This window comes from Alligator sinensis, unplaced genomic scaffold (assembly GCF_000455745.1).
Source record: "Alligator sinensis unplaced genomic scaffold, ASM45574v1 scaffold1140_1, whole genome shotgun sequence".
NCBI lineage: Eukaryota > Metazoa > Chordata > Crocodylia > Alligatoridae > Alligator > Alligator sinensis.
Window position 1 is genome coordinate 967774 of NW_005842441.1, and position 70947 is coordinate 1038720.

Below are 70947 nucleotides of genomic sequence, written 5' to 3' on the forward strand. Positions count from 1 at the left end.
GGGTGACACATCAATCTAGCCCCCTCCTTGGGGCCAACTCTCCATCCCCTACACTGGGACCTGGGATCTTACACCCCTGAGGACTCAGGTGCCTTTCCTATCGGTGGGCCTGGCCCCTCAGCTCCAAGGTCCTTCACCCCTATAGGGCTCAGGTGCTTCTTTTTAAGTGTGCCTGGCTTCCTTTCTCACACCATAACCCACCAGATCCTGGGGGCTGGGGTTTTAAGGTGCCCCTACTCACTTTTCACCAGGGAGGTAACTGGCTTTTCTTGGGGACTGCCCCACCAGGGACAGCCCCACCACACCCGCCTTCCCTGTCAGGTTGCAGTTGCAAGTCATACCCAGGACCAGGAGTCTCCTACTATCCCCATAGCTCCTGCCCTTACCTCCAAGGTGTTCTGGGAGCAGCAGCTCAGCCGGGTGCTATTGCTCCAGCTGTCAGCAGCAGACTGCTGCCCCAGCCCTGAGAGCTGGGCTCTAAAATGGCTGCCTCATCAAGGCTGGCTTGCACCTGTCAGCTGCCTGCTCCCAGCCCTTAAAGTGACAGGCACCCAAAAGGTGCTCTGTCACAATATCTCAGGGTCTCATACCAGGGGTGCAGGTTCACCCAGGGCACCAGGGGAACCAGCAGCAGCAGGGCATAGGGTGTTGGGCACCCCTCAGTTCATGCAAACAGATCATCTTGCAGCACCCGGGGCATGAGCAGCAGGGGCACACTCAGGGTGCAGTTGTGGTGCAGTGCGGAGCTGGTCTCAGGTTACCTCACTGGAAATACCCTCTGTGGGGAAGGCAGGGTGCAGATAGTTCCTTTTCCCAGTCATATGGGAGACCCATGCCCCACAAGCCTGGGTGCCATGGGCTGGGAGGCAGCGCAGCAGAGCAATTGGCCTTCAGAAGGAGAGGGGAGGGCAGTGGGGCCTGGGGCTGCAGCAGCAGGTACTACCAGCAGCCTGGCCTGTCCCACCCTGGGAATGGTGTGGGGGATGCAGGCTGCCTGCAGCCAGCAACTAGAGGCCCACTGGCCCCTGGGGAGTGAGTGGGGTTGTGGGGTTCAACTGGTGGCCACCTAGGCTAGGGCCTACCTCCCTGACTTACCATGGTCCCTGAGCACCCTTGTATGGCCAACCCCAAATCTAAGGCTGGGCAGTGCATGACCTCTGGTACAGGGCATCTTATCTCTGAAATGTTCCAAACTATCAAAAAAAGCTTCTGTCTCATGGCTCTACAGATCCTATAGCTGGATATGGGAAAGAGGCCACACCTGGCAGTGGGGATGCAGGCTCAGGATTGCAACTGCCCACAGCCGGGGCACTGCAAATGAGTTAGCTCTGCCAGAGGCAGACAGTACAATGCACTATCCTCCTACAGTGACCAGTGGTGGCATTGGAGGATCATCTGGAGGATCACAGGCTTGGCAGGTGGAGGGCATCACCCAGAAGGACACGAGGGACCAGACAGACAGGGTTTTCCAAGCACAGATCCTAGCCCTGAAGAGTGAGTGGCTGCACTTTGCGAAGGGAGCAGAACATGATCTTGGCCAGGGCAGTATGGACTATAGACAATGATTGCCGGGTGCTGGACACCATTCTGACCCTGGTGGATACCTTTATGCTACCTGCTGCCCAGCCCCCAACCCTAGTCCTGCTTGTCCCCTTGCAGCCGTATACCACCCTGCAGCAGGCCCCCACCTGGGCCTGACAGGAGGTCCTGCACTGCCTCCAGCTGCCAGGAGCCCCTGCCCTGGCCTCTGTTCCATGTGGGTGCAGAGTTTGAGCTGCCTGCATCAGGCAGCATTCTGTCTAAGCTGTGTGGTGTACACAGCTGGGCAGAGACCTTTCCTTCACTCCAAAAAGCAATCTTTGCACAGTGGGATATAAATGTGACTAGGAAGTGGCTGGATAGAGCATTTAAGCAGCAGACATCTTTAGGAGGATTATTGTCCTCCCAAAAACCAAGGCAAACGAACCCCCTCCCCTCCTTATTCCATCCCCCACCACACACCAGAAAGCTGAGGACTCCTTCAGGCTGCTCATACCACCCACCCCTTCTTGGACCAAGGAGAGGTTTAATTAACCCATTCACAGGACATGATCCAAGGTGGCTAGGGGGCACTGAGCTGTGCGTGCCCGCTTCCCTTCTCCTCATGACAGCCTGAAAATAATAACCCCCTACCCCAGTCCAGGCAGCTGCTCCATCCCCTCCCCACATGCCCTGCCCATTCTCCACCCCCAGCCCCCCCGTCACTGAAACCTCCTCCCTGCCACTTTTGACAAAAATGTACTGCAGACCCAGATGGTTTCTGGTGTAAATAGGCAAGAATTTTATTTTAATTGTAAGAACAGCCAGTGCTAGTTGTCAGCAGCATCCATAATATGTGCTGCCAGGCAATCCCGCACAAGGGATGCCTGACCAGAATCTCCATGCTAATATTACCACAAGCCCTGCACTGCCCACCCACATCTCTGTCTGTCCACTGCCTCTCACACTTCATCAGCCCATGACTCAGTGAAAATCTCCCCCGAGGTTTCATAAATATTGTGGAGCACACAGGCTGCCACTGTAAAGGCTGTTATGTTTTCTGGCTCTAGCTTGAGACCACAGTTAAGTGTCCTCCACTGTGCTTTGAAGCTGCCAAAGGCACATTCAACAGCCATCCTGCATTGGCTAAGATGGTAGTTGAAAGCCATCTTCTATGGGTTGGTAACATGCCCTCCATAAGGGTTCATGACTCAGGGCTTGAGGAGCTAAGCAGCATCTGCTATTATAAGCAGGGAGATGGCAACACCATGGAGAACTGTCTTGGGGATTCCCAGTGCATAGTGTCCTTTCTCCATAAAGCCAGGCAGCAGAGAGTTTCTGAACACACATGTGTCATGTGCACTGCCTTCTCACCCTGTATAAATGTTAGTGAACTAGCCCCAGTGATCGACCATGGCTTGCAGAATCACCGAGGCAAATCCTTTCTTGTTTGTAAATGATCACTCACCCCTCCACTCCCACCTCCCGAGGGGGACTGCACAGGGATGTGTGTGCTGTCTAAAGCCCCCACACAATTAGGGAACCCTCATGGCACTGAAGCCATCAATAACTTCCTGCAGGTTACTGAGGCAAATAAAGTTGTTTGCTGCAACGTTCTACAGCAGCTGGCATACCTCACAAGTCACCAGTCTGGCTGTGTAGGGAGCCACGCTGAACTGGTTCATGACTGTCGTAAAGCACCTAGGTGCACTGATCCTAAGAAGAAGAAAAAACTGCTAAGGAAAGAGCCCTAGCAGTGAGTGAGTAAGGAGCCCAGCTGTTGGTTGCCAGGGCAACTGGAGCTAGCAAGCAACCCACCTGCCAGCGGTCAGCTGACTAAAGGGGGCAGGGCCTGGCTCCCTTATAAACCCTAGGGGCTGAGGCCAGAGGGCAGTTCCCTACCAGCAGCTAGCGGGGAATGAGCTCTCCCAGAGCAAAGCTGAAAGGAGAGGCATGACCGCAGGTACAGCCTGAGCTGGGTAACGGATGGAGTATCCCTGGGGTGTTTGGAGTACCGTGGTTATACCCAGGCAGCTTCAGTTTAAGTTATAGCTGAGGGGCTTGCAGGAGAATTGTGGAGAAGCCCCAGAGAGAAGGGGGCAGCGTTATTGTGGAGAAGCCCCAGAGAGAAGGGGGCAGTGTTATTGTGGAGAAGCCCCAGAGAGAAGAGGGCAACGAAGAGCCCCAGAGAAGGGGCAGCATTGATGAGCGCCAGAGAGGGCACAGGGTGAGACCAGGGCTGCGCAGAGCCCAGAGAGGGCAAGGGACCCACAGTATAACAAGTCCGTGACCAAACAATGTCAATTCCATCTGCAAGGCTTCGGGCATGGTAAAGGAGTGGTTGGAGCCATGCATAGCCCATAAGGCTAGGGTGCCCCTGAAACACCCATTGCAGAGTGGGACCCACAAGGGGTCCGGGAGTCCACGGGGTCAGGTATTTACATCAAACCGTGTCGAAGAGGACGTAAAGCAGCCTCCCATATATTTATTTTCCCTCAAAGATGTGGCGGGCAAGAAGTGAGGGTGCCCTTTGGGCCAATTTGGCATGGGAAGGGGGCCTTGGGGAGATCACGGCCATCCCGCAAGACCCTGCGCCATGACAAAGTGGTGTATTGGCCGGGAACGTAAGGCCCTGCACGGGGAAGGAACCTGTGTCCCTGAGAAGGGGGAACGAACCGTAGGGCTAGAACAGATATAAAGAAAGGCGAGGCAGTGAGACTGGGCCTTAAGAAGACAAGCCCTGGTCAGAGACGAGACTGCCATTAGGGACCATAGAAGGGAAGACGTTGGGTCTGGCCTAGGACAAAAGTAGAACCATGGCAGGGGCAGGAGGACATAGAGAGCCTGAAACAAGAGAATTTTGCCTGGTATTATGGGTAGATGAATTAGACGAAAAAAATCGCATAGCTGGAGTGGAAGCTAGAGGTAGCCCAATCCCAGAGAGAGCAAGCTGAGGCAACGGCCGCTGGGTTAGAACAGTGGGTACAGGCAGGGAAAAAGGAAGGAGGCTCTAAATAAATCAGGTGCTTGATAGTGGCGGAAGCTGAGAGAACTCGCGCTCTAGAACAGCTTAGTGCAAATGAAGCCCAGAAGAGCTGGGAGTGGGAAGAGAAGCTGCAGAAGACGCAGAGGGAGGTGGCAGCATGGAAAGCAAGGTCTCCTGAAACCTACACAACCCAGGCAGGGGAACAGAAGGAGATGCTAGAGAGACTGGAGGTCTCAAGAAGCCTAATAAGTGTCCTACAGAAAGAAGTCCGCAGCCAGGAAGACCAGATAGAGGGGTTGCACGACGAGTTGGAGGACTGGCAGCAGAAGTGCATTTGTGCAGAAAACCTAGCACAGGAGCTGCAGGATAAACTGCTTGAAAGCCATACCCAAACCGAAGAAAATGGGAAAGTGATTGCGCGAGAGATGGAAAAGGTAGAAGCGTACATGGCAGAGTACGATGCGCTGCACGATCAGAACTTGTCCCTTGAAAGGGAGTCAGAGGCCAGGATGAGAGAGAACGATGGGTTATAGTCCCATTTATAGAGTGTGAAGGCAGAAAGAGACCACCTTGGAGAACAGGTACAGTGCCTTAAAACCCTCCTAGAAAACAGCTCGGCTGAAGAGGCAGTGACTAACACAGAGAGGGAGCAGTCACAGCTTCAAATGCAAGCCTTAAGGCAGCAGCTTCATGCATTAGAGGCAGCAAATAAAACACTACGGACAGCAAGCAGTCAGACGGCTACAAAAGGTCCAGATCCTGGGGAGTTGGAGGTGCCAGAGGTAACAAGTACAGCAACCCAGGCAGAAGTAGGACCGAAGGCTCAAGCGGTGGAGTTTGTAGAAGCAATGCTAGAGAGGCTGGAGATGCTGGGAGCCCAACTAGTGGAATGTGTGAGGACGGTTAAGTCTGAATGCCTAGAGCAGCACCAGGAGATGGAAGTAGTGAAAGAGTACCTGAGGAAAGTGGATTCGCAACTAACAACCACATGGCTAGGTAGCCGGGAACCTCCAGAACAAGTGAAGCTCCCTGGAGACCGAGGGCCAGAGGATCCAGGAGAGGAGGCTGAACCAGGGCAACCGGGGGGAAGCAACCCAAAAAAGGGGTCGGAAGGGGCAAAGCCTACAGCCCAACAAGAAGAGGTCCTGCCAGTCCTCCTGGAATGCTGGAATAGGAGATGGGACCAATGGGTGAAGCTTCATACAGGGCAGATGAGCCATCTATGACATCAGCTGGGGGAGCTCTGTAAACCTTGAGCCAAGGAAGGAATGACAGTACCCAGTCAGAGGCAATTAGTGGAAGGAGACATGATAGAGGCAGGGACGGCAGGGAAAGGTAAGCAGGATAGCCCAAGGAGCGAGACTTGTCAGCAGGTTAGCCGCGGCTGTATGCAGATGACACAAGGCCTGGGACAACAGGGGTCAGAGACGAGCCCCAGGAAAAAGGGGTCAGTAAGCCCCAGAAAAGAAAGCCAGGCCCAGGAACCAGAGATACGGAGGAGAGAACGACCACCCGGAGAGGGACAAAAGCCTGAGAGAAGACCACAGATATATGTAAATAACATCCCGAGACAGGTAAAGTGTTGGACGTTAAGGAAACTCGTTGAAGCGAGAGTGGGAGGTGTAGCCTATGTAAAGATCTATAAAGGGCCAAGCGGAAGACCCACCAGCCGGGGGAAGGTAGAGTTTTGGAGGGAAGAATATGCCCAGAAGGCATTGGAGAGACAGTGGGAGATCTGGGGAAGGCTTCAGGGGCTCCAGAGAGCCATAGAAAGGCAAGAGACCACACAACCTGCATGGAGAAAGAGACCAGGGTATGCAGGGGTGGAAGATAGATGGGCCAGAAGTGAGAGGGAGAAGAAACCCCAAAAGGTAGGCAGAAACTCGACTGGGGACTGCAACCTACCAAGGTCTGCTAGTGTGGGGGGACTGCCCACAGTGGGGAAACTCCCATAAAATCCCACATGGTGCGCCTTGGGTAAAAGGCGAGTAGGAGGTGCCTGAAAACCTCCTCCTCTATGTGTCAGAAGTGTCCGTGGGCCAGTGTAAAAGGATAAGAGAAACAAGGCAAAGGATGTGATATGGACAAGAGTGAAGACCCATCCTGGTGAGCCCGGATCTTAAGGGGGGAGGTGTGTCACAGAGCACCTAGGTGCCCTGCTCCTAAGAAGGAAAAAAACTGCTAGGGAAAGAGTCCTAACAGTGAGTAAGGAGCCCAGCTGTTGATCACCAGGGCAACCAGGGTAGTTAGTACCCACACCTGCCAGCGGTCAGCTGAGAGGGCCGGGCCTGGCACATATAAACCCCAGGGCTGAGGCCAGGCTGACAGTTCCCTGACAGCAGGAGCAAAGCTGAGAGGAGAGGCCTGACCACAGGTACAGCCTGAGCCGGGTAAAGGATGAAGTATCCCTGGGGTGTTTGGAGTAACGTGGTTATATCCGGGCGGCTTCAGTTTATGTTATAGCCAAGGGGCTTGCGTTTTGTTTGCTATTTGTTACTGGTGGTTTGGGTGAGGCTATTAGGGGTTGGAGGAGGCCTCATAGGGGACTCACAGAAGTGCTGGCAAGGGTGCAGCAGTCGGGGTGCACTGACCCCAGCCCCAGAGAGAGGGCAGCATTTGAGAAGCCCCAGAGAGAAGGGGGCAGTGTTATTGTGGAGAAGCCCCAGAGAGAAGAGGGCAACAAAGAGCCCCAGAGAGGGGGCAGCATTGATGAGCGCCAGAGAGGGCACAGGGTGAGACCAGGGCTGCGCAGAGCCCAGAGAGGGCAAGGGACCCACAGTATAACAAGTCCATGACTAAACAATGTCAATTCCATCTGCAAGGCTTGGGGCATGGTTGGAGCCATGCATAGCCCATAAGGCTAGTGTGCCCCTGAAGCACCCATTGCAGAGTGGGACCCACAAGGGGTCTGGGAGTCCACGGGATCAGGTATTTACATCAAACCGTGTCGAAGAGGACATAAGGCAGCCTCCCATATATTTATTTTCCATCACAGATGTGGCGGGTGAGACGTGAGGGTGCCCTTTGGGCCAACTTGGCATGGGAAGGGGACCTCGGGGAGATCATGGCCATCCCACAAGACCCTGCGCCGTGACGATGATGTAGTGGAGGCTGGACAGGGTGGTCAGTTTCATGATGGCCATGGCCACCCTCTTGCCTGGCGCTATGGTCCAACTCATGACAGTGTTCTGACTGACACTTTTTGGCCCCAGAATTGAGACAAAGTGATTAAAAGTCTCCCTAGTCATTTGGAACATCTTGAGCCACTGTTGATCATTCCAAGTGGTCTGTATGTTTCAGTCCCACCAGTCTGAGCTGCTCACGTGGGCCCAGACCCTGCAGTTGCTACTCCTGAGGATGATCCACAGAGCCCTGTCAGCTTCCACTTCTACACCTGCCTTTCAGCTATCCCACTGCACCACACATCTGGCGTGTCCACATGTAAGCATCTCATCAGAAGCGTTTAGAAGCAGGAACACAGCATACACTGCCATCATTAGCTGCACCTCTATTTTATGCAGTAAATCCAAGGCCAGCAGCAGAATTCTTAGCAACAGTTCTTCCTCCTCGTCCTCCTCCTCCTCACCCATGTCATCCAGATGCTCTATTTCAATGTCTTCCCTCACTTTGTCACCACTCTCCAGGTTCCTGTCCTCACGCATTTCTTCTTGAATCTCAATTTGGTCCTCCTCGCTCATCCCATCTGAATTCCATGAAGCCAGGTTGTTTGCACATATGCAGCAGGGCCACTTCTCAGCACACAGCACCACCATCAAGCAGGGCGGTGGGGAAGGGGGGCTCTTAGTGGTAATTGGAGCTGCATTCACTCAATTAGCATTGCAAGTGACCTCCTTTCTGCATGTCAATGATTGCCCTGGTCAGGTGTCCATGCACTGAGCATTGGCATAGCAGAGCCTTTCCCCTTTACCGTGGTTGGTGGTGTGGGAAGGTGATGTACTGCCTGTCCACTTCAAACTCAAATGTGTGGTTTAGGATGACCCCTGGAACCCATTTATGCACCCTGGGTTCATAATACTTGCTTTTACCAGATCATTAAATAGGCACACCCGAGAAGCATCTACCCAGAAAATGGGAGATAGTTGTTGGGTATACCTCCTCATTCTTGGCTTACTGACCTTTGAAAGAAGCATCTCACCAGAAAACAGGCCTGACCTGCAATAACCCCGTTTTGAACCAAGCATCTCCCCAGAAAAGGGACTTGCCCTGTAGTACCCCAGAAAAAGTTGCCCTGCAAGAACCCTGGTTTGAAGCCAACCTCCCCCCAGACAAAAACAGTTGCCCTGCAAGAATCCTGGCTTGAAAGCCCTGTCTCCCCAGAAAAGAACATATGTAAAAGAGTTGAGAGGTAGATTACATAAAATAGGAGAGGTTGTACAGGAGCATCTTCTTCAAGCTCCGTCAAAACAAAAAGAATCATATGATCAGGGGACACAACAGAGGGAGTTCCTGGCAGGACAGAAAGTGTTAGTACTGTTTCTGAGTGCCTCTAGCAAATTCTTGACTAGTTGGCACGGGCTCTTTGAGTTTATAAGGAAAGTTGGCCCTGTGGATTATGAAGTGTTCCAACCGGGATATAATAAGTAAAAACAAATCTTCCATATCAATCTGTTGAAGTTCTGGAAAGAAAAAGAGGGCCCCCTCTCCACTCCCGCACAAGAAAAGATAAAGATCAGGTCCGAAGAAAATAGAAATAAGGAAGGGGGGATGCAATAAAGGCTGTGGGCATAGGAACACAACTGGATGAGAGACAGCGGGTACAACTGGTACATCTAATAAGAGAATTTTGAGACATTTTCAGTGAAGTTCCTGGGTGCACGAAAGGGATGTCTCATTGAATCATCACACCAGAGGGCAAAGTACTAAGATAGCAATGATGGAGAATTCTGTACCATCATTATGACATTATAAGGAAAGAGATAGATTAGATGTTGGCCCAGGGGGTAATCACTGAATCATGAAGCCCTTGGAGGAGTCCTTTAGTGGCAGTACTGAAATCGGATGGCTCACTCCAGCTGTGTGGGGATTTTTGCAAGCTAAATGCCATTTCAAGATTTGCTGCTTTCCTAATGCTCCAGATTAGTAGATTGCTAGAAAGGGTCGGACAGGCTAAATATATTTCCATATTAGTTTTAACCAAGGGATATTGGCAAATTCCAGTTAGGAAGAAAGATCAACCAAAAACAGCCTTCCATACTCCTTGGGGCCTCTATGAATTCAAATGCATGCCATTCAGCTTACATGGGGCAGTCGCTACATTTCAAAGGCTCATCAACTGGGTTTTAGTACCACACTGAAGATATGTGCCAGCTTACACAGATGACATTATTATCTACACTGAGGCGTGGGAGCAATATCTGAGAGTCCTCCAGGCTTTTCTTCAGGAACTCTGGCAAGCTGGTCTGACTGCCAATCCCAGGAAGTGTGCACTGGGAAAAGCTGAAACCAAGGATCTAGGATTTATGGTTGGTCAGGGCAGGATACGGCCCTTAGCAGATAAGATAGAGGCAATAAGAGACTATTCACCTCCACAAACCAGAAAGCAGTTGAGGGCTTTCCTGGGATTAGCCAGCTATTAACGGCATTTCATTCCTCATTTTGCTCAGGTATCAGCACCCCTAACCAATGCCCTAAAAGGAAGAGCTTCAGGTCCAATAAAATGGGCTGAAACTCACCTTAAGGCATTCCAACAAACAAAAACAGCATTATGTAAGTGTGACGGGCTAGCTGGTAGTGACTTAGCCCAGGGGTTTTGAAAGGGCAAAAGATGATTGGAGGACTTGGGATTCCCTTTCCTCACCAATCTGGTAATGATTTGGCCCAGGGGTTTTGAAGGGGTAAAAGATGATTGGAGGACTTGGGATTCCCTTTCCTCACCAATCAGGCCCCAGAGACTCACCCTCCATGTCTCCTAATTGGCCCCTTGGGTCACCTGGAGGGGAATAAAAGGGGCAGCACGGCTGACTTAGGAGAGACGAGAGAGGGACCACAAGGAAGGAGCTTTAAGGAGCTGGCAAGAGCTGAGCCAGAGGGGCAAAAGCAGTTGCCCCAGAAGAGCCTGAAGGAGTGGGACCTGCAGGCAGCACTGGGGTCCTCAGCAGTGCAGCATGCGGCTGGCAGGAGAGGCTCCCCACTGGGCTTCAGGATCCCCTACAAGAGACCGTGTCCAGCTGGAAAGTCTCCCCAGTTCCAGCAAGATCTGAGCAGTGACCTGAGAGGTTCCCAGCTCTGCTTCCAGCTTCTCCAATCAGAGGCCAAGCAGCTCAACGTGAGGCCAGGGCCCTGGGAAGGTCAAGACCCCTAGCAGTTTGGAGCGGTACTAGCACTGGTGGCTATGTGGCAGAGGTTTTTGACTACCATATGGGAGATCTGAGTTTAAGTCCCAGCTTTGGTGACTTGAGGTGAGTGATCTAACAAGGAGAAATTCCTCTTGCAGTGGAAAGGGGCAATTGTGGTTTCCCCCTTTCTCCCCCTCCAGGTACTTAGGCCCTATATTCCTTGTAATTTGACATTTTGTATTTTGTTCCTTTTGTATTTCCAGTAATACCAACCAGTATTGTTTGTTCTGCTGTTTGTGTTTTACATTTTGGTTAACCCTGTCTTTTGTCAACTGGATGAATATGTCTATGATTGTAAGTGTCTAACCTTTGTTGAATCCTGCCCCTTCGGGGCATTGTAGTGTCCCCTATGCCCCCCTGATTTATACTGGTTATGTTCCCAGTATTGTTCCCTCATTAAAAGGTATATGGTTAAGTCCTCATTGGTGGTCTGGCTCTTCGCTATATGGGGAGGAGAGTCCCTACACCTCCCATAGTGCTTGTGCACCTGCTTTGATCCCTTCAATTGGAGACGGGGTACCTCTTGGAGTACCGCCTGGGTTACATAAGGAAGTGGTACTGCAGACCTCTGATTTCAAACAATCTTTTGTTCTGCAGACAGATGCATCCAATCAAGCCCTGGGAGCAGTACTGTCTCAGGAACACAAAGGAGTAGACTGGCCCATACCCTATGTTAGTTGCAAACTTAACCACCATGAACAAAGGTACACAACAATCAAACAAGAATGCTTAGCTATCAAGTGGGGGGTAGAATATTTCCTATTATCTTCTTGGCCAGGAGTTTACCTTAATCACTGATCATGCTCCTCTAAAGTGGCTACAAACCACAAAGACTGACAATGCTCAGATCACCCGGTGGGCCTTAGCCTTACAACCTTTTCATTTCTGAATTGAATACAGGCCCAGCCAGACCAACATTGTGGCAGACGTCTTATCTTGGTGTTGATCAGAAAAACTTGAGTTGGATGTCAACCAAAGTCAATGAACCTCCAATGATATAAAGCTGGCAATAGGAAAAAAAAAAGCACTTAGCGGTGTCTTAAGGGGGAAGATGTGTGATAAAATGTGTGATAAAGAGAGAGAGCCAGTGACAGTAAGAACCGAACACTGGCAAGAACCAATAAAGGAAAAGAGAGCCACGCTTCTGGAGCAGCTGCTCCGTGAAGCTAGAAAAACCCTGAAGGAAGAAGGAGGGGGAGAGAGCCCCAGATGAGGACAGGCAAAGAGACTGGGCACTGAAGAATGACTGTAGGGCTGATTGGAAGTGTGGGGGCAGAAGGGAGTGGCCTGGGAGCTGGCTGGATCAACCGGAGAGTTGCAGTGAAGCGAGAGATGCAGATGTAGGATTCATCATTGGGAACTTGATCGGAGAGTTGGTGCGGCTATGAGGGCCAGCACAGTCAACTGAGCCCTACAGTGCAAAGTAAAACTTTTCTTGTATTTCTCTTAAGTGATGAAGTGATGAGTTGGGTTAAAGCAACATTATAAAGAAGAAATGAACAGAGAAAAGATAAGCCCAACCTCGCATACAGACTTAAAGGGGAAGACATCTTTTTTTTTTTTTTTCCGGATTGTTTGGGAGTTTTTTTAGACTGATAATCTTCAAAAAAAGGTGGACCTCCCCCCCCCCAAGAAAATTAGGCACATTGAACTTAAAGGACTGGAACAATTTTTTTTCTCCTAATTCTAAGTCTATTGTGTGTTGTTTAGAGAAGTATCTAAGAATTAAGACTTACCTATACTGAAAAAAGTTGGGTAGTAGCTTGAGGAACTAGACCCTGTCACATCTTTCAACCCATGATATGGTGGTCCCTAAGAAAGAAAAGAAATTAATGTAAAAGAAGTTTAGATAGATATCTAATAAAAGAACCCTATCATAAAGAACACACCATGAGTTTTCATCTTTGATTGACCAGTGCATTATTTTTGGAAAATTTCAAAACACAAGGTAATTCAATAACCCCTTAATCCAGTGGTGTTTAACTCATATCCTCCTGGTATAAATCTGTTAACATCAAGACGTGGCAGGAGAGATCCACGTCACCACTGAAGAAGAAAAGAAGAAACGGGGAAATTCTCAGGTAACTTGAGATCAAACTAAGTGACTGTGTATTTCATACAACAAGAGAATAGACAGAAAACCTCACACAGTGCTTGATCACATTGCCCTGACTTCTGGTTCTGAGACACAGTTGACACCTTCACAATTATTAGTATGTGGAATTTTCAAAAGATTCATTCAAGACATGTCTATATAATAGCCCCGCAAAATTTGTAAGTGACCTTTCGTGACTCAGTTGTTGTTAGAGTACCTTGGTCTTGACAATGTCTTGGCGACGAACAGCTTCCCGATGTCTTAGAAAACCAAGTCCAGCAGTATGTAGCTGATGGATCACCCATCAACCAGGGCCCCACCTGGGAAGAACTAAAGGATTTGATGGACATTTGGTCAGAGGAAAAGATCATAGAGCAGCTTGAAAGTAGGAGGAATAAGCCAGCGTATACCACCATTGCAAAAGAAATTAAGATGTGAGGGCACAACTGGGACTGAACACAGTGCCAAACCAAGATCAAGACCCTGAGATGTGCATTTCATCGGGCCAAGGATAAAAACTCTAATTCTGGAGCAGGGTGCACAATTTCTCCTTTCTAGCACAAAAGAGGAGGAGGAGGAGGAAGAGAAAATTGCTTTGGATACAGTTTCTATTCCTGTGATCCAAATAATGGTTTTTGTTCTGTAAACAGTCACATTGTTGTAGTGCAAGACAGGGCAAAAAATGTGATTGTACAAATACCCCAGGTGTGGCTAGAGCTGCCCGAACAGGTCCCAGAAGATGGCCCAGGTCAGCCAAAATGTATCCAGCCTGCTTGTCATGCCAGGTCACATGATGGATGATGTGCAGCCACCAGTCCTGGCTGGTGTGGCAGACCCAGAGGCAGTGGGGCTGGAGGCCCAAGAGGGCAATGGTAGCCCTAGAAGTGGCATCTGGAAGCCCTTCATCAGAGTCCCTGACAGTGGCTGTTGTGTGGCAGTGTCCTTGGAATAGTGCGCTGCGGCCAGTCAAGCAGTTGCTACACATGGGGGAACTGGGCTGGCCGTGATGGCTGTCAGCCAGGCAGCGTTCAACACAGGAGGTCAGCAGGGCCAGCACAGCAGCCATCATGAGCTTATGGCACTGGTCAACAAAGCCAGGGGCAGAGGCTGAAGCAGCCATAGCACAGGGAGGCAGAGGGTGCAAGGAGACAACTGCCACATGCTGCCTCTGCACTATGCATGTTGCTTCTGGGCAAGGAAGTGACTGGGAGCACAGTGGGGCTGGCTTTTAAAGATGGCTGCCAACTTCTGGCAGCTGTGGCCAGATCTCAGAGCTCCCCACAATTGTGGCAGAGGCCCATTTCAGGGCTGCAGAAAGCTTGGTGCTAAGAGCAGCAAATCTGCTTTCTAGTCCTTGCATGTGTAGATGCCCTCCCGGGAGCGCTTAATCCACAGAAGTTTACTCCAGAGTAAACTAAGCCCAGATCAAATGCATGTGTAGATGTGTCCAATGTGGACATACCGGTCATAAGAGCTGTCCCATTAGTTGTCTGCGGGCACGGCTACACAAGATGCTTAATGTGCAGAAGACTAATGCTACTAAGCATTAGCGCAGCTGGCAAAAACTGTTCTTATATGCTAATATGCAGTAGATTTAATGTAACGTGCATTAACATCACTTAAAAAGTGTTCATCTGCACTAGTGCATAGTAGCACTGATTACAGAGCATTAATGAATGTGCAGATGTGCTCACTGGTACCAATCAAGTCATAGTTCTTTTCACAGGCTGCAGCTTCCAGCTCATTTGGTTTATTCCCTATACATCTCACTTTGCATACATACATCAGTCATATTTTACAATATGATTTACTTCCATCACATGTTACTGTCTTGTGGTTCTCTGTCCCTTTCCCAGAATTGAGTTGCTTCTTCCAGTCCTTTCACCTTGATTGCAATGTTAATGGAGAATTTTGATCACCACCCCCATGGAACCTAATTTAAAGCCCTCCTTACTAGGTTGGCCCTCGTGCATCCAGTGTTGGGCTTGCCAATGGTTTCTGCATTTTGGGTCCTATGGAGCTGCTTTGGGCCTGTCCCTGCCTGGTGGCAGTTAGTGCAGACATTGAATATTTAAATGGCTCCATCCTCTCACAATACATGTTTTGGCATCTGCATTGTGGATCCCTATCAATCATATTACCCATGGACCCTCTCACCTGGTATTCAGAAATCCCTCCCTATCCATCCTGGCCTGTTGTCTTCATAATACAGCATATCCCTGCACAGCCTATTCCTTGCAGATGAACAAATGTCTGAACATTCCCTTATCTATAGTAATGCATTGTGAAACAAAAGAGCTGTTCCTGGAACTAGATGAGCAAACACAACCTCCTAGCACCACATAGTTCTGAGGCCTGTGGGATTTCACAGAAATTCTGCTGAGTGACCCTGTTCTCTCCCTCTGCCAGGAAGGGAATGGGAAGTGGGTGCTTAGATTTCTGAGGTCCTGCCTGGACTAGAAATGAGGAGAGTTTTCACCATAATATCCCAAATCCCCTTTAAACTCTCCCAGCTTTGAATACAGATGGAAACAAACTGGGTCACATTTACACGTGTGACTAGGTGTGAAAACACACAGGATACAGGGCAAGCTGTACTACATAAATGGGATTTTAGAACATACCATGCATAGGTGTCTATACTCACAGTCTGAGCAGCAACTTCAGAAGAGACACCAATTTAATTGAAATGGATGTCTACACAGATTTAGACCTTGTCTAGGAGGGAACTTTGTTCAGTGAATTGAACATGATATACCTATGTTGACTCCAATAGAAAAGGGACTTTTCTGGTTTCATTTATATCAGCTGGTAGCAGCGCATGGAATTAGTAATGGTTCCCTGTGAAAATGTAAGCCTAAGCCTTCTGCCACCTGAATGAATGGGTCCACCTAGCCCTGGTACTTCTATAACTGCATGGGTTTGAATTTGCACTTTCAGTTAAGCCCATCCATGTTTCCTCATGCCCCTATGTACTCCAAAGCCAATATCTGTGAATTCATTCATAATAGGCTCTGGACTCAGAGGAACAACTCTCCACCCCACTCTGTAGGTCCCCCAACCAGAAGGGAGTGTTTGCATAGGCAGTTCCAGGAACAGCTCCATATTTCACAATGTAGTGATATAAATAAGGCCATGGAACTGCGTGCAAAAGATCATTTCTGCATATGAGAGTATAGTGCCATGCACAGGAGCACTGAAGGAAGAAGTTAGAAGGGAATCAGCTTGAGTGAACAGAAGTGAGGGGGGAAGAGGGAAGGGATATTTCTATCATATGCCCTGCCCCTGGGTCCCTTCCCTGTCTCATCTCCAGCCCTCCCAACCTGCAATGTGACACTGAACTCAGCTTATCTCTCAAACAAGGACAATCTTCTGCTGTAATCTCCAGCCACACATCCCCCCGGCCTCGCTGGAACTGGTCTCCCAGAAGGTCTGTGCTACAAAATGGAGATTTCAGGGTGCCTTCTGGGCAGAAGTCTAGCTGCCTGCACTGGAGGTAGAACCACAAGGATTCCTGTCCTCTTGGCATGGCTCTCAGGTGAGTGGCCTTATCCCTTTGATTTTGAGTTCCAGCAACCATGATAGCCTTCAGCACTGCTTGTCCCACATAACATCATTCATTGGACTGCTTTGTCCATAACCCCAAGACTCTTAGGGCAAGTCCCCATGAGTGCGCATATGCAGGGGCACATGCTCCCCATGGGATAAATAGCAGCAGCACATATTTGTGCTGCTTCTAGTTGTCCCTGGGTATGCCCCTGCATGCATGCTCCAGTGTGTGGAAAATTGCCCTGGGTGAGGTAGAGAAGACTGGGGCCAGCGGTTGGGCTGGCCCCAGCAAACTTACCTGGGGTCCTGCGTGCCTTCTGGGGCAGCAGTGGTGGTGACCTGGGCACTTGGAGCCTGGCCATCAGTCAGAATGTGGCTCTGGCTGGCCAGGCTCCCTTTCTGCAGCACACTGTGCTGCCATGTGTGCCACACCACTCTTTTTAGTATAATATTTTTTTGACACTGGGATCTCCCAGTGTAAAAAAAGCCTGCTGTGCTGAAATGAGCAGCATGGTGAATGTGTGCATGTGTTCTATGTGTGGTTTGTGGTGCCACAAATGGGTTTGTGGTACCACAAACCTCATGTGCACATTTATGAGGATGTGCACCTAGGTGCTATTCTTGACTCTGGGAGGCATGTCAGCTTGGCAGGTGGGAGCCAGAACCCCCACCTGGGCAATAATCCTGTCTTTGAGAGGAGTGTGAAGTCCTTTGGTTGTGAAAGGAGGCTGGAAGCCAGCACACAGATTTTTTCCAGCAATGAAAGGTGAGGGTGAGTCTAGTAAGTAGTACAGTGGAATGGGAAGTATCAGAAAAATATAACTGTTTTCTTGACTTCAGCTTCATTAGTTCTTTTATTCTCCTAAGCCCTCAAGGTGTCCACCAGTTTCTTTCATTTACTGCTTCTGTGGTTTTACAAAAAAAGAGGTTAGTTTGTTTTTTTTTTAATTTTGTCAGAGTAGAAAGGAACTGGAATGTTTTTTAATCCTGGAGATGTTTGCTAGCTGCCCCAGACAGCCCTTCTGCAGCACACTGAGCTGGGTCGGAGCAACCCTGGGTTGCTCTGACCTGGCTTAATGTGCTCCAACCTAGAGCTACTCTGAACCAGCTCAATGTGAATGTGTAAATGCTGCACCCAGAAACAATAAACTCTGGTGTGTTATGCTCTAGAGTTTATTGCATCACATATTTCACATGTACATGTGCCCAGTGAGAGATAGTCCCTTATAATCAAGATGGACAGGATATGTGGGTGAGAAGGGGTACAGGAAGTCAGGATGAAATTCATTGGGAGACAGGCCCATAACTCCCTTTGGATATGTCAACCCCTAAACTATAGAAGAGTTCAAAAAGTGTGCATGTCAGGGAAGGACCTAATTGACCAAATAATCATAACTGTCTCTTCAAGCCTTAATATCACTGCCTCCTGCCCCAAGCAGCTAGTCAATATTCAAGGTCTTTCCAGGCTGTTGCATTTAGGGGAAGAAATTGATTATTTGAGTCAGATCTTTTATGTGGAGCCGTCCTGTTTGTTTACAGTGTGCACAAAGTCCTCTCTCCCCGAACACACTACAAGTAAACAGAAGCAGTCAGGGGCCTCACTCTGGATTTCCAAGCCTGCCTTCCCAGACAGTTCTGAGCTCTCAGGAGCTGCCCATTCTCCCCTAAATCCCCAGGAAAGTTTCTTGACCAGTCCCTAGAAACAGTCTTGACTTCATTCCTGGTCCTCTCCTGCATCTTGCCTGGGTACCCTCAGACTCTTGGGTAAGGGCTTCTATAGCCTCTAGTTGACTGTTTCTATAAAGCAGCTAAATTGCTTTCCCCTTTAACAGGAACACCAGTTTTAATGAGGTCTGTGGTTGCCTGTAGGCATAAGGCACACTTGGTAGCAGTCATTAATATTTTCCAGCATAACAACATCCCTCACTGCAACAACACCTACGAATTTGGCAGGAATTTAAAAATGGTGACACCAGGAATGACCTATCCCCAACAGAATAGGAAGTAGTAATTCACAAGCTGCAACCTGAGAATATAGACTCATAGGAAAGTACGTCTGAACGGGATTTTATGAGGTTTCATAGATTTCATAGACATTAGGGCTGGAAGGGACCTCGCAAGATCATCAGGTCCAGCCCCCCGCCCAAGGGGTCAAAGCTGCCCCGTGTCTGGAGCACAAAAGGGTCATGACTTCAGCCTCCTGTCATGGAAGACACAGATCCCAAGGTCAGAGGGGATGGGGGCACAAGGGAGGCCTTCTCAATAGTGCCAAGAGCAACAGAACAGAAGAGCAGAGACCTGGACCTGAGTTACAGGAAGTTCACTAAACCTTGGAGTCCCAATGCTCAGTAACCTCCAGGAGCCTGCAACCTTCCCTGTAAATCCGTGAGTATCGTCTCTGGCCAACCTCACCTAGTGGAACAAGACCTGGAGAATCAGGGGGACCTGGACCCTGCTTACAGGCTGCAGGCCGGCGGGGGTGGGGGTGCAGAAGAATGGCTGGCCAAGTACCAGGGCACTCATCTCTGGGGTCTCAGGTATGGAATACATAGCCTTTCCTCAGGATGGATGGCAGTAACCCTTCATGCAAGCTGCCTGGTTAAGTCAGGATCATCCCTGACTACACCATCCCATCCAAGTGTCTGTATAACTTGCTTCTAAAAACTTCTGGGGATGGAAGTCTCACAGCTTCTCTAGGTAGTCTGTTCCAATGCTTGACCACCCTCACAGTCAGACAGTTCCTCCTAATCTCCAACCTAAATTTTCTCTGATGCAGCTTGAGTCTATTGCTCTTAGTCCTGCCCCCTATGGAATCATTTCTCTTTATCAAGACATTCTCATAACACCAATGCAAAACATTTTTACTCCCATTCATATCTCCCCAGAACATTTCTCTCCCTGACTAATTTCTTAGCATTGAGATCCTGAAAAACTCCTGTTGTTTCTGTAGAGTTTTCTGGATAGGACAGATACCATGCATTCTGGCCAATGCAGAATTCATCTCTGTCACAACGCTCCCAGCTTCTGCTTCCACAGCTGTTTTATGAGTTTCTGGAGGCATCCAAACTGTAATGTCATGTCCAATAGTGCCCATTTTCTTAGATGGTCTTTATGTATAACTTTGGGTTTAGTCCTGGGACCCAGCTGTAATTTACACTCCAGCAGTTCTTTTATCCAGGTCAGTGATGTACAGGGTCACTCACAAAGCACAATCAGTTAAAGATTTCTACCCAACCTACAACAGAGATCTTCCTTTCAAGGCTCCCCCATATGGCCTTGTAGCATATATGTCTTTCATTTTCTCAGAAACAATACTCATATTTTCCCTGGCAGAGGTGTGAATTTTTTTAGTTTGGGATTTTGGGATTTCTCAATAGTGCCAATAGTCTGCATTGCTTTTTTTCTCCTCAGGAACTCTTTGCAAAATAATTTCGGGAGGCTTTAGTTCATGCCCATACCTGAGGACCACTCAGGTGCGCTTTGTACTCTCTGTGGCTTCTCTTTTGTGAACCATCTCTTGAAATAGGATATGATGGTCCCAGACTCTTTCCTGGTGTTCTACTACGCAGCTAGTTGAATATCCCAAGTCACATTGAATTTCACATCTTCCCACCCAACCATAGGAAATTGGACAGCTGCATGTTTTGCCATTCTCTAGAATCTCACAAGCCTAAACAAACACTTTCGATTCCAAGTATCTTCCTTCATCTGCATTTAACTCACCTGGAATCCCATGTCGGGTGAGAAATTAATTTGCTGGAAACTCTGCTATTGTCACAGACTCTTGATTTCTTAGGTGTATGTTTTGGGCCACTTTGAGAAGCAGTACACGGCTATCAACAACTACTGACTGCTCAAATGTCTCAAGCAAAAGCTGCGTATTAACAGTAATCTGCTCTGGTGGTGCCCCACAGGATACTGTCCATTGAAGTTATACCTGTCTTTGGAAGCCCTTTTTTGCATCTCTGACACCACTTTTTCTGCTCTGTTCTTCAAATCCCATCCTTCTTTTGCATAACAGAAATACAAAATGAATCAAATGGGTCTATATGTTGATCCACTATGGAGTTTCATACATATATATGTATGTCGAAATTTAAACTCACTAAAGAGTCCATGGTTTACACAAGCCTATCATTTTATATGCTTCCAATCTGTAAAGGTTGATGGGGACAAAAGCAATTAGTCGAAGCAGACCATACTGGGTTAGGGGTTTACCAGAATGGAAGCCAACATCAAAACTGGACATCAATCCTGGTCCAGGACAGACAGCCAGGGGTCAAGATAAGGTCATGAACAGGGCAAGAAGTTGATCTGGGCCAAGAGGTCCAAGATAAGAACAGGAATAAGAAAGTTCCAAGCACAGAGTCACAATCCAGAGGTTCAGACCACAGAGTCAAGTTTAGGAGTTCTAAGCAGACGGTGAACACAGAAAGGCAGCCTGCTGCCCAGACAGATTTCTGCTGTCTGGTATAGCCATATAAAGATCTAAGCAAGCAGGGCCCACTTCTTCTGATCCCTGGGGAATGACTCATCCTAGTTCTTGAATACTTCCAGCTGGAACCTGGGGTAAAATCATAGAATCGTATAAAATTAGGGACCTCAGGATGTCATATAGTGCAACCCCATGCTCAAAGCAGTGTCATCACCAACTATACCATCCCATCTGGGGCTTTGTCTAGCCAAGTCTTAAAAACCACTAAGAATGGAGATTCCACAACCTCTCTGGGTAACCTGAGTAATCTTCTCTAGTAGGACTTAGGCTCATATTATCCTTCCTTTGTGTTGAGATACAATTTTCTTGTTCCCTTAATATTTCCTCCTTAAAGGATAACCAACCCATCTGGACACCTTTTCCCTTAGACTTTCCTTCCATGGGAACCTGCTCACCAGATCTCTGAGTTTGTTAACATCTGCTTCTCTGAAGTATGATGTTTTTCCTCTGTTGCTCTCCTTTCTTCCTTTTCTTAAGATTATAAACTCTATCTTTTCATGGTCCCAAATGTGTTACACCTCCATTTTCTTAACCAATTTCTGCCTATTAGTAAGAAGAAAATTAAGAAGAAATTCCACTCTAATTGATTTTCCCACAATCTCTTCCAAAAAGTACATAACACAATCTAAGAACTTTGCAGATTCTCTATGCACTGCTGCATTACCTTACCAGACTGTAGCATAGCAATCAAAGTCCATCATAACCACCAGGCCCTATGATTTTGATACTTCAGTTAATTGTTTAAAAAGGCCTCATCTACTTCCTCCTCTTGGTTTGGTAGTCTATAGGAGATTCTCTCCTTTGCTGTTTCCTCCTAACCCAAAGACTTTTATCAGGCCTATGTCCCACATCATTCTAAATTCTAGAATAAGTGTATATATCTAAAATATACAAGTTACTACCGCTTCACATTTTTCTATGCCTGTCCTTCCTGAACAAGCCATATACCCATTTCAGTATTTTATTCATGGAAACAATCCCAAAATGAAATCTCAGTTATCCCAACTACATCATAATTCTATGCATGCTAAAGAACTGACAGTTCTTCTGACTTCTGATACTCCTTACATTACTGCAAAGCTACTGTATATGACTAGCTGGTTGCCCTACTTATTTCCCTTTCATGTCATTACTTAGATTTCCCTTATTACCTTCTCTCATAAGCCCTTTATCCAGATCATGCTTCTCTCTAATTCCCTGTGGTGCTTTTTGTCTCCTACTTCCTTGAACCTCAAATAAAACCTTCTCCTTTAGTTTACAATTTTATAAGAAAAGATTCTCTTATTGTTACTCAGTGGATAGATCCCCTCTCCATCAAACAGGCACTCATCTTGGAATGACATGCACCCTATGATCTGAGAGGCCCAAGCCATGCAGTTGACATCATAAACACTTCCATGAGATGATCTCCAGGATGCATCTGTTCTTGCCTGAGTCTTTACCCTTTACCAGAAGGAGAGATGAGATTGTTACCTGAGCTCCTGAATCCTTCACCTTCATGGACACAGCTATTCAGTTATTTTTCATTTCCTCAAGGTCACCCATGGCAGTTTCATTGGTGATCAGAAGTAGTAGTCACAAGACTGAATGAGTCACAGTAACCTTTCCATAACATCTCAGATTTGGTTTGGGGTTCCCGGCTCCTTTGCTGCACCAGGTGTGTATATTTTTGACTGAACTGTCCTCTCATTCACCCTTAAAATGTAATCAGATGATGACCACTGATCCCTGAGGAACTCTAAACTTCAATTTATATCTTTTCTGTTCAAAGGAGATCTGAAAGTATTTCCTCCTGTTGGGTGCTATACCTTTGGTATTACCTTTAGTCAGATCAGATCAGGAAGTAAATTCAAACAATTGGATGGATGGATGGATGGATGGATGGGAGTCACAATCTCTGGAAATTTCATTCCAGTAACACAGTTTTGATTTTAGGATGAAGTAGTCAGTGATGATGTGAGAAGCTTTAGACCTCAAAATAATTATGATTCACCCCAGACAAAACCTATTCCTAACTCATGTGAACAAGAAGCAATTGAGACGTACTGCATGAGGCAGACTGAGCATTCATCCATCAGGAGGTCCTTGAAGGAGGGAGAAGAAACTCTTATAATTTAAGGGTGTGTGTACACGTGTATTTAAGCATGCCTAAATTTAATGCAAATTAACTTAGCAGGTTTAGGCACACATCTACATGTGTAGGCATTAAAGCACATTAATGCTGTGTGTGTCAGTGTCAGTGTTAGTGTTAGTGTTAATGTTAGTGTTTGTGTGTGTGTGTGTGTGTGTGTTAGTGGAATTAATTTTAGTCCCAAGTCAGTCCACATGCACAGCGTTAATGCGCTTTAATGCGCCTACACATTCGTTAATGTGCTTTAGCTATTCACTCCTAAATTTGATACCTGCATTTGCAGGTATCAATTTTAGGCACGAAGGGTGGTTGTACACATGACAAAATTGGCCTTTTAAGCAGTTTAATTGCCCCTTTTTACCAGTTTAATGCCATCATAGTTGACACCTGCGGTGGCATATTACGTTTCAATTGTATTAGACTATACATGTGTGGCAGCATATTTCAATTTAAATGATTTTGTTACATAGTGAAGTAAAACACATCTGATGTATTTTAATTTGCTATGTAACAAATTGCAATGCTACATCTGCAGAAGGTGGCAGGGACAGTGCAAGGGATGCAGGAATCCCAGACATGCTTGTGGAAGCTTATGTGGATTTAACTTGGATTTACTTTATTCAGATTCTGGTCCTTTCCTCATTGAAGTCAGCAGCTCTGTCCTTCAGTTCTGTCTAGTGGGAAGAGTACTGCCCTATCACCTCAATGTCTTGTTTTTATTTGTATGTTTTGCCAGATTTGGGCTGGCCTTCAGCAAGACACCATATTTCTTTCTGCTTTGGTGAAATGTGGATAATAATGAAGGACTACTGTATTTACTTGAATAGAAGATGACCCTAATTATAAGATGACTCCTACATAATTATTAGATTCTATATATGGAAAAATTACAAATTTGTCATAATTTTCCAGGTGTAGAATCTAATTATTGGAGATTTGCCTTGAAGTTGTCCCCCTCCCACTACTACAGCAGGGAAAACAAACCTGGGGGGTCATGTAGCCCTTTGCTTTCCACTTCCAACCAACCTTTTTCCCCCAGTAGTCCCTTCCCCTCTCCTTACTGTCAGTTCCTGCTGTCACTGAGCACATGGAAGTGAGGAACAAATTTAAAAACAATAACCTTGAAACTAAATATGACTGTAGCAATTTGCACTTAGTTTATCCAGAATTGATGCATGCTAATTTTGTTTGAAACTGCTGGAAATTTTAGCATAGGTATTCCATAAACACATTTTTGAGCAGCACTTTGGCACCTACTTATATGTAATGCAAACTTTTTTTTTTCAAAAATATATATTTCTCTATAAATAAATATATCCACACTTCTACACACCTGTCTCATGACTGATACAATTCACTTAACAATCCAAAAACCATCTACCATTACACCATCATCATCCCCATTACAATAACCACACTGTGCACCCACATGCCACACTCCAGTATGCCCACATGCCTGTCACCATCTTCTTGAACTATTACAATCACCTGTTCTGTCTATCCTCCCTTCCCCTTCCCACCCTCACTCCTCCCACAATTCCTCCATTTCCCTCCCCTGCCCTTAGTCCAAGTCATCTTTGTCACCCTCTTCCACCCCGTCATCCTTGTCACTCATCCCCTTTTTGTCACTCATTGTCCTCTTCCTCAGCGTCATCATCTTCTCCGGGTGCCTCCTTTCTGAACAGTACCCCCCAGTCCTTTCTCTTCCATGCATCCTCCACCATCTTCTCCCCATCATCTTCTTTTGTCTTCCTGTAATAGACCTGTAGTTCACTCACTCCCATTCTGATGCCGTGATCCACTGGGAGGTTCATGTATCTGTATTTAAGCAGGTTCTTGGTCTTCCATCGGGCCTTCCTGAAGCAGGAGATGAACTGATGCAAGTGGGCTGCTGGCCCCTTGCTGCCTGCTCAGGTGTTCGAACAACACAACCTTTCTGGACAAGGTCTTGATCCCTATCATCATCATGAGGAGTACAACTGCTCTCCTTCACACCTCTCTGGAGTATGGGAAGTTGATTGATTGTCTCCTTCTTCCACTGGCAGGTTTGCCTGGGGCAATTTGATGGGCCTTTCTGCCCCTTTCTGTATCTCAGCATCCATCCAGGGATCACCCAGTGGGCTAACTGCCACTTAAAGCCCCTGTGTTCATTCTGTAGGACCTTGTGGAAAAATACATTCCTACGTGGCCTGGTAGCTGTTGCCAGGTAGTATGTCCGCAGGTGACAGTCTGATCCTTGCTCTAACTACCTCTTTAATTTTACGGGGGGTTTTCAGGGTTGCTGGGCTCTTGTTGTACTTATTCTGGAAGTTCTCCATGACCCTGTAGAACCAGGATGGCTCCAAGGTCCATGGGCACGAGTTGGATATATCTGCCAGTATCACAGCAAGGGCCCTGTAAAGTATCTCACAAAGCCTTCCATTTGGGATTCTGCTCCAGCTCTGCTAGTTTGCAGATCTGGCTTCTGTACTTGGCCCAGAAGAACAGCAGTACATCTGGTACCCCTCAGCCCCCAAGTCAATTTTCCATTATAAAGTTCTTGCAATCTTCTTCTATCTGGAGTCCTAAAAGAGGAGGAAAGACCAGTGCAGTGCACAGAAACATCAGCAAAAATATTGCCCTCATAAGTGCCCTGCACTCCACCATTGACAGGTGGCTTGTGCTCCATAGACCTCAAGCAATGTTACCTTGTCGTGGCAAGGTAGAGACCCCCAGGACAGACAAACTATGTACGATATTGGTCCAAAGTATTTACCACATAGTTTATTGGGTTGGGTCCCACAGAGTCACCATCACTTCAAGCCATGGTGACCCCACAGCTCAGCTCTGCTCAGTATGTGTGTGTACTCCAGATACTCCCCACAAAGGATTCATGTGCTAATTAGCAACCCCCCTCCCCCACAATGACTGGAACCAGGAGTTCTTGTCATTAGTCCTGGGATGTGCCAAAATGTATATGCAGATGAGGTACAAGGCAACCTGGTCTAGATTCACTTCATGGAGGGTGAGGCCATGCTAATCATATGCACCAGGCTGACAGAAGGGCCAACAGAGGGATTCTTGGTGAACTGTATATAATATTGTGGCTCACCATGACTTGGAAAAAGAGTCAGTGGTGTGGGGGACTGTGCTTAGTGGGCCCTAACATATGTCTTATTGAGATAGGGTATGCTAGCTTAGTCTTGTGGTAGATTCCTGTTAGTGGTATAGCTTCTCAACCACTTCCTGGTTAAGGTAAAATGTAGTGGCCAGCTAGAAGCTTGGTTTACTGCCTGGATTGATGCCAGCAGTGTCAGGGTGGAAAATGACAGAGTGCCAGGATGGAAGAGGTATTCTCAGAGCCCAGAACAGTAGTGATTTCGGAGAGGAGAATGGTAGCTATGGAAGAAAGTGGACCAATAAATAAGAAGTGAATCAGAGAGTAGACATGAAGGTAGGGAAAAGAGGATGATGGAAGGTAGGAAAGAAAGGTGTGCTGGGATGGGCAGTTTTGAAAGAGGCTTTCTTGTAGAAGGAATGAGCAAAGAGTCCATTCAACAAGAAGAACATGGGAAGATGAGAAGAGGAGGTCAGGAGAGAGAAATGAGGAATGAAACAGTGATTGAAGGAAAGAAGAAGATTAGTGGGAGGACTAAGCCAGGCCTACAAAGAGAAACAAGAGAGGAGGAGGGAAGAGATGGTGTGGCACATAATCTATGCCTGAGAATAAGCAACAGGGGGAGGAGAATAAAGAAGTTGTATGATGAATAGATATGAGTTTATAGAGGAAATAATGTTTGACATTTTGGATGTTAAAGCAGAACATTTGAATAGCCTTGTTGCCTTTCTTAACTGGAAGTCTGGACAGAGATTCCCAGTGTCTCCCTAAATTTTCCTGTGTACAGTGGAGCCATTGGTGCAGAGAATTCATGATGACAAGCTGATAAGTGCTGTGAAGATACCAGGAGGAGGAGAAGCTAAATGTACATTGTACAAAGATGATGTGAACATAGTGGCTTAGGACAATGCATCAGTTGAGAGGGTATTGAAGCATACTGAGAACTAAGGTGAAGTGTAAGTGCCAAATTAAATATGATGAAAAGTTCATTGATGGGTGTGGAGCATTGGGAGAATTTACAGAAATTTGAGCTGCAGGTGGTAGAGGGTGTAATCAAAATCTTGGGCATCCCAGTGGATGCTGAAGGAAAAGGAACAAAAGAATTGGAGAAGTTAGAGGTAAGAGTGAAGCAGATTTTGGGAGTGTGGAGTGGTAGAGTGCTATCTTTCAAGGGCAAAAGAGCTGCCATGAAAACAGTACTCTTACCGATCATTCTTTACACAGGAGTGGTGTAACCACCATCATGGCAACAAATAAGGAAGGTACAGAGGCAGACATGGTGTTTTTTGTTGTTGGGGGGGTTGTTTTGTTTTGTTTTGTTTTTTAGGGGGGGCGGGGGAGGGAGTAAAAGAGAAAAGGAAGCCAGAACAGAGCTATACAAAGCCAGGGATTTATGAGATTGGGCAATGCCAGATCTGGAAAGTTTTTTGAATGCTTACTTCATAAGTATGTTCTGTAAAGAGGCAATGGAAGAGGTGGGGAAGACTGCATGTTTTTGCTGTTACCTGGCAGGAAGAACATTAAAAAGATGAGGCATGTATGGGGGAGATTGGAAAAAGCCATGGACGTGGCAGCTGACATCCCACTATGCAAAGATGGAGCACTTCTTTAGGGTAAATAAACCTGGGGAGTGGGATTAGAGTGGTTGAAAGACCATAAGAAGGTGATTAATATGATAAAAAAGAAGATAAGATAACAATAGTTGGGTATTTGATGGAAAGACAGATGGCAAAAGTGTGGAAAGAAGTGACATTGAAAGGAAACCATATGGGTATCATATGGACAATGATATGAAATATTCTTCCTGAGAGGAGAGGGGTAATCAGCATATATGGTGTTTGGTAAGACTGACAGCATTCCCAAGGCAGGAACGTGGGTCTGAAGAATCCACATGCATTTGGTGACTGCACCTGTATTTTATGCAAGGGGTACAGGAGCAGGGGGTGTCAATTTTTGAAGGCAATCAATATGAACTGTGACTTAACACATGAAATGGTGTTGTTTGGGTTAATGCCCAAAGGGCTGGAGACAGATTGAGTACCGTACTATTTTGTGTGACAGAAAGGATATGGAAGGTGAAAAATCTACTGTTGGTCAAGGGACTGGCTTTCACCAGAAGGCAGTGTTTGGAGTTGGCAATATATGAATTGAAATACTATGTGGATCAAGATGTGGATGAGATGGGGAAGGATAAGACAGAGAATAGAGAAGGAAAGAAACATGGAAGTATTTCTTCCAAAAGGACAAAGGGATGGAGAGAAATTTACTGCTTTTTCTTGGGTTAGGGGAGTTTTGTGAGTGGTTAGTTTGCTAATGATGGAAAGAGGTGTAATAAGAACAAGGTAGTGTTATAGGTGGAGGTTGTCAAGCTTTGTGTGAATGTAGTTTCTTTTAGTTTGTTCATAAAATGGTTATTATCAGTATACTTGCCCAATGTGAGTCATGTGTTTTATAGTCATGGTCAGTGTTGACTGCACTTAATCAACTTCATAGTTGATTTGCATTGCTGAGCACATGCTGCTTTTGACAGCAGTTTAATGATAGACAATGTATTTAGTGAGATTTTATCATGTTCAATTAAAGGACAAGGGGGGTTTTTTCCTCGTGCAAACTGGGGTGGGGGGGGAATCCTTCTTTTGTAATTTGAATAAACACAATAGATGATCTGTAGATAAGAAGGTTTACAAAATAGCTGCATTATGATTAGTTGTCTAGATTTAGGGCTTGGGAGAACAGAATCTGTCTCTGCTCCCAGTAGATAATTCATACCAAAATAAATGAAGGTAGATTTCAGGGATGCCTTGTTTTACAAGGGAACAGCATGAAACCAGATATTGGTTTGGAAGGTTTTGAAGCAGTGACTGACTCTGATTAAATTCCCCTGTCTTGTCTCCTTCCTGATGCTTAGTCAGTGGAAGTCCCACAGGAATCTATCCCGAGTCCAGTGCTATTTCATATGTTTATTAAAGATTTATTTTTTTGCTTGTTTATTTGATTGCTATGCCATCCTCACCCAAAAAGGTCTGGGGCAGCTTATAATGTAAACAAATCATAACAATGGGTAAAGCAAATAATACATTTCACAGACAATATCTCAAAACGTACCCCTGTCTTCTAAAACCCTGCCCAAAAAAGAAGGTTTGACATCACTTGTGAAAGATAGCCAGGCTTAGGCCCTAGTGGACCTCAAGGAGAGAAGGAGTTGCAAAGCTGAGGAACAACTATCAGGAATGACCTTCTAGCAGGCAGTATTGTTGCTAAGAAGCATCTGGTGTGGTTGGTGTATTACAGACTCAACATAAGTCAGCAATGTGGTGTAGTCTCAATAAAAGAAAAAGGAATTTTGGCCTGCTTCAACAAGAGTATTAGGTGTAAGACATGGAAATTGATAATACCACTCTTTTTGTCACTGCCTGGGTCTTATCTAGAGTTACGAGTGCAATTCTATACTTCACATTTTAAGAAAAATGTTTTAAAACTGGAGAGGTTCCAGAGGCCCCTCTGTTGAAAAAGGGGGTTGGAAGGCAAGCAGTAGAAAGAAACAATGTGAACCATACATCTCTAGCTTGGAGAAGAGTAGATTAAGGCGGGAGACATAGTAGCAAATTTTCTTATAGTTATAAAGCTGCCATAGAGAAAAGGAAAAACAACTTTTCTCCCTTACAACTGAGGGCAGGGCATGAAGCAATGGCTTCAAATTGCAGCAAAGCAAATATAAACTAGATATCAGAGGGCATGTCTACACAAGATGCTTACTGCGTATGAGTCTAATAACACTGCGCAGTAGCATCACAACAAAAAACGTGCTAATAGTCTACTGCCCAGTGTTATTAGACTAATGCAGGGGTTTTCAACCTTTGGATCAGTGTACCCCTGGCGGCCAGACGCAGAGCGGGGGTGGGGTGGGGATGGCACATGACTAGACATGGAGCCAGGGGGGTGGGGGGTGCGCAGCCAGATGCAGAGTGGCAGCAGCTGCCACATGTGAACTCCTGCCACACTCCTCCCCCCATGTCCGGCCAGCCAGACAGTGCCTGCGCGGCACTTGCGCGGATAGTTGGTGGCAGCACTCCATCCCTGCCTGCCTGCACATTCCCCCTAGGGCAGGGGCGGGCAATTATTTTGGGCGGAGGGCCGCTTACTGAGTTTTGGCAAGTCATCGAGGGTCAAATGACAGGCAGCTAGAAGCAGATAAATATTAATTTTCTAAATTTTTGAGGGGCCCCGAGGGTCAGATAGAATGGCCTGGTGGGGTGGATCCAGCCCGCGGGCTGCATTTTGACCACACCTGCCCTAGGGCCTTCTCAAGTACCCCAAGGGCTACATGTACCCCCAGTTAACAACCCCCATGGCTAATGTACAGTAAGTATCACTAAGTAACTGTGTGCCAGTGCTACTGAGCAGAAACTTTTGTTTTAGTTAGTACTTCATTAAGGAAATACTAAACTAAATATGCAGTATTTAAGGTACATTAATAAATGTGTAAACATGACAAGAAAAACATTCCTTACAGTTAGAAGACTGAGGAAGTGGAATAGACTGCCCGGGGAAATTGTGGAATACCCTGTATTGGATGTTTTCAAAAGGAGGCTGGATAAGCATTGGACAAGGATTTGGGATAGCGTTCCTGCATTTGTGCATAGAGTTGGACCAGATGACTCTTGATTTCCCTTCCAATTCTATGATTCCATAAGTGTTTTGACATCGCCCAGGAAGTCCAGCTTTTGCAGAGCTGTAAAATGCAGACTTATGCCATGTCTTTTCTTTCTTTCAGTTTCCATTCCAGGATTCCTGGTGCCTGGTAAGTATTTGCAGTGTGCAAGTGGTGCATGAATCTGTGCATGATTCTCTGGGTATTTAGCCCATAAATTGGAGTGGAGGATGGTAGTGTTAGGATTATTTAAGTAGTGACTATATTATGTCACTTGGAGCTGGGAGATGGTGGTCTACTTCCTCATGTGGTCACTTCCTTTCCATGCAGTGCATATTCCTTTCCAGCTAGTTAGAAACAATAGACACTGACCCAGCCTGGTTAGGATTTTGTGAGGTGCTAATATTGTGCATTTGAGATCCCTGGATGACAGAGGCTATATTAATCCACAGTTATGTTACTAAAACCACTGAGTGTGGCTGAAGGGCAAATAGGACACATGGAATCCTGGCTGTCCAAAGACCCAGGCCATATTGTGCCCCTGGGACCTGCTATTGCCCAGTGAGTCAGAGTGATTTGTGGCCTTTGATCAGCTCCTATGTGAGGTAGCAAAGTCAATAAAAGTTTGACTCAGTAAAAAATGAGATCTCTGATGTGGCTATTAGCAGTTTTCAGTCGCTGAAAAAATCGCAGCATTGAGCCCCAAATTCATGTGAAGGGATCAGGGGCAAAATTTTCAACAGCATCTCAGACCAGGATTCACAAAGAAGCTGAGGCATGTTAAATGGGATCTCAAAAGAAAAAAATCAGAGAAATGCTGCCTCACCCCCTGGGCACCTATAGTCCAGGTATTGAGCATGCCCAGAGCTACTGTCATCCTGGCAGAGCCAAGTGCAGAGGAGCCCATCTAACACCTAATTCCATCTGGGATTCACATGCTAGACATCCCTGTACCCAAATCACCAGAGATGCCCAATCAGGTAGGCTTTCTAGGGGCACCTGTTGGGTGGGCACTCCCACCACAGTCACTGTACAATGCTGGGGTCAGAATCCAGCCATGACTTCATTGAAGCAAATGGGGCAAATTGATTCCAGATTTCTCTCGAAGTAATTGAGATCAGAATGAAGCCCTGACTTCACTGAAGCAAATGGGGTATACCTGGATTGACCGGGGGGTAACCAGGTTCACAACCAGAACCCTGATGCTAGTGCTGTCCTGGCATAATGCCAGATTGACTTTGGGGAACCCCAAATCAGATTCTGGGCTTTGACTCTCACTGTCCATAGGGGATCCTGGTTTTCCCCTAAGTTCATAACCTACAGTGAAAGAGTGATCCCGGACTTAGGTTAGAGGGATGATCTGGCCCTAATGGACATTTTGCCTTTATTTCTTGTGGGACACATTTCAGGCCAGCCTTCCATTTGGGTTTCTCAGCCCTGCTTGTGGCTGGTGAGCAGTCCTGACCCACTCATAAATAGAGGGGGAAAGGTCAATGATGCCAGCTGCAACAAAAGGAGTCAGGGGAGGTGGCTGGGCACAAGCAACTAGGCTGCAGGGTGGCACTGATGATCACAGGGGACACCCAGCTCTGTGGTGGGGTGCCCCATCTCCTTGGATGCTGTATAATATGCAGGAACAGATTTGGCCCTGTACCTCTTGAGAGTTAGTGAGAACTGACCTAACCCACAGGTAGAGAAGACCTTGTGTTCCATTCCCAGCCTCCCGAGCCACTCATTCAACTACCAGGTCCCTTTGCAGAAGAAATTCCCTGTATTCCATGTCTTATTCCTATATTTGAATATTCCTTTGGGTTGTTGCAGGATCAGCCACTCCAGGCCCAGCTGAGATCCGACTAGTGAATGGTCCAAGTCACTGTGCTGGGAGAGTCGAAGTGTTTTATAATAACACATGGGGCACTGTGTGTGATGACACCTGGGACTTAACTGAGGCCTATGTGGTCTGCAGACAGCTGGGCTGTGGGACAGCACTATCAGCCCCACGCGGGTCTCGCTACGGAGCAGGATCTGACCGTATCTGGCTGGATGAAGTAAACTGCACAGGGACAGAATCTGCCCTCTCTGAATGCAGCGCAGACCCTTGGGGAAAACATAACTGTAACCACATAGAAGATGCCAGTGTTGTGTGTTCAGGTAACCTACATCCTTCACAAAGCTCAAGGGGTAGAAGGCATCAGGTTTGGTGCTTTGAACCATAAATCATACTTTTCCTTGTGAGTCAGAACTGATCCAGGGCTCTGCGCAGAGTCTGTGCTTTGGGGAGCAGAGTAGCAGCTCAGTCACAGTACTCTTTGCACATTGACCTCATTGATTCAGCCAGGAGCTAAACACTGGCTTGGCTAGTGTTTAGTGTTTAGTATGGGATTAGTGTTTAGTGTTTAGTGTTTAGTATGGGATTCAACATAAAGGGATCCTGGTTTTCACTGTTTAAAAATCCCAAATTCTATGATTAAAAAATTCTAAAATCCACATTTTTCTGCAATTAAAATGAAATGCCACTATATATAGATATAGGTATCAGTTGAACACAATGTTTTATTGATATATTTACAATTTTGAAGCAATTTGGAAGCCTACCAGTGCCCCAATCATTATAATAAAATAAATTCTATATATTTTGGCATTTGATTTTGAATTTTTTATCATGAAAAATCAGCGCTTCTCCTGCCCCCTTTGCTTACCAAGATGTGGGTCCAGCTGCCATTATCTTCTCTCCTCCCTGCTGTTCTGTGGCACTGAGCAGCCCTGATATGCTGGTGCCCTGCCCCTGCCCATGCCATTGCCCCTCACTCCCAAGCCACAGCCCCTCCAGCCCTGATGGTTCCCCTCACTCCCAACCCACAGCCACCCAGCCTTGCCAGCGCCCCCAACTTCCAATCCACATCCCCCTGTCCCTGCCAGTACCCCTCACACCCTACCCACGGCCCCCTGGCCCTGCCAGTGTCCATCACTTCTGACCCATAGTCCTCTAATCCTGACCGTACCCATCACTCCTGACCCAATGCCCTCAACTCACAGCCCCCAGTGTGGGAGGAAGGGGGTGGGTGTGTGGGAAAGGGGGGGCAGAAGAGCACATGAGACATGTCTGGGGATAAGGGGGCACAGGTGACACCCCAGGAGTGTGTGTGGGGGGGGGCATGTGCCCACCCCCCAGATTTCTATGTCCACATTAGGGCACAGGGCTGCAACTGGGCTGAACCAGCTCTGGGGGGGGAATTGCCTCCACAGCCCAGCAGGGAGGACCCAGCGTGGGAGGAAGCACTATGCCACCATGAGTGCCAAGGTGAAGCACGACAGCATGGTGTTGTTCTCCCTGCTGCTGCTGGATGGGCAGGGGGTGCCTCCCCTTGATGGCCATGGTAGCACTCCCTCCCACACTAAGTCCTGCCTGCTGGGTCATGGAAGCAGCCCCTGCCTGGAGCTGGTCTGGCCCAGCTGCAACTCTGTGCCCTGTTGTGGGTGCATAAATATGGGGGCACAGGGGCCCCATCCCTGCATTGCCTGTGCCCCCCTGCCCCCCTGATGTGTCCCCTGTGTCTCTCCCAGCTGTTCCCATAGACTTACCTGGAGGAAGCTGTGGGAGGTGCTCTCCTCCATCCTGCCTGGCTGCCACTTGCATGTCTGCATGCATACACGCACATGGCACCTCCTTCCCTCTGCATCCCCTCCCCCCAGGCCCAAGCAGCCCACTGCAGGCTGGAACTCTGCTGACCTGAAAGGGAAAACCCACAGTTTCCTAGGTTTTTCTCCTTTAAAGGAGAAAATCTGTGTTTTTCCATGGCAAATGGAAAACCTGGATCCCTGGTGATAACCTCTCTCCATTGGCAGCCCAGCAAGGTGATGGCCCTGCACTGCATGAGGTGATGCGTGCAGTGCAATAGGAAGCCCTCCTTCATCCAGTTTCCTGGTTGTAACTGTGTCCCACTGGGCACAGTGGGGCACTGTGAGACCTTTGCTCCCACTAGTCAGCTCTGGTGTCAAGCTGAGCCTAAAGCCACACAAACAAATTAGGAACTGGAGCTTCCTCCTGCACAAAAAAGGATCCTCATCCCGTTATTATGAGTAATTAGCTGTGAACCTGATCAAATTGCTATGGGTAATTAGCTGTGAAACTGAAACATGCCTCAAAGCTGGGTCTGGACACTGAAGTCCACCTCACCTGCTGTGCTACACAGTCCTCTTCTTGTGCCCTGTCTCCTAGAGGCCCTGATCTCTCAGTGGTGGATACCTGACACTGGTGGTCAGGGAACCTCTTAACCTGCAGCTGCTGCATGCAGAGGCCACTGCTAATCCTGTAGCATCTCCCGTAATTAGATTCTTTCTGAGCATGTGCTTCCTTGGGATGTTTGCAGGCTCCGACACTCCAGAGCGAGGCCCGCTCCAACTGGTTGATGGCCCCAACTCATGTGCTGGGAGAGTCGAGGTTCTTCATGACCATCAGTGGGGAACTGTGTGTGACGATGGATGGGATTTAACTGATGCTGGAGTGGTGTGCAAGCAGCTGGGCTGTGGGACAGCGGTATCAGCCCCAGGCAAGGCTTACTTTGGGCGAGGACATGAACGCATCTGGCTGGATGAAGTGAACTGCACGGGGTTGGAAGCTGCCCTCTCTGACTGCCAAGCCAGTTCATGGGGAAAAAATAACTGTTACCATGGGGAAGATGCATCTGTGGTGTGCTCAGGTAGCTCTCAAATGTCTCTATGAGTGCTGTATAGAGTTGAGCAAGGGCTGCTTGTGGATGCTTGTTCCTTGTACTCAGTGATGCTTTTGGTGTCCTTTATGGTGAAAAGGCCTGTGCTACAAGATTGGGGCAGGAGGCATTCCATAAGGGGTGCTCAGGGCCAGCACTGCCCACCGTGCCCCTGGGTGATGCTAAGGAGGGCTGTGCTTCAGGGAGACATGCAGGAGTTACCATGAGAGGCTTTTTCCAATATCTGCTGTCTTTGAACCCTGTGAGAAACAATGTAGCACTCTTGCCCTTGATCTTACTGGACACATGCAGTGGCAGATGAAGCATGCAGCCTCCCACAAGGATTAGTTACCCTGGAATTCTTTGCCAAGCCCCTGTCTCTGAACCCAACTGTTCTGTCCCCTTTGCATCTCTAAGTATTAGTCCAGAATGTTAACACCCTCTGTGGCTGTAATTGGGTACAGGACCTTCCCATACTTCCTGTGACCATTCCCTGAGCCAGATCTCCCTTGCCTGTCCCTGTTGCCTGTTACTATCTAGGGTTGGCTGCACGTTGGAGATGGTGAGGGAATTCTTGACCATGTGTATTGACACTGTTTAGACCCACCAGTTTGAGGTGCAATATTCCCAAATATGTCTGTGCACAGAAATCTCCCTAAGCGTTTATTCTCTTATTGTGTCTGCAGCTTCAAATAGTTTTGATCCAGTTGCAATCCAGCTAGCAAATGGCACGAACCGCTGTGCTGGGCGAGTTGAGGTGCTTTACAACAACACCTGGGGCACCATTTGTGATGAGAGCTGGGATTTAACTGAGGCTCAAGTAGTGTGCACGCAACTCGACTGTGGGACGGCAGTGTCAGCCCCAGGCAGGGCTCACTTTGGAGAGGCATCTGACCACATCTGGCTGAAGAAGGTGAACTGCACAGGGACAGAAACCAGCCTCTCCCTGTGCAGAACTACAGTTTTGGAAGACAGTAGCTGTACACATAAAAAAGATGCCAGTGTTGTATGCGGAGGTAACTGTCCCTTTTCATAATGATCAGGGAGCTGCAGGGGCAGGTTTAGAAGTTTGCATGATGCCACCTCCTTTCCTTTCTGAGTCTGAATTAACTCTAGTGCCCCAACACAAGTTGTGGGCTGACCATAACATTAACAGGCATTCTCCCCTGCAGTGAGACCTATGTCTCAGGGGAGCACTAAAGCACTGCAAAATATGGAGATGGTTGGGGAAGAAATCTTTGTAATTGTGACTGAGCCATCTTCTGCAGCATGGTACTAAAGGGGCTCAGCACTAGACGAAGTAGTGTGCAAAATGCCATAGAATGGCTTTTCCTTGACCTCTATACCCTACTGTAGCATAACAGGATCCTCTGTAATCCATTGATGTCACTGGTTTGAATCAGTGCATCTAGCCTATCAGGAGGATGAAACAACCACGGTCCTAAGTCAAGCCTTCTAACCTCCTTGCTTGGGCCACTTTAAATCTCTAGTAATAAATATGAATCATAACATCCCTCTTAGCTGTGAGTGGACAGAAGATATTTCTTCACTTCCTGTCCAACAAAGTCCAAATCTACCCATGCCCTTTCAGTCAACTGCTCTTTACCAAGCTAAAAGTGACAGCAGTTCACCCTGCAGAGAAACTCCTCACAGAGACCCCTAATGTGCAGTAGCTATGTGCAGAAGCTGTTTGGACCCAGGAGTGGAAAATGCTACCTTCCTTGATATCAATAGAGATCAGATGCCTGGGAATCACTCTGAGTATTTATTCATTTGCGGTGTTCACAGGCTCAGTTCCTCCAGCTTTAGCTCAGGTCCGGCTGGTGAAGAGCTCAAGTCGCTGTGCTGGAAGAGTTGAGGTGTTTCATGATGGTCAGTGGGGAACCGTGTGTGATGATGACTGGGACTTAAATGATGCTGGCATTGTGTGCAGACAATTGGGCTGTGGGACCGCAGTGTCAGCTCCACATAAGGCTCACTTTGGGCTGGGCTCTGGGCCCGTATGGCTTGATGACATTAACTGCGTGGGGACAGAAGCTGCCCTCTCTGAATGCAAGGCAAAGCCTTGGGGTCAAAATGACTGCAGCCACGCAGAAGATGCCAGTGTGGTGTGCTCAGGTAAGCCTCATTCATTATGTCACCATGGTTATTTCAGGGAGCAGGATGAGGGCTCTTAATGGAATGTTATTCCCTTGTAGTTAGTCCAGATTCAGTTTTCCATACTGTGTTGTCAAAATATTCTGCAGATATTAGGGTGGGACTCAGTAAGAAGCTCTCACCCATCAGACTCATTGCACACCGTGATGTTCCAGCAAGAGGTTGGGGCCTGAAGCATTAAGAGCAATTTTGGGATAGCAGTTTGGGGTACTCTCCTCTTAGAGTGTGTGCACAATGCCCCTGTGTGGTCCTAAGGGAGGCTGTTTCAGCAAGGAGTGGATGAGGCGGTCACTGTAAAAGGCCTTTTCTCTCCCCTGAATGCTATGCCCGTCTATGGTTCAATGCATTCTCTGGCCATTGACCATAGTGGTTAGATACAGTGCCAGACAGCCTGCAACCTTTCACCAGTAACCCTAGGAATCTCTGGGTGGCATTCTGTTCTTTCCTGATTCTCTAAGTGGCCCTTTCTTGGATGTCTATAAGGTATTTTTGGCACTTCAGTGCCCAAGGAAATCCTATTGCTTGACATGTAGCCCTGTGTGAAAGGATGAGTATATTAGTCATGCATGCATGACCAGGGCTCATCATGCACAAGGCTCTTGTGGATGCATAGCAGACCTAGAAAATGGAGTCAGCCAGACCCTGTGACTATGGGACCTAATCTCAGGAAGAAGAAAGAGGGGTGTGTGTTTATTTCCCCATATCTTATTTTCCTCACAGCTTAGTGGCTGGGTCTTGATTTCTAGGCCCCTTTCACCCAGAGAGGGCATGAATCAAGACAGAAGACTTCAGGTCACCCATTATATAACCTTTTTTCCAGCACTTTTTTTTTGGAGTTGAGCCATTAACAGCCACTGGAAAAAAATGGATGAAGGGCAGTGCCAGAGAGAAAGTGCCTGCTGCTGGAAACAAGAGTCCTTTACTTTCTTGTTTAGCAGCCGCCTCACTGAGCCACACACATCTGGCTTGCTTCCTTCCTCCTGGCCTCATGTTTCCTGCAAACCTCCCTCCCAGGGCTGCCCAACGGCCAGATTCAGAAAGAGTACCAGAGAAAGACTTGGTCATGGCTGATCAGGAAAGAATAGAATGAAACGTTTGGCCAGTCATTCAATTCCCCATCCCATTTTTCTGGCCAAGTTTAACTACCGTATTACTCTGAACCTGTAACCTTCCCTTAAGCCATGATGGGGTCCAGGACTCTTCCACACTTCCAGATTTCCCCTGCCTGTCTCAGGTGCCATTTCTTACCTCTAGGTTTGGTACCAATCAGTGGTGGTGAAGGAACCTATGACAGACTGTAGCTGTCTACAGAAGCCTTTCAGTTAGGGCTTGCATTCTCCACTGTTACTAATGATCAGATGCACAGGATTTTCCATGTATTTATTTCTTTGCATGTTTGCAGATTTAGACATAGACCTGGCTTCAGTCCGCCTAGTGAATGGTCACACTCGCTGCGCTGGGAGAGTTGAGGTGCTTCATGACCATCAGTGGGGAACAGTGTGCGATGATAACTGGGACTTAAAAGATGCTGGCGTGGTTTGCAGGCAGCTGGGCTGTGGGACGGCAGTGTCAGCTCCAGGAGGGGCTCAATTTGGACGAGGCTCTACCCGTGTCTGGCTGGATGATGTGAACTGTATAGGCACGGAAACATCCCTTACTCAATGCAATGCCAGGTCCTGGGGAGTTCATAACTGTCACCATGGAGAAGATGCTGGCGTTGTATGTTCAGGTATCTCATGCAGGACTGCTACATGGGGCAGGTTGTGGTGTCATTAAAGGGTTCTTTCCCCTTGAAGTCAGCTCTGAATGTTTTGTACCATGGGTTGTTAAAGGTGAGTTTTGCAGAGAGTGAGGTGGCTGTGGGCACTCACTAAAGGGTGAGTGCCCCTTGCAGTGAGGTCACTACTAGCCACAGTGTTGATGGCAGTGATATGAAATATTATTTTACAGGGAGAGGGGTGTCTCTGTGAGACACCCTCCCATCGCTCTTTATGCCATATCACTGCTTAATATGGTGTTAACTATATTAAGGCCATGGATGGTTGCATGTCAGCAGTCATAAAGAGGGGGCACAAGAACCCATCTTCCCCACAGTTACTAGTGATCATACATACAAGATCCCTCCTAAGCATTTCTTTCCTGTTGTGTTTACAGACACAACCATTCCAGAACCAGTTCACCTCCGGCTGCTGAATGGCTCAAATCGCTGCACTGGAAGAGTCGAGGTGCTCCATGACAAGCAATGGGGAACTGTGTGTGACAACAGCTGGGATTTAACTGATGCTGAAGTAGTGTGTAAACAGCTGGGCTGTGGGACAGCATTATCTGCCCCACTTGAAGCTCACTTTGGAGAAGGATCTGAGCACATTTGGTTAGATGATGTTAACTGCAATGGGACAGAAACTGCTCTCACTGAATGCAAGGCCAGGCCTTGGGGAAACAATAGCTGCCACCATGGAAAAGATGCTGGCGTGGTATGCTCAGGTATCCCTCATCCTCCATGCTTCCCTAGGTACTGAAAGAAGCAGACTGGGAAATTTCCATCTCACAGTCTGCTTTTTCTGATGGAGGCAATGCTGACACCTGCAACCAGGGCAGTGCAAAGGCATTTCAATAAGGAGCAGCCAACTTTGCAGTCTGTGCTGATCCTGGATCCTTCAGTTCTGAAAGCCTTTCCTTCAGGAAAGCTGGGAGGGGTGGGGGGCAGTATTCACTCTTGCCGCTGTCAGCAGTGACTCTGATGATCCAGTACAGAGTTAAGACCATTCTGGTCAGGAGCAGTGAATGGGTTGAAGAGAGAGGCATTTGTCCATGTCAGATCAGTCTGATCCCTGTGCCCCACTACAGCAAAATGGAGCAGTGTATGTCTCTAGACCCCACCAGCTGAATTTGATGTTATGTGGAGCTGGCTGCCACTTGCAAGAGACAAGAAGTCCATGGCTACTTTGTCAAGAGTCTTGGACCTAACACTGTTGTGCCCAATTTGCAACTTATATAATGAGCTCTAACCTTTAACATTCCCCAACAATTGTGTCAAGATAGAGGTTCCTTCTTTCTTCCAGTTCTACCTAGCCCACACACTTATTTCCCTGTCCTATTTCTTGGCTGCCCCATCCCACTCCAGAGGTGGCTGCGTGTCAGTGGTAGCAAATTAACTGCTGATATGTAGACATCCCTCTTGGAGGCCAGTCAGACTGATCACTAATGCTACAGTCACCAGCATCACTATCTGCACCAGATACAAAGAAAAGCCTCTGAGAGTTTTTCCCTTGGCATGTTGCAGGCTCAGTCATTTCTGTCCTGGCTCCACTTCGTCTGGTGAATGGTTCCAGTCGCTGTGCTGGGAGGGTCGAGGTGTTTTATAACAACATGTGGGGCACCGTGTGTGACGATGACTGGGACTTTTTCGATGCTAACGTGGTGTGCAGGCAGTTGGGTTGTGGGACAGCCATATTAGCCCCATGTCGGGCTCTCTTTGGACAAGGATCTGCCCATATCTGGCTGGATGACACGGACTGCAGAGGGACTGAAGCTGCCCTTTCTGAACGTGGGGCCAGGCCTTGGGGAATCAATAACTGTAATCACGGGGAAGATGCCGGTGTGGTATGCTCAGGTACCCCTCATCCATCATGTGATAGCAGGTGTTAAAAGGATGAAGGTGGGGCTCATTAGGCATTCTTTCCCCTTGCACTCAGGTCTGACTGTAACTTCCCCCTTGTGTTTCATGGAGAGATAAGGGCCCCCATTAGCTGTTGCTCTCCTCACTACATGTTGATCTGATACCCCATTGTGGGGCTTTTGGATGTGAAGCAAGAAGAAGTGTTAAGGGAGGTGTGAGAGGCTTTCTGCCCAGTCCAGCTCTATGGGATGCTATGCAGCACATATCCACTAGTCAGATTTGCTACTGGAGAATCTACAGCTGCTTCTGGATCATTCTGTAAATTGCTGGTCTCATAAGACCCTGTTCTAGATTTTTCCAAGACTTTTATTTAACCCCAAAATTGATCAAATGATAAATTACCCAAAATTACTTGCTAACATTTCTTTGGCCTCCTTCCCAACAACTGGAGCCTGCCCTGGTGGTGGCTGCCCACCGATATTTAGTAAATTAGGTTTTCATAGGCAGTAGCTCTATGCAAAGACTGCACCATCCTGTCAGTGGCAGATGCTATGTTCCCCCACCACAGTAGTGGTAAGCAGCAGAGGAATGTCTGTGAGAGTTATTTCCTTGGGTTTCTTTCAGATGGAGCCATTCCTGCCACCAAAGAGCTCCAGCTGATGAACGGCCAGAACCGCTGTGCTGGAAGAGTCGAAGTGTTTCATAACAACCAGTGGGGAACTGTGTGTGATGACAGCTGGGACTTAAAAGATGCTGGGGTGGTATGCAGGCAGCTGGGCTGTGGGACAGCAGTGTCAGCCCCCGGTGGGGCTCGGTTTGGGCGAGGATCTAACCGTATCTGGCTGGATGATGTTAACTGCCAAGGGACGGAGGAGACTCTCACTGAATGCCGGGCCAAGCGTTGGGGAAACCATAACTGCAACCATGGAGAAGATGCTGGGGTGGTGTGCTCAGGTGATACTTTTGATCCTCAGCATTGGGGCTACTCCAGGAAGGGGACTGAAATATCACCCTGGGACAGTGCTGACTAAATATGGTTTCTAGGTGGCAATGTGATAGAGGGAGATGTCCTTGTGGAGCAGGATAAGTCCCTTTCCCCTCAGACTTAATAGTGTCCCAAGTGCTGCAGTGCAGGGCTAGCAGACTGTCTTTTAGAGAGCAGGAGATGATCAGTATGGAGCTCAACATACTCTAAGCCTGTGCCAGCTCAAATGTCCTGGCATTGTGCTAGGTCCCTGTTGGGAGGGAGTAAAGTACATGGGGTGATACAAAGTCATCACCTGTATCAACTCCCAAGCTCAATATGGGGTATCCTGTGACACAGATCCCAAAGGCTGCATTTGCTACCTGAGGAAGCCTACAGCTGCCCCTGGGGACAATGAGCTCAGGGTTTCATTGTGAATTGCTGGCCTCCACTAACTTCATCTGGATTGTTCCCCTGAAGTTTTTTAGCCCAGAAAGTACTGAATGATAAATTACCCCAAATAGCTGCATCCTATTAGCCTGAACTGCTTCCCAAAAATCCTACCCTGACTCAGTGATGGATCCTCTGTGTTAATTCCCTTGGATGTCTTACAGGTGCAGAAATTCCTACCTCAGAAGTGCTCCGACTGGTGAATGGCCTGGGCCGCTGCTCTGGGACAGTCGAAGTGTTTCATGACAACCAGTGGGGAACCGTGTGTGATGACAGCTGGGACTTAAGAGATGCTGGGGTGGTATGCAGGCAGCTGGGCTGTGGGACAGCAGTGTTAGCCCCCGGTGGGGCTCGGTTTGGGCGAGGATCTAACCGTATCTGGCTGGATGATGTTAACTGCCAAGGGACGGAGGAGGCTCTCACTGAATGCCGGGCCAGGCCTTGGGGAATCCATAACTGCAACAATGGAGAAGCCGCTGGGGTGGTGTGCTCAGGTGATACTCTTGATCCTCATCATTGGGGCCACTCCAGGAAGGGGACCCTGAGACAGTGCTGACTACGGGTTCTAGGTGGCACTGTGATAGAGGGAGAAGTCCTTGTGGAGCAGAAGTTCCTCTCCCCTTAGAGTTAATGCTGCCCCAAGTACTTCAGCAAAGGACTGGTAGACTGCCTTTCAGCAAGCAGGAGATGATCAGTACAGGGTTCAACATACCTTGTACCTGTGCCAGCTCAAATGTCCTGGCACTGTGTTCATTTGCTGTTGGGAGGGAGTGAAGTACATGGGGAGATACAAAGTCATCACCCGTGGTCAACTCCCAAGCTCAATATGGGTCTATGGTGTATCCTGTGAGACAGATTCCACAGGCTAAATTTGCTGCCTGAGGAAGCGTATAGCTGTCCCTGGGGACAGCGAGCTCAGGGTCTCATTCTGAATTTGTGGCCACCTCTAACTTCATCTGAATGATTTCACTATGGTTATTTAGTCCAGAAAGCTACTGAATGATGAATTACCACACTAGCTGTATCCCATTAGTCTGAACTGCATCCTAATAAACCTAATTTGTTCCAGTGATATTTCTTTTATGTCTTTACTCTCTTGTGTTTGTTGCAGATGGAGCTGTTATGGGCTCAGGAAAGGTCCGAGTGGTGAATGGCACAAGCCGCTGCTCTGGAAGAGTTGAGGTGTTCCACAACCAGCAGTGGGGAACCGTGTGTGATGACAGCTGGGACTTAAGAGATGCTGCAGTTGTGTGCAGGCAGCTGGGCTGTGGGACAGCAGAATCAGCCCCAGGCGGGGCTCGGTTTGGGCGAGGACCTGACCCTATCTGGCTAGATGAGGTGAACTGTGTAGGGATAGAAACTGCACTCTCTGAATGCAGAGCTGGGCCTTGGGGAACCCATAACTGTAACCACGGAGAAGACGCCGGTGTGGTCTGCTCAGGTGATGCTCTTTCTCCTTGGCACTAGGCTGCTACAGGGAAATTATCTTGGAGTCTCCCTGGAGGATGTTTCTGAGTCATGGATGCTCCCAGAGCTGCTGTACCCTGGTCCCAAGGGGTGCTGTGGTGCAGGAACCCATAATCCAGTAGGGGTGTTTATCCCTTAGATTGAGTGCTGAGCCCAGTGCCCTAGTGCAGGAGTGGCCAATCTGCAGCATGGGTATCTAAAGTGGCATGGGCAATCTTTGTGTGTGGCAGGAAGCAGACTGGGGAGAGGATAGGCAGCTTAGTGGCAGATAGGGCAGGAAGCAGAAAGCTGAGCAGCAGATCAGCTAAGAAAAAGGGATCAGAGTGGCATTTAGGAGGGTGTCGGGCTAATTTGTGCTAAGTGCCAAAAATGTTTGCCCTCCACTGCTTTAGTGCATCCCAACGAAGGCTGTGCTGCTGAGCTAGCTTTAGAGTACAGTAGGGGATGCTTTGCCCTCACAATGACTACTGACCCCAGTGTCTTTGTGTGTCATGGTAGGGGGCTGTGCAATAGGGTATCATTAGGATTCAGTAGGGGAAGTTCTTCCCAGGCAGTGAGTGCTGACCCTAGTGCCCCAGTATGTTGCAAGGGGAGTTGCATTATAAGGGTCAGGGAGGCTCTCATGTCAGAGTAAGCAATCCTCCCAGAGTGCCTTAGCACAGGCCTAGTAAATGGTGTGTCAGGAAGCAGGAGGCAAGCAGTCAAGGCCTTGACGTGCTCTGAGTCACTGCTGATCCAAATGCCCAGGCACCGTGCTAGGAATCTGCTAGAGGGGATTAGGTGTCTGGGCAGTGAAATCTTTTTTCCCAGCATAGATCATTCTGACACAAAAACACAGTATGGCTTGATGAGGTGCTTTGCAGAGCACAGATTCGACTCTATGCTGTCATGTAGAGCCTGTAGCTCTTAACAGAGTCTATAAATTCAGGCTCCCAATATGAATTTTTGGCCTCTTCCTTAGACCTCATTTGCAATTAATTTCATCTTGGCTATTAAGCCCATGAATTCAGTGAATGATTAATTATCCAAAAATGTTGGATCACATTGCTTGGCACTAATTGTTTTTGATGTTATTCCCTCCATTAGTGGTTGTATGGCAATGCTGATGGGTGGGTATTTCACATTCAATAGCTTTACTGAGAGGCCATTGAACCCTGTCAGCAGGATGCTCTGTTCACATCACTAATAACCAGAGGCAGAGTAACTTGAGATTTTTTTTCCCTTGGGGTGCTTGCAGGGGGAGCCATTCCAGTCACAGTAGAACTTCGACTTGTTCAAGGCCCAAATCACTGCTCTGGAAGAGTTGAGGTGTTCCACAACCAGCAGTGGGGAACAGTGTGTGATGACACCTGGGACTTAAGAGATGCTGCAGTTGTGTGCAGGCAGCTGGGCTGTGGGACAGCAGAATCAGCCCTAGGCGGGGCTCGGTTTGGGCGAGGACCTGACCCTATCTGGCTAGATGAGGTGAACTGTGCAGGGACAGAAACTGCACTCTCTGAATGCAGGGCCAGGCCTTGGGGAACCCATAACTGTAACCACGGAGAAGACGCTGGTGTGGTCTGCTCAGGTGATGTCCTTTCTCCTTGGCATTGGACTGCTGCAGAGAAATAGTCTGGGAATCTTCCAGAGATCATTCTTCCCTCAGAGTCCCTCTAATGTCCCAGTGTGTGGCTGGGGGTCTCTGTGTCTGCCATGAGTGGGACATGAGTCTAGTAGGAGGTGTTCAACCTTCACAGTGAGTGCTGCCCATGACCCAGTGTGTCATGAGGGAGGCTGCCCTACAGAGACAGCATTAGGGGTCATGATGGGATGTTCTTCTGACAGAGTGTACTGTCCCCTGAGTTTCCTAGGTCTGTACCCTAGCACAGGGCTAGCAGATGAGGTTGGAGGGAACAGGAGGCAATCATTCCAGGGCTCTGCATACCCTGAGTCACTGCTGACTTAAATGCCCCAGTACTATAGTAGCAACCTGTCCAAAGGGGCTGGATGTTGGAGGCAGTGCAAACTTCCTTCCCATCTTGGGTTGTTCCAACTCCCAACCAGCATATGGCTCAATGGGGGTGCCATTTATTACAGGTCTCATGCGTCAGAACTGCTGTCAGTTGGAGCCAGCACCTCTTCAAGAGGACTGAATGTGGGATCACACTTTGGATTGTTGGCCTTCTTAGACCTTGTCTGGGTTATTTCCACATCAATATTGAGAACCCCAAAGTACTGACTGGCATTTTCTGGGGACTGTGCTGCCCCAGAAGTGACTGCATGCCAGTGCTGGAGAGTGAGCTGATGGTGCATAGTCACAGTGGGCTCAAGCTATATAGTCCTATCAATGAAAAGTACTATGATTTCCCCACCTCACCAGTGATAATAGCAGAGGAATGTCTGTAAAAGTTTTTCCTTGGCTTTTTTTACAGGCAGAAACATTCCTGTCTCTGCAGAGCTCCAACTGGTGAATGGCCCAAGCCGCTGTGCTGGAAGAGTTGAGGTGCTCCATGACCATGAGTGGGGAACTGTGTGTGATGATGGCTGGGACCAAAAAGATGCTACAGTGGTCTGCAGGCAGCTGAACTGTGGGAAAGCTGTATCAACCCAAGGAGCTAATTTTGGGAGAGGATCTGACCGTATTTGGCTGGATGATGTTAACTGCACTGGGACAGAGGCTACCCTCTCTGAATGTAGGGCCAGGTCCTGGGGAGACCATAACTGCCACCATGGAGAAGATGTCGGTGTGGTGTGCTCAGGTAACTCTCAAGCTCCACAAATTTTAGTAGATGATACTTTCCTCTAGGAATCCATGATGTCCTTAATGCCTCAGCATGTCCCTAGGGGCATGTGTTGTATGAACGGGTATGATACTAGTTCTGCAAGCTCCTCTCCCAGCTCTGAGCAGAAAGTTCACTTTGGCCTCTCTTGGTTCAATAGTATGCTGTGAAACCTTAAATCTTGCTGTTTGGATTGGGAGTCAGGTCCTGCAGAAGCTCACAAGGATTAGAAACTAGAGTTGGGCTCCTAACTGGATTGCTCTGGCAATCTGTACCTTAGCTAATGAAGTCTGAACCTGTGCCACTCCTTGCAAGCTTTGCCTAAACACAGGATTTTTCCCTCACTGTCTATCCCGAACCCCTTGACTTTCTTTCTCTGTCCTGGAGTCTGAGCTGGGTCTGTTCTCATTCAGAAGCTGTGGGCAGAAACTGGTCAAATGATTATGTTTATATTCTTTAAGGTTGATAGAGAATATTATGGCTATCCAGACAGGTCTCCTAAACAAAACAGGCCAGGGATTTTCAGGCAGCAATTCATTGATCCAGCCTTTGACTTGTGTTTGAACCATGACAGATGTTTAACACATTTGAAATATCAACAACAGAGAATCCATCACCTCCCTCAAGAAATTCATTCATCAACTTATTATCTCACCATTATCAGTTTCTGCCTAGCCTCTGCTTCCAACCACTAGATCTCTTCATGCCTTTCTCACATGGATCCATTTATAATTAACCTTTGCTTGCTGCTATATCCATTGCATTCCATTCATCCACCCAGCTGGATATTTTGTTGAAGAAGGAAACCATTTCTGTTTGGCCCAGTTTGTTCTGGGGAAGTCCATAGTGACTGCTTGTGATCAGCCTTTCCACCTCCAGACGCACACAAATGAACTTCCTTATGATATGTTACACTAACTTCCTGCATATTAAGATCAAGAAAACTGATATATAATTCCCTGGGTTCTCTTTTTTGCCTTTTTTAAAGTCTCCGGGTACCTCATCTGTCTCCCATGACTTAGCAAATATTATTGCCAAGGTCTGCGAGATCCCCTCTGCCAGTTCCTTCAGTTCACCCTTTTACCTATAGCAGTGGTTTTCAACCTTTTTTTCCTTTGAGGACTCCTAAAAAAATGTCTATGGAGGTGTGGACCTCTTTGAATTGTAACGATAGGTATTCACATATGTTTGATTGATCATAGTAATCTTTTGTGGACCCCTTAGACTTAGTTTGTGGACCCCCAAAGGTAGGTGCATTACTGTCACCTACCTTGCATGCTGGAGAGTAGCCTCCTAGAGTGCAGCCAGAAATTCAAAGCATAAACACCCAACTGTAGCCTTGAATTCATCTGTAAGGGCTTTTGTTTTCGATCAGGATGTTGGATCATGTAGCTGAGCCATGCATGAGCCCCATCTCAGACCGGGGCACAAATAAGCAGGGACCAGGAGGTTTTCAGAATCATAACAAAAGGGGATTCCATCTGGTTTGTATTGCTGCCTACCCCAAATTCCCCTCCCCTGTCCCTTTTCAAAGATGCCTCTCATGAGACACTACTACAGAAGGAAGTTCACCCTGTCTTGGCTCTGTCGTTTATAAACAAGTTATCCTGCACCTCAAATGAAAGAAGTTTCACAGGAATTTTTCCTGATTCTAAAGAGATGAGAGGGGTGGCAACTGGTACTAGATTCTTAAGAGACGCTCATTTGCAAGCTCAAATTCAAAATGTTTCCTCTGGCATCAGTTTTCCCATCTCTACATGAAGGGGACTGGTGCACATCCATCTACTTACAGGACACTCTCTTTCTCATGTTGTCATAAGACCCTTAGACAAGGGGTGTCTACACTTTTGGGTGGGTCAGGACCACTACCAGACTAGGATCCTGTCTTTGCTGTCTTTACGTTTGTCTGGACCATCATGGTGGTGTTTGCCAGCTAGAACAAGCATAAACAGGTCTTGCCCATGTCACACCCCTCTCCACCCACAGTCAGTTTCCACACCCATAACTTGAGTGGTGAGGCCTTTGAGGCTGGCCCTCAGTTTTCAGCATGCAAGTAAATGCCTGTTGAACCTCATGGACATAGTCCCAGTTTGGAATATAATTGAGGGTGCATGTAGGTTGAGTGTGAGCAGAGCATGCCCAGGCCTGTCCTGAGTGGGATTCTATGTGGCCTTGGACTAGAGAAGCCTTCCAGGGCCCCAAATATCATCACCAAAGTCCTTTCAGTAGTAGTGGCTCATCTCAGGAGGCAGGGAGCCATAGGATGCCCTTAATTTGATGACTGACTATAAAGAAGGGACTAGGTACCATAATAAGTACTCAGTAGTCTATTTTGCTTATTAAAGTTTCATGTCTAAAATAGTGCTAATATGCAGTAGAAATAGACTACTGCACATTAAGCATCACTGAAAAGGCACACGCTTTTGCTACTGTGCATTAGAGCAGTCTAACACGCATTTATGTAGTATCTCATATTAGAGGTTATAAACTTAATATGTAGTAGCAAATGCACATTAATGTATGTGTAGACGTGCCCCCTGTGTGCCATTCCTGGCTGGAACATTTCACAAGACTGCAGCCTTCTCTAACACCACCAGGGGGCTCTAGTGAAGGATGCAGCAACATGCATGCATGAAGTGTAGTGTTTGGTGGGGGCAGGGGGTCTCTGTGCCTCCCTGAACTTTCCAGGGTAGGAGGCAAGAGGCACTCCACCACCTCCTGGGGTTTTTCCACTGATCAGAAATTTGGCCAGTCTACAGAAGTTATTTAAAGAAGTTGCTGAAATGCTGTAAAATACAGCACTTCAAATTTAATACCTCATTTAAGAAGGGTTAATTTAAAGCACTGTACCCATTTATAAAGTGTTGTAAAGTTATGCACTTCTGTTAAGTCATGGCAATAAAGGGCTTTAAATGACAAAGAAAGCAACTTCTACAAACACCTTTGGGGCTGGAATTCCTGTGGTAGGATCCCTGCACTACTACGACAGGCCCCTTATGACTCCCAACTAGGTACCTGGGGCTTTCTGTGTCAGGAGCTCTCTCTGCCCTAGAATCACTCTCTGGGATGGGGGAACTCCCTGTGTGTAGAGCAACCTTCCCCTGGGGAACATTCCCAGAACATCACTGCCCAGGCTTATCCCCCAACCAGCCCCCACACCCGCACTGCCCCTAGAGCCTAGGGCACTTTTACATGTGCTCTGGTGGTAAGAGGTGTGGTGGGCCAGTAGGGGGTGCTCCTGCATTGAGCCACCCACCTCACTGCATCCAACTACCTTCCAGGCTCTGAGTGCCTCCCTGGGGGCACCTCACATCCGGCCAACCCCCTTCCTGGAGCACACCCACATGCTTGGGGGTAATGCTGCCACCGCCTAGAGTCTGGACTGATCTTGGACCTTTGTCCTCTGGGAAATACAGGCCTAGTAGTCCTTGAGAGTACTTGACTCACTGCAAGAACTTGGGGTGCTTTTTTCAGTCTGAACCATAAACAGTGATCTCCCTTGGTCAGCTGAACCAAGGGGACCCCAAGACATAATCTAGGCCAGAGCTTTCCAAACTGTGTGCCGTGACACATTAGTGTGTCGGCGGCAGTGTATAGGTGTGTCGCGCGAAATGCAGAAAATTTTGCGGAAGGGCACCGCAGAGCTCCCTTACTCGTGTCTGCTTCCCTTGGCCCCTCCCCCGGAACAGAATTACTGTGTCGCGAAATGATGCACGTCTAAAAAGTGTGTCACCAACATGAAAAGTTTGGAAAGCTCTGATCTAGGCCCTCTCCCAATAAATCTCCCCTACTAGGTACAAAGGAGAACTTTATTGGTTACAAGGAGTAGGTTTGGAATAGGGTATGGGGTAGAGCAATATCAGACAAATCCCTTAGAACAAACAGTGGCATGGTAGCATTTGATTATGCATCTGTGTTACTGCAAGCTATATATCTAGTTAGATCTCAAGTAGCTTACTAATAAGTATCATCCAGATGCAGGTAGAGATTTCCTCTGGAGGCAAGCAGTTCACTGACCATGAGTTTCAAGACAGAGAGTGAGTTTCAGATGGTCCAGCTTCCCCAAGAGTTCTCATCATGGCTGCTGCCCCACCTCCTGGACAGTCCTTCACTTATATAGACCTTATGACCTCATTTACCTGATCCAATGAAAGCCAGCAACTGTTGGCTGCCAGCCAACCAATTTGAAATGCATCACTGGTTGCTGGGTAGATTGGCAGAGTCTCTAGCCCTCTTCTAGTCATGATGACATTGCTTAGAAAAACAGGGAATTTAAGCCCCCACCCAGGTGTGTGAGGCCAGTCATGTAGGCAGAGGGAGCAGGTTTTCCCCTCCCTCAGGAATGTATCCAGCTCAGGTTACAACTCAGGGTCACCTGAAGCTGATGGGCCAGAGGTGTCTGCCCTTTGCAGTGACCATGCTAATCAAATTGTCAAATTAGGCATCCACCTGATAGAGTTTGGGGAGAGACAGAGATGGCATTCTACTACAGGAGGGGTGGCACTTCAATTAAAATGGCTCCAAGAGCCAGTCTGATTAAAGTACCACAGTGCCTCAAGTATCAGCATCTTCGTGCTTCAAAATGGCAATGGGGCACTTGAACTAAAGTGTGACATTGGTGAGCCTCACGTCCAGTATCACCCTCCGTTAGGTAGCCCCTCCCCTTGTCCCACCTGCCATGACTTTGATGTTATCAGTGATTCAAAGGAGGGCTTCAGTGGAGCTCTTTTACCAGAGGGGTTCCCCGACATGGGTGTACTCACAGTTGAGGCTTCCATTGTTCCACAGGGCTTCGCCACCCCTACACCCCATCCACTCACCAACCAGTCACTTGCTGGTGAGATGGTGACCTGCTGCTCTCCGCAGGCTTTCTTGCTGGGAGGTATCCCCGACCGTAGGGACCTAGGCTAATGGTCACCTTCAGTCAGCCTGTCTTAAAATCCTGCTGACTCCACCACTAGCTCAGGTCGTCTCCCTTTTTCTCCCCTGGTGTTAGAAATAATATTCCTCCAGGATGGGGAGGCTTCCCGGATCAATGCCCTGGCTCCGGCGATCCCTAGGGACCACTCCTTCTGCCCCTGCCGGGGTGTTTGGTTTTTGCTTCAGCTGCTGAGCTGATGCAGAGCCGCCTGACTGAGGCTCTCGCTCTGGGGAAGCCGCAGCACCACCGACATGCTGCACATCTCCTCTCTCCTTCCCGCGGGGTTTGCTGGGGCTTTTAAACTTTCCCACGGCGACCGCTGCAGCCGCCACGATTGGTTCAGCTGTTCCCCTTACCGGGAACAGCTGTTTAAACAGCCGGCGTAATGCCGGCTCGCGCAGCTGTAATGGCTGCTGCTGTGGTCCCAGCTCCGACGCTGCCGTCCCTCCTGGGGGTAAGTAACCTGGCCCGGGGTTCTGTTTAGGGGTTGTCGCTGCCCCCCAATCTTCTCTGTCCTCTGCCTGTGCCCATGACGGTGGCACGCCGCCGTCACATAAAGCTCTTTTGATGAGCTTTAGTTAAAGAGCCCCCATCACGATTTTGAAGAGTGGGCACACTGATACATGAGACGTGGGAGGTTGCTGGAGTGTGTAATTACCACCCTCCAGCAGACTCATTTAATCAAGTTTGTTCTGATGTACTGTAATTACAGCATGTTGGAGCAGCCTTCATGCTCATGTACAAGCACCCCTGATCTCCAGCTCCCAGCCCCCTCTACCTCTCTAATTTCAGGAGTTAGGGAACCCCCATCTCAGACTCCAACACCCATTCCCCTGGCTGCCCTCCTGCCTCAGGCCCTCCATAAGATCCAGTGCCCTCCTCCCCTCACTAAACCATTGTCCCCTCCCCCAGTCAGACCCTGCTGTGTCCCCAGATCACTACTGATGCTCCAGGAACCAGGATTCCAGGACTCCATCCCCCATTCCTCCACCTCTCGATTCCTGTGGTCTCTTTTAATGCTCACTGCCTAGACGGCAAGTGGTTAAATATGGGCCCAGCCATTTTAAACTCTTCTGGCTGGAGTCAGAACAGGGGCTGCATGTGTGCCACCTGGCTGAAATTGATTCCTTTTGTAAACATTTCAAAGTGCATTTCACTTTGAAATGTTTCATTTGTTACATCTCTCTGCACCCTAAAATATTGCTGTATAGTGCACTTAGGTATGTAAATGTGATTCAGTTGTGGAAATAAGTAAAATAGAATCACACTTACCTGGATAAGCACCTATGTGCCATTTAAGTGACTACTCAGAAAAATGGGATTCTATCCCTGGGACACTGGATGAGATATATCACATTTTCAACAACCCCCTAGCCTTGCCCAGCTTATTTTTAGGAATAAACTCCCAACTGAAAGGCTGCGCTCCTGGATTAGGCAACAGGCAAGGGGGACCAGCGGGAGCACTGGTGCCCCCCTGGAAGTGCCGGCCAGGGAGTGGGAGTGTTGCAGCCACTTCTGGAAGCTCTGCGGCCACTTCTGAAAGTCAGTGAGTGAGATCAGCCATGAGGGGAACCTCCCCTCACTGGTTGGTGAGATTGGCCATAGGTGGACCACTCCTGGTCACTGACTGGTTGCTGGGGGGCAGGGAGTGCATGTGCCCCCACCCCCGAGTAATGTGGCACCAGTTGCCCATGATACCAGTAGTGGCTTTATGGCTTGTTGGGTGTGTCTACATGGGCAAAAGATCTGGGAGCAGGGTTGGGTTACACATAAGGCGAAGCAGGCACATGCCTAGGGGCACTGGTGTACCAAGGCACTGATGTTCTAGTGTTGTGATTTTTTTATTGGAGTAAAAAGAATAATTATCATAAAAATATATATCGTATATAGTATTATAGATAGGGACAGCAAACCGCAACACATGCTTGAAACCTTTCTGTTGGACTACCCACAGTACAGATGACCGCTAGATGTTGATATGTCTTTGGCTCGGAAAAAACAGAAGTCAGAGTAGATAGATTGTAAGATTGTATGCCTAGGGGTGCATGAAGTGTAAATCCGGCTCTGTCCAGGAGCAGTTTACTCTTGAGTAAACTACTTGAGAGTAAATGCTCCCGAGCACATGTCTATATGTCCAGGGACGTAGAAGCAGATGTGATGCTCCTACTAACATACTGCTCCCACTCCTTGAGGCCCTGCAACTGGTAACTAGGTTGAGCTCTAAGCTGTCTCCTGGCAGGGGCTGGGACATTGCCTGTTGCCAGGGCATGCTCCACCACTGGAGCCGGGCCAGGGACAATGTCCCCTGCCCTGCAGCAGGGAGCTACCAGCCCTTGGTCCACAATTGCAGGGCTGGGAGTTGGGGATCCTTCTCTCCTAGCCCAAGTTGGTTGCAGGACCCAGGCTGGGAGATCCTTATCTCTCAGCCCCTGCTCTGTGATTGCATGGTCAGGGCTGAGAGATCCTTCTATCCCAACCCAAGTCCCATGGTCACAGACCCAAGCTGGGAGAGAAGGATCTCCCATCCCAGGTCCTGTGACTGTGGGGCTCAGGTGGGGAGATAAGGATCTGCCAGCCCTGGCCTTGTGATCATGGAGTGGAGGATGGGAGCTCCTTGCTGCTGGGGCAGGGGGACATTGTCCCTGCCCTAGCTCCGGTGGCTGAGCTGGCCCTGACAGCAGGCAGCTCCTGAGGGCAGGGAGCAATCTCCCACCCTCTGCTTCCTGATGGACCAGGAGCACATTTTCTCCTGCTCAGGCACAGAGGCTTATTGCACAATAATTATCCCTACTGCACAGTAAAGCATCTCCTGTAGATGTGCCCATTACAATCAAATAAATACTGCCTATAATCACCCTCTTACATGAGATGCTTTACTGTGCAACAGATAATTTGCTGTACAGTATCACCATCTACACATGCTTGACAATCTGGCATGTGTAAATAGTGATGTTGGGATTAGTCTACTCTGGCTCAGAGTATATTCAGTTGCATGAATTGCATGTGTAGATGTGCCCACTCTTTCACTTCTTTTGTCTTTTAATGGCTTCTAATAATGCCTCTTAACTCCAAGTTCACAGCACTCCTCCATCCCTCTATTTGCACAGAACCTCCTCCCTGATACTTAATTTGGCTTGCCTTTACTTGTCTCTTAGACCTAAGGAACTTGGTTGTAGAAAGCCTGTACAAAAGTTCTTCCAACTATGCAGCTGATCCATGATAAATTCTCATCTCTAAATCATTCCTGACAAGTATTTGTCTAAGCTGCTTTTAAAACCACCTATAATGAAGGTTCTACAATCTCCACAGGTACTGTTAGGGAACTATTCTATTCCCCCCCCGGCTACTGTTCAAACTAAGTCTGTCTTGCTGCAGTTTCTCATGTCCTGTGATCTGTGTTTCAGGTCCTCCTCCACTGCTGCTGAAACTGGTAGACGGTCCTACCCCTTGCTCTGGGAGAGTGGAGGTGATGTACAATGGCACATGGGGCAGCGTGTGTGATTCTGGCTGGGGATTACCTGAGGCAACGGTGGTGTGCAAGCAATTGGGCTGTGGCACAGCCCAGTCAGCCCCAGGAGGGGCTCAGTTCGGCCTTGGAACTGGACACATCTGGTTAGAGAACATGAACTGCACCGGCACAGAGTCTCTTGCCATCGAGTGCCAATATAGGCCATTAGGTCTTGGGCTTTGTATCCAGGGCTCTACAGCTGGTGTGGTATGTGCCAGACAAACCAGTGAGTACCCAAGGCTCTGTGCCATATCTATGCCCCTGATCCCACAGGCCAGGGAAGATGTTAGTTGGAGGCACATCAGGGGCAGCTTCAAGGGCAGGAACAGCCAGGATTATGCCCACCACACTGAGGCATCCTATTAGGGGAATATGCACATCTGCCTTTGAGCAGCTTCCTCCACTGAGCGGTTGCCTTTCTACCACTCCTGGCACTGTTGCAGCACAGAAGGCAGGAGGGGCGTAAAGGCTGTGCAGCCAGAAGAACCAGGGTCAGGCAGGGGAAGGAACCAATTGCTGCATAGGCAAGAGCTTCAAGAGGCAGCAGGAGAAATCAACAGGGGGAGAAGTGTTAAAGGAGACATCTTGGAGCCATCAAATAGACAGGTATCCTGGGGAGCAATGAGTGGAGAATGGCCCTGAGAGGGGATCAGTTGAGAGGGAGGGGGCCTTTAGGAACAGTAAGGAAAAACAGCTTCCAGGGGGCTGAAGGAGGGGGTCTTTGGAGAGGAATGGCAGCATGTAGGGCATGAGTGCACAGCATTTAGCCTGCCAGTGCAATCCTGATAGGATGCCATAATATATTCAACAGAAAATTATTTGAAAAGCAAAACAGGAAGTCCTGTGTTCTTGCTTCCCAGTGGGCATGTCTACATGAGATGCTAACTGCACAGTAAGACATCGCAGCACCAACAGTGCTAATACACTACTGTGCAGTATTATTAGGTTACTGCACAGTAGCATCACTTAAAAGGTGTTCACTGGCACTACTGCAAGGTAGCTCCAGTTACTGTGCATTTATTTACTACTTGATTATTCCAGTAGTAAATAAATGAGCAGTAATCATTGCACAGTAGCATGTAGACGTACCCAGTGATGTGCTAATCTATGCCTGCACCTGAATGTGTGCTCTAGTTTTCCACTTGTAGATGCGCTCAGCCTATGCCTCTCATTAAAGCATGTTCCAGTAGTAGTGGCCAGCCCACGGGGATTGGACCTTGTGAGGGACCTACAGTAAAATTTAAGTTGTATAACCTGTCCCAGGATTGGCATTTGGGGCATTGAAATCGGGGGCATTGTGGCAGGGGTGTTGGAGAAAGGCACCAACCCTGGGGTAAACTGCTGGTGAGGCCCAATTTTGGGAAGATCATTGTGGGAGGGGAGAGGGAGTCAGCATAAGGGAATGAAAGGGCATGGGAAGGAGTTAGCCTGAAGTGTGGGTAATGTATGGAGGGACACAGTTCACTTTCTGCTCTCCTAAGGCTCTGGACTGCTCTGCTCTGCACTGATTGGCCTGGTTGTCATCCTGGCACTGCTCTGCAGTATCCTGCTGTACCTGAAAATTAAGCAAAATGGAACCATTGGAAATCCCCTAGGTAAGACCCCGTGGATCTCCAACCATGCTGTTTGCTGTAAGCAGTCTCTCATCTGTTCAGAGCCAGGATCAGGGGAGGGGGGTGGAGGAGGGGAGACTGACATCCTGCCCTTGTGTCCAGATCCAGCTATGCTTACTCCTCTCTGGCTGAAGTCCACTGTCCTGTTCCTCATGTCCATACCCAGCTGTGTTTCATAACCATGCTAACCTAAGTTTACCATTTTGCCCTCTTGTGTCCAGACTCACCCACATTATATTTCAGAGGAGCACAGTTGCTATCCCACTGAGCACACATTCTAAGGGGCCTAGGACACAAAAGTAAAGGCAGGTGCCAAGGCCCCAGGACCAGCCAGGCCCAAGCAAGACAGCATCTGGATTGCTGAGTGCAAACACCATCCATTCACCCACTGACTCCCAAGATCAGGGCTTTGCTTTGCCTTGGTGTCTAGGTCCACAGTTGCAGCATATGGGCACCCTGTACCTGTATCCCTTCCTTGGTAGATAGGAGATCACATTCCCACTTAATCCTTGCTGATATAATCCTGGAGGCAAAAGTCACAGAGCCCTGGCAAGTTTCTCTTTCTCTTTGCCTTGCAGACCACGTACACCTGAAGGAGCTGGGGAATATGGGGTTAGCAGCCCAAGCCCAAGGAGCAACATACCTGACAGCAAAGCTTGGACACAATGGGGAGGTCGACAGTGAGACAGCTCAGCTGGTGAGAGAAGATACCGCACATTAAGATGAGCTGACAGGACCCCTGTGCAGAGAAGCCTGTTGCAGCTGGCAGCTGGTGCAGTGGGTTACTGGACTGATTTCCACCAGGGGATGGGGGAGTCTTGCTGCTTGTTCCCCTTGATGAGCACTTGAACAGTATTAGGTTTGCTGAGGATCTCAGCTCCCCTGGGTTGACTTCCCATGCCATAATTCTTACCAAGCTCTCCTGGGGAACTTCCGGTGCTGTAAAACCCCACCTCTTTGTGGGGGCACCCAAGCTTTATTACCTCTTGCAGCTTCCCTGTCAGGACTTCCTTCCCTATAATGCTGCCTAAACTTGCTCATATCACAGAAGGATGGTGAGCTGTTTTTTCAGTTCATTAGTACCTGCAGAGGATGTTAAACAGCAACCACTAAAGATAAACAAATTTAGAACAGCGAGCCCAGGTAAATTCCTTTAGAAGTTGGTTGCGGAGATTTCTGGTGAGCTGTTGCTAATTTTAATCCATTTTGGAAGACCAGGGAAGTTCCAGGAGATAAGAAGAATGCCAATGTTATGCCACTGTTCAGAAATGGCAGCCAGAATGATCCAGGTTATGACTGACTATTTACACTGATGGCAGAGTAATGCAAGGGAAAAGATGCCAGAAAGACTTATGTGAAAAAGAATTTGAGAGGGGATTGGCCTTACTGCCAGGAAGTATGGTGTCATGGAGAATAGTCCCGTCAGACAAACCTGATTTCATTCCTTGAGACAATTACAAGTCTGGCTGATAAAGACAATCACCTAGATGCAAATATACTTTGACTTTCATTCATCCCACAGTGTTGTGACTGAAAAATTAACCTAATCCAATGTCAATACAGTACATGATAAACTGATTAAGGACTGACTGATAGGTCTTGAAAAAATAACTGCCAGTGGAAACCATCACTGAATGTGATTTTTCCTGGTGTGCTTCCACAGGGATTAGACCCAGACCTGATAATGTTAAGTATTTCTGTTGAAGATTATATCATCAATTGCCAAATCCAGCCTTTCAGTAGATGTAACAATTGTATCTGTATGAAATTATGCTAATATAGGTTGTAATAGTGGAATTGTTATGCCTGCATGCTCTTGTCACAATATAAGTGTAGCAAAACTCTTAGAAATAAATGTTGTTTCCTCCAGAGTTAGTTGCAGTGATTTAGTTCATTTGTACTGCTATCAGAACATGTAGATGTCACAGTTATGGCAGTTGCTTCCCTAGAGCATACCATAGGTCCAAGATGCAGCTGGGTCCCTTTGCAGCTGTTGTTCACCTCATATAACGTGTTGGACATTATCTGGAAGTCCCAAATACCACAAAGATTGGCAGAGTAAAATGAACTATGAGGCATACATATTTAGTCATCTGGAAGACTTATCAAAATAGGCTCATTCAGAGGAAATGAGTTTTAGCAAAACTAGGTACAAAGTCATACATCTAGAACAAGGAATGCTGTAAGTCATGCCAACAGGATGAGGGACTGTGTCCTGGAAAGCAAGGACTTTGGAAAGGATGGAGGGGTCATGGTGGGCCAGAAACTTAATGTTAGCACCCAGTTCAAAGATGTGGCAAAAAGGTGAATGTGTCCCATGGATACATAATATAAAAGCAATCAGAAGGAAAAGAAAGGTAATTTCCCTCTTTGTGTGGAATTCAACATTCAGTTGTGGTGGTCACATTTTAAATGGTTGCTGAAAAATTGGATAGGCTGAAGAAAAGAGCCACAAAACTGACTGGAAGGATGGAGAAAATGCCTTGAACTGGGAGACATAAAGGGAATGGCTTGATTACAGTATCCAAGTACTTCCCCAGGGAGAACTAAGAGGGTACAAGAAGGCTATTCTTTCTAGCAGAGGAAATGAATGAGAACCAATGGCTGGAAGAAAAACCCGGCCACAAACAGCACAAACAACAGGGAGGCAGGTCTAGAAGAATAGGGATCTGATCCCAGGCCAGGGACCTGGCTTTACCCACTGGATAGAATAGAGTGGGAGAAGCCACTGTTCTCCTGTCAGCAATTTTTTAGCATGTCCTGACAACATGGTGGTGGTCTCTGTTTGGAAAGGGAGGTCTTCCCTCACCAATCTATTAGAGTTCCTCTAGGATATCAACAAGCATTTGGATCAGAATGATTGGGTTGATATATAGACTTTTAACAAGCTTTGACAAACTCTGCACTAAAAGTTCTTAATGAAATTCAGTTGCTACAACCAGAGGTGCAACCGGGCAGTAATGCTCACAGGACAGGGCTCTGGCCAAGCCCCTGGATATCAGCAGCAGTGACTCTGCCAGTAGAAGCAGCAGCTCCAACTTATAGGGGCACAAAAATAGGAGTCCAAGGCTGGTGCTCTACTTGAGTTCTCTCCTCCCCACACACACACACACACACACACACACACTTAGTTGTACTGCTGGTCATGACATTAGGGGAATTGTCCATTCATGGATCTAGCTAAGGAACAGGAGACAAAGACTAAGCATAAGTGGTCAGTTCTCAATGGAGGGAAGTAAAAAGTGGTCTTACCCAAAAGTCTGTAGTGGAGCCCATGCTGTTCAGCAAATTCATAAATGACTTGAAAAAGTGGATAAATAGTGAGGCAGCAATATGACTCCAAATTATTTAGGATGGTAAAAAACAAATCTGACTAAAGAACTGCAGAAAGATCTTCTAAAACAGAGTGAATAGGCAACCCTGCCCCCCCCCCCCCCAAAAAAAAAAAAACCAAACAAACACAACCTCAGGTGAATGCCTGTATGTGTGGTATATGTAACATGAGGTGCACGTACACCATTATGGGCTCCAAATTAGCTTTTTCTGCTCAGAAAAGAGAACCTGGAATTATTCTGGATTGTTCTCTGAAAACTGCCCAGAACTCAGCAGCAGTCAAAAAGGATAACAGGATGTTAGAAATTATTAAAAAGGGAATTAAAAACAAAAATAGAAAGTGCTGCTTTACCACTGTACAAAATCAATGATTCTCTACTTGGGTGCCCTGAGATTCTTACAAGGGTTCCAAGTGGTGCCATGCATGTTAGCACTGTTGGGTATGCAACCATGATTCTCAAGATAAACCCATGCATTTCAAATAGGAATCCAGAGTGTTAGAAACATTCTGAACTGTTGGGATATTTTTCTGTTCTTTGAAACAGAAAAATGACTCTATAATTTTTCCATAGTCAAAAAATTCATGAAAACTAAAACTTGGTATTTTCCAAGGGGTGCCCCAAGTCTATCTAGGGGTGGGTGAGTGAGATACCAGCCCTGGGTGCCAATTTAGGAGGGATGCCAGAATCACTCCTCACCCCACAGAGTCCATGCTCTGGCAGCAAAAACTGCCCCATGGCATTGCTCTTGCTGCAGGAGTCAGATGCACATCCACCATGCTGCTGCTTAAGATGGGCAGACCATGCAGTGGCAGCAGCCAGGGACTGTTTTTGAGTCCTCAGCATCAACAAGACTCCTGCCTTTCCTCTCCCCTCCCAACCCCCTCTCTCAAACCCCACCTCTCTAGCATTCAACAGCACCTCCCTGCCCCCACCTCCTTCCCCCCTCCCCCCCAACAGGGGGTACCTGGGATGCAAGTGCTGCTCATTATACCTCTGGTCTCAAGTAAAAAGATTGAGAACCACTGGCCCACATCTTGAATACTGTGTACAGTTCTGGTGCCCCTGCACCAACACAGATATAGCAGAGCTAGGAAAGAAAACAGAAAAGTGCAGCAAGGATGACCAGGGGCTTGAAAAGCCTGCTACATCTACATCTAGCCTGCAAGGAGCCCCATGGGCCAGATCTGGCCTAGAGGCTAGGTGAGTTTGACAACTCTGGCACAGAGAATGCAAATAGGAATTTAGAGTTTACTCTCTCTGGCAAAACTAGAACTAGGGGGTGTATAGTAAAATTATTAGAAAACACTTTTAAAATTAGATATAGAAAATTCTTGTTCACATGACATGCTATTGATGTTGCCACAAGATATCATTCACACTGATAATCAGGTTGTAAAGAGGCTTGGGAAAAATTAATGGAGGATAGGCAATATGTTATTTAGAGATGCAATTGCCAAATTAAAATTGGTAGTTGCATCCTAGGCCTGTAAATCCTAGAATCTGTAAGGAAAGATGGATCATAACTACTCTCCTCTTGAGCATCTGATCTCTGCCAGTAAGAAACCAAATGCTGGGCTAGATGGACCTGCGTTCTGACTCAGTATAGCAGTCCTTTTATTTTTATGCAATGCAAAGGGAGCAAGTTCTGTGTTCAGGTTCATCCTGGCTAAAAGGATAGCAGCTTTTCCCCATTACGCATGCCTGGCAAAAATCTAGCCTTGACTATGGATGCAGAATCATACCCTCCAATTTCTCAGGAGCCAGTTATGGCACCCCTATTCTTACTGGCCAGCAACAGTGTGTGCTAGCATCCAGAGCAACAGCCTTGCAGGCAAGAACAGGAACTCCTATGTCCCACAGCCCCGTGCCCAAGGGGACTCACCGATCACTGGGCAATGGGTGGAACTAGCATTGGAGACCACAGTTGCCTTGGGCCATGTGCCTGACAGAATGGAGGAATGGGGTTAGATGCAGCACACAGACAATGCTAGATCCATGAACTGATACCAGCCAGGACTATACTAGCCCATAGTCATGCTCTTAGAAACAGACCATGAGCTAGCCTGGTCCACAGGACTCATGCAACTACACCACTTTCAATAACTTAGGCCCAAACCCCTGAAGACATTGTGGTCAAGTTTATTTTGATGTATCACTGCTCTCAGATGGGATGAGATCCTTGCATTCCTCCCAGGGGAAGGCCTTGTGCAAGCCCTGCATCCTGTCCTGGTAAATCTTCTCAAAGGCCTTGCTCTGTGCCACCATGAAATGGTTCATCTGGTCACCACAGATTCCTGAGAAAGTATGGGGAGCATTAGCTCAGTATTTGAGACCTAGCCTTGAGGTCACAGTTCCCTCCCCTTGTCCTGTTCACTATAGGAAAGGGGTGACATGGGCCAGATCTGATCCCTGGCACTTTGTTGTCCACCCTGTGAGGCTCCCCACAGGTCCATGGGGAGCCCCACAGGCCATGGCCCTGTGTACTAGATCCAGCACACAGGTCAGCACAGGTCCCAACCCCATGGCGTTGGGCCCAGATGAAGCAGCACGGAATCCTAGGGGGCTGATCTTTGCATGCAGGGCCAGCTGGTGGCACTGTTGTCTGGGTCTGGATGCAAGGGCCTGATTCCTGGGGTGCAGAGTCCGTTCTGGCCCATGGACTAGCCCTGTGCCATTCATTTGGCCCACAGGGCCAAAAGTTTGAGCACCACTGCCATAGGGGGCTCATGCCTAGAGCAAGGGGCTGAGTCTCTTAGATATGGGCCCTTAGTGAAGAATTGCTCCACTCTGTCTGCTATGACACCATAAAGAACCAAGCTGGGATCCCCAACTCTCAACTCCCCAGAGACAGAATTAACTCCATCAAGCTAGGTCCTAGCACCTCCCATCATTGTGAATGTCTGAGGCCCAGGTGCACCAGTCCTCAGCTCCACTTCACCTGTAAAACATGCCAGCATGCCAACCTAAGGCACTGCTGTTCCCAGCATCAGCAGGACCAGCAGTAGGGTGGCAGGATCCATAGGCAGTATGAAAAGGGCGCTCATCACCTCATCCTTCCTCGGGAATGTGCCTTTCTCCTGGTCCATGATGTCACCTGGGAGCAGTGTCAAGTTGCACATAATATTTCCCTTCATGTCCTGGAAGGAGACATTTTCCACCACTGAGGAGATGCCCCCATCATCCAAATCCTGCCCCAGGAACTGGCAGAACCTCATTAAGCTGCCCCTGAGGTCCTAGGGAGACAAAAGGCAATTACAGTAACCAGGGTACAGCCCAATAGAACCCCCCACAGGTCCTAGGGTGACAGATAGGGTTACCATTACAGAGGTAGAGTGGACTAAAGCCCCCACAGTGCTCCTTAGGGTCTGAGAAGACAACAGGCACTAACAGAAACCAAGGGCATGCCCTGGCAGAGGACTTCTCCCTCTCCCCATACCTCCCCAGCACTGAAAAGACCAGGCCAGGGTCAAAGACAGCTTTCAAACAAGGCTTCCACGTGGCAAGTAGTTTCTGTACAGAGATGTTGTATGTGTAACGAGGATATGGATGGTGTGGAGGGACAGTTCTGGTACCAACTCACTCCACTTTTTTGCATGGCTCAGCCATGGGTTCCTTGGGATTTACACTGACAGGTATTGGGTAAATCAGTATCCTGAACTTCTAGGGAGGTATATGGCTCCAGTGGAGGGGAGGGAAAGGAGGGAATTTACACTGCTTGGCATTCAGCTGTAACATTTTACCTGCTACAGCTGTTCATAGGTGATGAAGAAGTTCTCTTTGTCCTTCATTTCCAGCCAGACTTGAATGAGATCAAATCAGGAACCATGTGGTAGTGCTGGAATGAATCATGTCAGATCTAGGAGGGGGTTTGTTGCAGGTGGGATAGGCAGCAGGAAAGGGACAAGTAGAACGGTATGGTAGTGCCTGGGCATGAGGGCAGGAAGGACACAAAGCAACCTGAGTCTTTTGGGGATCTGGGCAGGGGAAAAGAACAGGTAAGAGCTGTTTGCGATCAGTTCAGTGTTGGGGGCTGCACAAGGGAGAGGTTTTCCTACCTGCTGCTGTGCTTATTGTGCCTGGCTCTCACCACCTCCTGGGTGCTGACACACAGATGGAGTGTCTGAAGTGCAATTAAGTAGATAATTCTAATGCTATAAGCTGGCATCCCACCTAGCTAGCCAGGATCCTGTGACATGTGGAGTCATGCCCCCCCACACTCACCAAAGGGTTAGCAGTAGGAGATGGTAGCTAGTGAGAAACTTCACCTTCTGTCCAGAGTTTGAGTTTGAGAATACTGGAGACCTCAAGCATCCAGCTCAATGGGCCTCTGCAAATGTCTGGACCCCGCACTGGACAGGCCAACTAATGGTAGAAGAGACCCCTGTGTCCTGTAATAATTCCCAGATTCTTAGTTGCAGAGGCACACTCACCATTCCCACTCAGAAAGTCACCCAGAAACTGTTCAAAGGACTCTGGATCGTTGTAGGAAGTCCACATTTTGGAGAAGTAGTAATAGGAGACCACAGCATCCCTGAGATTTTGGAGAGTGTAAATGATTTCAGGGCAGAACACAGGAAGAAGAGTAAGAGGCCAGAGAATCAAATGACAACAAGCCAAGTAAGATGATGCTGTCACCTTCTGCCTTCACCTCTGCAAGAAAGGGTCCATGCAAGGAAGGTCTACCCAGACTACGCAGCCAAGCACTAGGTTAAACTCCCCTGAAAAGACCTTGGCACTCTGGGTACAAGAGCAGGCACTCAAAATTCAGCATGTTTTTTCTAAAACCACTCTCTCTCTCTCTCTCTCTCTCTCTATATATATATATATATATATATAGTTATATATATACAGCATCTAGCATAAGCTTTTCTTCACAGACCTTGAACCACATTAAAAAAGATGTGCACCTGTTACAACAGACGCACCTGCTACCCTGCATTTCCATGCACCCACACACAACCTTTTCCGTAACCCATCGCAGTCCCTTAGTCCTGCCCCTGATTTGGGGTTTACATTCTCAGTTCATTCACTGTCCTTGTCTCTGTTGCTGTCACTTTTGCTGCTGCTAATCCTGCAGCTGTCTTCCTCTCTCTCCACGTCCAGTTGCGTCACTGTCCTCTTCATTCTCCCTGTCCACTCTGCCTCCCGGGGGGTCTTGGAATAATCTGTGCCAAGTGTCCCTTTTCCAGGTGGCATGGGCTATGTCTTCTCCATCCTCTCCCACAGTTTTCCAGTAGTAGGACTGGAGTTCACTCAGAAACATTTTACCAGTCTGTTTCCTTGAGCTCCATGTGTCTGTACAGGTTTCCCTCACTTTATGCAGTACATGTGTTCCCAGAAAACTGTGCATAAATCAAATTTGCATTAAGGGAATCCAGTTTATAAAGTAACAAATAGGGATATGCTCCTGTGGTGGTGAGGGAGGGAGTGAGGCTGGGACTAGGGAACAGGCAGGGAGAGGGGTGCGGCACAGCCTGTTGGCCACTCTCAGGCCTGCAGCAGGGAGCAAAGCAGAAGGAAATGTCAATGGGTGTGGGATGGAGGGGTGCGGCTCTTGCTGCTATGCTTACCCAGGGAGGGCTGTGGGCTGGGAGGCTGCGCCGGGCTCTTCCCGGGGGACGTGTGCCCCCCGATCTGTGTGCAGAATGAGAGCAGGCTACTACTACAGGCTGAGGTCAGCGGCAGCACTAGGCTCTTCCCAGCACTCAGGGCGGACAGCGGCGATGGGAAGAGGGCTGCTGCTACCCCAAAATTCACCATATCCCTCCCCAACCTACCCTCCCAGAGCTGCCACCGAGCGCTGGGAAGAGCCCAGTGCTGCCACCAGCCCCAGCCTGCAGCAGCAGCCTGCTCTCATCCCGTGCACAGATCCAGGGACCCACCCCGCACAGGAAGAGCCCAGCACAGCCCCCCACCCCGCAGCCTTACCAGGGTGCATATAGCAGCAAGAGCCGTGCACCCCCCATCCCATACCCACTGACAGTTCCATCTTTGCTCCCTGGTGCAGCCCCGGGAGCAGCCAACGGGATGTGCCGCACCCTTCCCCCCGCCCCTTCCCTCACAGACTTACAGTACCTCGCATAAAACAAATTTACCTCGCATACAGTACTGACCCCCAGACAAGTGGGGACAAGCTGTGCCACACCCCAGGCCTCCACTTCTTGCCACTCACCCCAGACCCTGCTGCAGCAGACCGGGAAACAGCTGACACCGCCTGCCTGCACTACAGCAGGGCGTAGCCCAGGGGCTGGGGTGAGTGGGGCAAGAGCCCCAGGGAGATTGGGCAGGGTGCAGCCCAGCGGCTGCAGGCCGCTGGCATCAGCCGCTCCCACAGCAGCTGCAGCAGGGCCTCGGGTGAGTGGGTCCCTGGCCCCACGGCCCTTTCCCCTCCCCCCACAGATTCACCTACTTGTGGGGGGAGGGCACCTATGCCGATCACATGAGAGTGTATTTACCTCGCATATAACGCATTTTGGTTATAAAAAGGGTCATCGCATAAGAGCAAATTTGCATATACAAAACCTGCATAAATCAAGGGAAACCTGTACATCATTAGGTTCCTGCATGCCACAGGGCACGCCTGACACAGGACACAAACTGGTCGAAGTGGTTTCTCGGGGACTCAAAGTTCAGCGTGTAACTAAACCACGTGCATGATTCCAGAGAAAGAGAGAGGACAGGGAGAGAGAGAGAACCTGAGCACCAATTGCAGCAAGCCAAAACGTTACAGCAAGTGAGAGAGAAAGACAGTGAAAGTGATAGACAGCATCCCTCTCTCTCACACACACACACCCCTTCCCTGTGACTGTGACTCATTTTTTCATGGGTTTTTTTTCACGCACCGGGTACCCATTTTGGAAAGTGGGGTCCATGCTTTGTTTTTTCAGGGGTTTTTTTCTTCTTGCACCAGGGACCCATTTTGTGAAACAGGGTATATTTTTTGTTTTTTCTTTTATGCTTTTCGTGGGCTGGGTGCCCATTTTGCAAAACAAGGTCCATTTTTCATCTCTACACATTTTTTTTCCCCACAGGCCAGGTGCCCATATTACAAAAAGCAGTCCATATTTTCATTTTTTTCACTTTTTTTTTCTGCACACTAGGTGCGCATTTTGCAAAATGGGATCCATTTTTCGGGGTTTTTTTCATACTCCAGGTGCCCATTTCATGAAACAGGGTCCATTTTTTGTTTTTACGCTTTTTTCCCCACCTGTGTGCCGGGTGCCCATTTCACAAAATGGGGTCCATTTTGCAAACTGGGGTCCAATTTTCATTTTTTCGCTTTTGTGTGTGTGTGTGTGTGCTGGGTGCCCATGTCATGAAACAGGGTCCATTTTTGGCTTTTTCACTTTTTTTTTCACGTGCCATGTGCCCATTTCATGAAACAGGGCCCATTTTTCGGGCGGGGGGGGCTGGAGGGGGGGAGGGGGTTTGCGTGCCAGGAGCTCATTTCATGAAATGGAGTCTATTTTTTGTTTTTTCATGTTATTTATTTTCCACGTACCAAGTGCCCATTTTGTGAAACAGGATCTATTTTTTTTTCTGGCTTTTTTTCTTTTCTTTCCTCTGGGTGTCCATTTCACAAAACGGGGTCCATTTTTAATTTTTTCGCGCTTTTTTTTTTGTGGGCCAGGTGCCCTTATTGCGAAAAGCAGTCCATTTATTCATTTTCTCACTTTTTCTTCTTTTTTTTGCACGAAGGGTGCCCATTTCATGAAATGCGGTCCATTGTTCGTTCTTTCGCTTCTTTTTTTTCCATCTGTCTTGTGCACGTGGAAACATATCGCAAAACAGGTCCATTTGTCTTTTCTCTGCTTTTTTTTTTTCGCATGCCAGTTGCCCATTTTGCGAAACTGAGGCCGTTTTTAATGTTTTCGTTTTTCTCCTTTCCACGCACTGGGTTCCCATATCATGAAACAGGGTCCACTTTTAGCTTTTTCACTCCCCCCTCCCCACCCCCCACCTGGTGCTCATTAGTCGAAATGGGGTCAATTTTTTGTTTTTTCGCTTTTTTATTTTTTTTTATGAGCCAGGTGCCTATTTTGTGAAAGACAGAACAATTTTCATTTTTATGCTTTTTTCTTTTATTCATGCTGGGTCCCCATTTTCAAAACAGGGTCTACTTTTCATTTTTTCACTATTTTTTTTGTGCGCTGGGTGCCCGTATCACGAAAAGCAGTCTATTTTTTCCTCTTTTCACTTTTTCTCCCCACCCCACATGCCGGGTGCCCATTTCGCAAAATTAGTCCAGTTTTCGTTTTTTCACTTTTCTTTTCCCCATACGCCAGGTGCCCATTTCATGAAACGAGGTCCGTTGTTTGCTTTTTCGCGCCCCCCATGCCAGGTGCCCATTTCACAAAATAGGGCCATGTTTCATTTTTTTGCTTTTTATTATTTTTGCGCACTGGGTGCCCATTTCTTGAAACAGGGTCCATTTTTGGTTTTTCTGCTTTTATTTTTTGTTTTTCACACGCCGGGTTCCCATTTTGTGAAATGGTGTCCATTTTTAGTTTTCTCGATGTTTTTTTTCATGTGCCTGGTGCTCATTTCTCAAAATGGAGTCTATTGTTCATTTTGGCTTTTTCCCCACGCACCAGGTGCCCATTTCGTGAAATGGGTGCATTTTATGTTTCTTCGCTTTTTTTTTCCTCGTGTGAGGAAACAGGATTCAAGGTTAATAGAGCTAAGGCACAGTTGGTAGTCAAGGAAGTGAAGTACCTAGGATTTACGTTGGGACAGCATGGAAGAACTCCAAATAGGCAGAGAACGGGGCTGATAGGCAAACTGCCAGACTTATCCTTGCAGGCATTGTTGGGAACATTAAATTTCTCATGATACTTTATTCCCATGTTCGCTGAGAAAAGTCAACCTGTTTCATAGTTTCATAGTAGCTAGGGTCAGGAGGGACCTGAACAGATCAGCCAGCCGGACCCCCTCCCACAGGCAGGAATGAATGCTGGGTTCACAAGACCCCAGACAGGTGATCATCCAACTTCCTCTTGAATATGCCCAAGGTAGGGCCAAGGACCACTTCCCTCAGAAGTTGGTTGCGGATTTTGGCCACCCTAACTGTAAAATATTGCCTTCTGATCTCTAACCTAAACCTATTCTCCATCAGCTTATGACCATTGTTCCTCATCACCCCAGGTGGTGCTGGGGAGAATAGGGCTCTTCCTATTTGTTCATGATCTCCCCTGATGAGTTTTTAGGCAGCCGCCAGGTTCCCCCTCAGCCTCCTCTTGCTGAGGCTGAACAGGTTCAGGTCCCTCAGTCTCTCCTTGTAGGGCCTGTCCTGCTGCCCTCTCACCAAGTGGGTGGCCCTCCTCTGAACTCTCTCCAGGCTGGCCACATCCCTTTTGAAGTGCGGCACCCAGACCTGGACGCAGTACTCCAACTGCGGCCTGACCAAAGTCGCATAGAGGGGGAGGATCACTTCTCTGGACCGGCTTGAGATGCACCTTTGGATGCAGGACAAGGTATGGCTGGCCTTGCTGGCTGTGGTCTGGCATTGGCTGGGGGACCCCACTGCTCACATCTTGCCAGGTTGAGTACGACCTGTCCAACACTACTCTCTGGGTGCGCCCCATCAGCCAATTTTTTTACCCATCCAACTGTGCAGGCATCAATGCCACAGTTGCCCAATTTATTGATGAGAATGGGTGAGAGACAGTGTCAAGGGCCTTCTTAAAGTCTAGAAAGACTACGTCCACGGCAACACCATCATCCAAGGATTTAGTTACTTGGTCATAAAAGGCAAACAGGTTGGTCAGGCAGGACCTGCCTTTGATGAAACCATGCTGATTGCCCCTGAGCATGATCTCCCCTGCTGGCCCCCACAGATGTGCTCCTTGATGATTCTCTCCAAGAGCTTCCCGAGCACCGAGGTGAGGCTTACAGGCCTATAGTTACTTGGGTCCTCCTTCCTCCCTTCAGTTGTTAAGCTACTGAAAAAAGGGTGACAGTGGGAATGGGGCCCAGAGCAACAAGCAGCTTTAATTCAGTTAAAAAGGGATCTGGTACAAGTTCCTGCACTGGCTTACCCAGATGAGACAGAACCCTTTACCTTGCAGCTGGCAAGTACCGAAAGAATGCCACCCTACTGCCGGGGAAAGGAGAAGAAGACCAGTGGCTTATTTCTCAAGAACCCTCGCAGGACCTGAACAGAACTTTAATCCATGTGAAAAGGAGTGTTTGGTATTGAGCTGTGCATTGAGAAAGTGGGACTACATTGTAGGAGGGGTGAGAGTAATAGTCCAGACAGCCCATTCTCCTCTAAAGTATATATCTGGGAAAACGAAAGGACATATTTCAAGTCCCAGATTGGCTCAGTAGACTCTAGCCCAGGGGTCAGCAACCCCCAGCACACATGCTGAGCATGGCATGCAAGACCATATTGCTCGGCACAACACCACCAGCCCAAGCTCCAAGCAGCTGCTGCCAGTCATGGAGCCCAGGCTGCTCTCAGCAGGTGGCTGGAAGGCTGCTGGGCTCCGGGGGCTAGCTGCAGCCAGGAGGCTGCAAACAGCTGCTCCGGGCTCCGGCCTGTCAGCGCTCCCAAACCCTCCCAAGG

At 48.0% G+C, this 70947-nt stretch overlaps 1 protein-coding gene and 1 pseudogene across 2 annotated transcripts; both read left to right on the forward strand.

Annotated features, from left to right (window-relative positions):
• The window catches only part of LOC112551367, an 8597-nt pseudogene extending 875 nt beyond the window's left edge, over nucleotides 1–7722 (forward strand).
• An 8408-nt stretch (nucleotides 7723–16130) lies between these two features.
• Nucleotides 16131–58909, forward strand: LOC102380035 (deleted in malignant brain tumors 1 protein-like). 2 transcript variants are annotated; one of them, XM_014523080.2, is made up of 16 exons: nucleotides 16131–16493; nucleotides 31002–31028; nucleotides 32700–33029; nucleotides 35249–35578; nucleotides 36274–36603; nucleotides 37376–37705; nucleotides 39147–39473; nucleotides 39899–40228; nucleotides 41988–42317; nucleotides 42942–43271; nucleotides 43889–44218; nucleotides 45482–45811; nucleotides 46656–46982; nucleotides 55329–55658; nucleotides 56914–57027; nucleotides 57624–58909. In XM_014523080.2, exons 1-16 carry the CDS (start codon nucleotides 16400–16402, stop codon nucleotides 57764–57766), a joined length of 4332 nt encoding a protein of 1443 aa, XP_014378566.1. In that variant the 5' UTR covers nucleotides 16131–16399; the 3' UTR covers nucleotides 57767–58909. The 2 variants fall into 2 exon arrangements, with proteins under 2 accessions (XP_014378566.1, XP_025067825.1); XM_025212040.1 differs by lacking the exon at nucleotides 39899–40228.
• The last annotated feature ends 12038 nt before the right edge of the window (nucleotides 58910–70947 follow it).

Bases quoted from the DNA above. Each gene is read 5' to 3' on its own strand.
- LOC102380035 (XM_014523080.2), top strand. From the start codon at position 16,400: ATGGAGATTTCAGGGTGCCTTCTGGGCAGAAGTCTAGCTGCCTGCACT. The intron at 42,318-42,941 runs GTGATACTTTTG...GATGTCTTACAG, and splicing joins TGCTGGGGTGGTGTGCTCAG to GTGCAGAAATTCCTACCTCA. The intron at 43,272-43,888 runs GTGATACTCTTG...TGTTTGTTGCAG, and splicing joins CGCTGGGGTGGTGTGCTCAG to ATGGAGCTGTTATGGGCTCA.